The 72,089-nt window shown below is 38.6% G+C and overlaps 3 non-coding genes and 1 pseudogene across 3 annotated transcripts; 2 read left to right on the forward strand and 2 right to left on the reverse strand.

The window, feature by feature from the left end:
• Positions 1 to 16,240: 16,240 nt before the first annotated feature.
• LOC148580874 (small nucleolar RNA R71) lies at positions 16,241 to 16,348 on the reverse strand. The gene has a single exon (XR_015898370.1). It is a non-coding gene; the product is annotated as a small nucleolar RNA R71 (small nucleolar RNA).
• A 6,592-nt stretch (positions 16,349 to 22,940) lies between these two features.
• On the reverse strand, positions 22,941 to 23,615 carry LOC148580875 (uncharacterized; annotated as a pseudogene).
• Positions 23,616 to 34,297: 10,682 nt separating this feature from the next.
• On the forward strand, positions 34,298 to 34,401 carry LOC148580876 (small nucleolar RNA R71). The gene has a single exon (XR_015899709.1). It is a non-coding gene; the product is annotated as a small nucleolar RNA R71 (small nucleolar RNA).
• A 16,770-nt stretch (positions 34,402 to 51,171) lies between these two features.
• LOC148580877 (small nucleolar RNA R71) lies at positions 51,172 to 51,275 on the forward strand. Its single transcript, XR_015899329.1, has one exon. It is a non-coding gene; the product is annotated as a small nucleolar RNA R71 (small nucleolar RNA).
• Positions 51,276 to 72,089: the final 20,814 nt, after the last annotated feature.

Here is a 72,089-nt window from a genome sequence, read left to right on the forward strand (position 1 = left end):
GTAAAGATAAAGGTTAAGGATTGTACCCACTTGAAGCTTGTATTAGGTGGTAATAGCCTTGGGATAGGTGTTTCCAGTGGTTCTGTAAGTTCTACTCCCTTGTAATCTTCTGTGAATTCCTCCACTTTGTTGCAAGAGTCTTCAACTGAAATTGCGTCCTGATCAAAGTCTTCTATGTCTTCCTCGTCACTCAAGTCATAAGCTGGAGGTTGAGAGAAATCTACCTCCGCATCATCTTCGTATTCACTTGGGGAAGATTCTTCAATCTCAGAGAATTCACTTGCGGATGCAAGTTCATTACTAGGAGATCTTGACTTGTGACTATCATCATCAAGAAAACTTGCGTCTTGGGTTATTCCGTCTAGTTCTTCATAAAATACCTACTTTGGGGGTTGTGCACTATCCTCCTTAGCATCATTAGTAACGTCCTTGACGGAATTTTTCACAACTCTGGATTCCCATGGAGGTTCAGCATCTCCTAAATCTTCAATCAGTACTTCTTCTTCTTGGATAATTTGAGCTTCCTCCAATTGTTCCAGAACAAAGTTATGCTCGTTACTGCCCACTGGGGTTTCTAGTGTCTCTTTCATGCTACGTTTGTCATTAGATTCTCCACATAAAGCTATTGGAGTTCCTTGAGTGTCTAAACGTCTGGAAGATAATTGATGTATTGCTTGCTCCAGCTGATGAAGGATTGTATGAAGTTGATCTACTGTTTCCTTGAGGCGAGCCTGTGATTCTCGAGGTGATGGATATGGACATGGTACATAGGGAAGTAGTGGTGTTTGGGAGTAATTGGATTGGAATTGGGGTAAATAAGGGTCATACGGTGGTGAATGGTGAAAAGGAGCTTGTGAGTGTGGTGGTTCGAAGTTATGTTGAGAGGATAGTCTATAAGCACAGGGTGGGGCTTGTTGGTAACTACCAGGAGGTCCACCATATCTATCAGCTTGGTACGCATTGTAGAATGGTCTTTGTCCATGATATCTTGGAAGGTGTTGTTGCCGAAAAGGTTGATCAGATCCTCTTGGCTCCATCCATCTTTGATTTCTTAGACCTTGATGCATATTCCTGTTATAGCTTCTATTCCTTTCAACAAATTCAGAACCAAACTCAAAGCAAGAGGGGTGAGAGTTCATAGTAGAAATAAAAGAGAAGAACAAAAACGAATAAAAAAGTAAAAGAAAAATATTTACAATAACCAATAATAAGGCACACGTTTGCAAGTCCCCGGCAACGGCGCCATTTTGAAGAGAGAGCTTTTGCGTGGTCTAGAATTCATAATAAATTTCCGTTGCAAGTATAGCTTCTAAACCAACAAAAGTCCTTTCTTACAAACGTTTTGGTTGTCACAAGTAACAAACCCCTTAAAAATTGATAACCGAAGTATTCAAACCTCGAGTCGTCTTCTCAAGGAACTGCAGGAAGGTAGGTTCTTATTATTGGTTATGAGTTTTGTAAACTGGGGGTTTTGAGAGTAAGGAACAAGTAATTTAATGACAAGTAAAATAAATAAATAACTATAAAATAAACTCTTGGCAAGGTATGAAAATTCGGAAGTCCTATCCTAGTTATTCTTATGAGAATTGAAGTTAATCCCACTTAGTTAACCTTTACGAAAGCAAAGGAAAGTCAAGTGGACTAATTAGTTAGATTCCCAAGTCCTAGCCAAATCCTAAGGAAAGACTAGAGTTAGTGGAATTCCAGTCAATTAGAGGAATTAATCAACAATCACGATGAATTTAATAACTCAAGAGCTTCCAGTTAATCAATTGAAGCCAAGGATACGAAAAGCTAAATAACAATTATAAATCTGAAATGCCTCAATTGCATTAATAAGAGAAAATCAATCTAAACATAGAGAGTTCATAAGCCAATTTGGCAACAAAAATAATTAAAGGAAAGCTATAAAATATCTGAAAGCAAAAGAGAAATATAAAGTAAAAGGAATGTTGAACCTGATAAAGAGTTGAAATACTAAATTGAAATAATAAGAAATCCTAATCCTAAAATGTAAGAGAGAGGAGAGAACCTCTCCCTCTAAAAACTACATCTAAATCATGAAAAATGAATAATTGGAGAGCTCTCTTTTGAATGGATGCATTCCCCCACTTTATAAACTCTAATATGTGTTTTCTGGACTTGGATCTGGGCCAAAAAGGGCTTCAGAAATCGCTGGTAGCGTTTTCTGCAGTTTCTGCACATGGCGTCTGTCACGCGTCCGCGTGGGTCATGCGGTCGCGTCATGTGGGAGTTTTCCTTATCACGCGTTCGCTTTGGTCACGCATGCGCGTCATCTGCGTTTTGCTCAAGGCATGCGTCCGCGTTAGTCACGCGTTCGCGTCGCTGCCTTTTCGTGCTGGGCATGCGGCCGCGTCGTCCATGCGTTCGCGTCGCTGCCAGTTTCTTCAAAAACTCCATTTTGTGCTTTCCTTCCATTTTTGTACGTTTCCTTTCCATCTTTTGAGTCATTCCTGCCTTAGGAGATCTGAAAATACTCAACACACAAATCACGACATCGAATGGTAATAAAAGGTAATTAAAATAATTATTTTTAAAGCATAGGAAGCATGTTTTTCACACATATCACATAATAAGGAAGGAAAAGTAAAACCATGCAATTTACATGAATAAGTGAGTGAAGGATTGAATAAATCACCTAAATTGAGCACAAAATACATCATAAAATATGGGTTTATCAATCACTTATCCTCTAGTGAGGATGAAGACACTAGGGAAGAGCAAGTTGCTCGTACAAAGCCTTTGGAGGAAAAACCTCCACTACTTACCAAAGAACTCCATGCTTTCGTTCAGCAAGGGCTACCTCAGAAGGTTCCAGACCCTGGACGCTTTCTGATTCCTTGCACCATAGGCACTATGACCTTTGAAAAGGCTCTGTGTGACCTAGGATCAAGCATTAACCTCATGCCACTCTCTATAATGGAAAAATTGGGATCCTTAAGGTACGAACTACACACGCCTCTTTAGAGATGGCAGACAAGACCATAAAGAAGTCATGTGGCTTAGTGGAGGATGTCTTGGTTAAAATTGAAAACAACTACATCTCGACAAACTTCATAGTCTTAGATATAGGAGAAGATGAGGATGACTGTGTAATCCTTGGAAGGCCTTTCATAACCACAGCTAATGCTATCATTGATGTGGCTAAGGGAGAACTAACCTTAAAGTTAGGGAGGATCACATCTTATTCAAGATGCCTCATCCTAGCTCTCCCTCTAAAAGAGAGATAACAATACAACACCTAGTGTGCCAACCCTCTCTTTCTGTGCAGAGCTCTGCAGAGCCCCCAGACATCAATTCTAAGTTTGGTGTTGGGATCCCTCAACAAGCTCTAAGGACAAAGGTATTAAAAGGAAATTACCTAAAGGCTGGAAGGACAAGAAAGTCCCAACTGAAGGCCTCTCACCTGGCATGAGAGTTGTCTTCACTAAAAAGCCAGCCTTACCACATACAGTGAGTCGTGTCCTATCTCTAGAGCATGTAGAGCTCATCCATGAGAGGATAGGTAGAAAATTCACTGTCAAGGGCAAAAATCTGAGCCCATACTCACCTCTGTAAGGAGCTAAGGGTCAAGCTAGTGACTTTAAAAGAGCGCTTGTTTGGAGGCAACCCAATTTTACTCAACCATTTTTATTTCCTTTTTTTTGTTTTTTTTTTTAGTTGTCAGAGTCATGATCATATGTAACATCAAGAGACAAAATTCACAGCAGTGAAAATAGAACACTCCAAGTGGAGTGTTAAAGTTGAACACCAGCGAGGAAGCCCTCCTGGGCGTTCAAACGTCAATGTGGAGAAGCAAGGAATCTAGAATTCCTTAGCCTCTCAGAACCAAGAGGTCCCACAGAAGCTTCACCTACCCCACCTTCTTCCCTATTGATCATATTTGCTCGAGGACGAGCAAAATCTTAAGTTTGGTGTTGTAAAATCTTTGCTTTTTAACTTCTACCACTCCTAAGTATGGAAGAAGAGGATGGAGCAAACCAGGAAGCATGCAAAAGAGCCTGTGCAGCCGCCTCAACAAAGACAAAGAAGTGACATTGAAGAGATCAAGCACTACATTGGATCCTCAAGGAGGAGCACTAGCCACCATCACTCAAGTGGATTCGTTCTCTTTACACCACTTTCCTATTATTTTTCTATTTTTTGTCTATTTATTTATCTATTCTCTAGTTCTAGTTGCAAGATCATTTGCATTGATGTCTTAAAGTTGTAAAATGTTCCATATATCTTTCACCTTGCTTAAATAAAATATTTTATTTCAAAAGAATTGAGAGATGCATGAATTTCAAGTCTAAAATAAGATTAGTTTAATTAGTTTGATGTGGTGTCATTTGCTTTTGTTTTCTGAATGTATGAAATAAACAATGCATATTTGAAGTTGAAATTTATGAATGTTTGCTCTTGACAGAATAAGGAAAAAGGAAAAGTATTATTGATAATCTGAAAAATCTGAAAATTGATTATTGAAGCAAGAAAAAGCAGCAAAAAGCAAAAGAAAAAGCATGTTGCAAAAGAAAAAAATATATATGCATGCAAAAGAAAAAAAATGGAAAAAAAAAGAAAAAAAAATAAAAAAGCAAAAAAATCCATTACTACCCAAAAATGCAGGAAAAGGAGGGCAGATTGAAAAAGCCAGTAACCTTTTAAACGAAAAGGCAAGGGTAAAAGGACCCAAGGCTTTGAGCATTAATAGATAGGAGGGCCCACAGGAATAAAATCCTGGCCTAAGCGGCTCATCTAAGATGTCCCTAACCATGTGCATGTAGCGTGAAGGTGTCAAGTGAAAAGCTTGAGACTGAGCGGTTAAGGTTGTGGTCCAAAGGAAAAAGAGTGTGCTTAAGAACTCTAGACACCTCTATCTGAGGACTCTAGCAAACCTGAGTCACAATCTGAAAAGGTTCACCCAGTTAAAGTGTCTGTGGCATTATTGTATCCGGTGGTAATACTGGAAAACAAGGGGTTTAGGATCACGGCCAAGACTCTGAAAGCTGTGTTCAAGAATCAAAATAACCTTAACTAAGAGAGTCAATAATATCATCTGGATTCTAAGTTCCTAAAGATGCCAACATCTCTGAGTTTCAACGGATAGTGAAATGCTAAAACTCTTCAGAAGCAAAAAGTTACTAAGTCCCACTCATCTAATTTTAACTAAGCTTCATTTGAAACTTAGAAATTTATTGTATCTTAATTTTATTTTTATCCTATTGTGTTTTTAGTTTCTTGGGGACAAGCAACGGTTCAAGTTTGGTATTGCGATGAGCAGATATTTTATACGCTTTTCGACATCATTCCATATAGTTTTTAGTAATTTTTATTTAGTTTTTATTAAGTTTTTATAGATTTTAGTGTTAAATTCACATTTTTGGATTCTACTATGAGTTTTTGTGTTTTTGGGCAATTTTAGGTATTTTTTGGCGAAAATTGAAGAGCTGGAGCAGAAGTCTGATTCAGAGACAGAGAAAGCACTGCAGACGTTGTCTGGATCTACCTGCCTGCATTCGGAAGAGCTTTTTTGGTGCTATAGAAGTCCAAATGGATCAGTCTCAAAATCTATGGAAAGCAGACTTCCAGTGCTTTCCAGCAATATATAATAGTTTATACTTTGCTTCGGATTAGTAGGCCCAAAACGGGCGTCCAACGCCAACTTCATGCCCACTTCCAGCGTCCAGCGCCCAAAGAGCAGAGCCCAGTGTCCAAAGGCCCAGAGAGGATCCCCTAGCTGGCGTTCCATGCCAAAGAGACCTCATAGCATGTGGATCTCATCAAAGCTCAGCCCAAACACTCACCAAGAGGGCCCCAGAAGTAAATTTTAGCACTAAATAGATTGTTTTACCCTTACTAGTGATTAGTTTATTATTTAAAGGATTTAATTCATGTAACACGCATACATATCATATACTTATCATACACCATTCAGCCCTATTTTCATTTTTACTTTGTTTTTACCTTCAGTATGAGTTTCTAAACCTCCTAGGTTGAGGGGAGGAGCCCTGTTGAGTCCTACGGATTAATAAAAGTATTACTGTTTTTCTTCGATCCGTGTTTGATTAATTCTAAGATATATATTCGTTCTTCATCAATATGAATGCATTGAACTGGCATAAGGTTATCACATTCTACATGGGTTTAGAGTGCGTCTTTCATCGGACAATGATGAACCACCAGCTTGAATATACATCTCTCAGATGGCTAATCCATGATTTCGTTGGGGACTTTTCGAGACATCAGTTCAGCCGATTTCAAGGGAGATTAGGGTCTTTGTGGTAGAGGCTAGAATCAAAGATACAACATTCTCTGATCCATATCCGACCTTGTTTGTGGCATTTTGAGTAGGATCATGAAGGTGAATGGACTATACGCACTTCACCCTCAAGTAGAGATGGATCCGCACTAAACCTGGGGTTCAAATTCAGAGGAGTATTGGCAGCTACTCAAACTAGTGTCAATCACATACAGCCTGCCATTGCAGAAGATCACTCACAAGCAAAGAAGACAGTAGTACCAGAGTTGATTCAGAAAGACAAAGCAACTTCAACTCTTAACTCTATTCCTATCACTGAAATACTTGTTTTACAAATACAAATTATGAATAGTTTCCTCTATCTAACAACCTTCTGATTCCGCCTGACTAAGACCTGCAAGACAACCATAGCTTGCTTCAAGCCACAATCCTCGTGGGATCAACCCTGACTCGCTCAGGTATTACTTGGATGACCCAATGCACTTGTTCGTACTACTGCTGTACGAAATAGTGTGGGTTTTGCGTACACGCGCACCAAACAGCGTGCACAACGGTGACAGAACCCTCGACGACAAAACGCAACGACTTTATTTTACCAAAGCGCGATGATGATGGGACTTCATCTCCCTCCTCTGCGTCACTCTCCTTTCTCGGCAACAGCAACGACAACCAAACACGACGGCAGCGGCGTCTTCAGGCTCCGTCAGCAGCTTTCTTCCCCCTTTTCTCATCATGCTCAGCCTCTTTCTCTCTTATTCCTCACTCTGTGTGCGTGTGTTGTGTTACGTTGAAGAGGGTGGGAAGAGGTTAGAGTTAGGCTATGTTTGTTTGAAGAGAAAATGGAAGGAAAAAAAAGTTAGGAAAGAAAATGAGAAGAAAAATGATTATTTTCCATTGATTGGTTGAGGAACGAAACTAGAGAGGAAAGCTTTAACATTGGAAAGAAAATGGAATGAAAACTAAATTTTCTCTCTCTACTTCTAATACTAACCCTTAACTTTTTTCAATATATTTTATAATATAGCAGTAAAATTGTCTTTTTATAACACTTCATTCCTTCTTATTTTTCTTCCATCCAAACACATCTAAGGAAAATAAAAATTCACTCAATTTCTTTCCTTCCTTTCTTTATTTTCTATTTTCTTCCTCTTTATTTCTTTCCTTCGAACCAAACATAGCCTTAATAAAATTAGGGTTTTTGGATTTAGGAATTTAGGGTTAGAAAGTAGGGATTTTTTTTTTACTAAAGATATGGAGACTCAAACCCATGATCTCATAAATGAGTATGGAGAGACTATGCCATTTGAGGTATAACTCATTGGCATAAAGGTAGAATAAATATTTTGATAAAATTGGTGGATAGAATAATAATTTTAAAATCAAATATACTCTATTAAAGATATTTAAGAACACTATTTATTAATATATCGCTGAGTTCAAATAATTATTTCTAATTTAATTTATAAAATGAACATATTAATCACTATCTATAAAGTACAGTTTAAATTCAAAATATCAATTATCCAAATTAAATCGTATAATTTTTTTATCATTTTTCCATCCCCAAAATCTTATTTTCAAATTATATAAAATAATCAATTATAATAAAATTACATAAAAATATTAATTAACTTAACTCCAAATCTTCACAAAACTAATTTTATTACACGTAATATATTAGTTTCTAAAAATAAAGAATTCAAATTAATAAAATAAACCATAATTTATTTGTAACAAAAATTACTTAAATTAAATTATATAATTCTAACATTACTGAATTTTAATTTTTATTATGTAAAATATTCAGTTATAATAAAATTACATAAGAATCTTGATTGACTTAAAATCAACTCATCACTTAATCTCTTTAATTACTTTTAGTAAAATAATTTTCTTAAAATGAAATCTTTAACAAATATAATAAATCATAAATAACTCATTATTTAATTTTACAAAAACTCAAGTTTTACTTTGGGCACCGGGCAGTGGTGGTTGGATGTTGGGCCCCCATTGTGATGTTTTAGGGGCCTAGTTTTAATATTTTGGGTCTAGTTGGGCCTCCTTTGGACTGTATTTGTGTTTTCTTATTAAAAGAACTTTAATTCTTGATTACTTTGAAAACAAAAACTCTTGGAAACACAATAATATTGAAACAACTCCAAAATACTTGGTTAGTTTTGAAATTCAACTAGAAAATATAAGAATTTTGATTAAGATCTAAGAAAACTAATAAAAATAAAACCTAAAAACTACTGAAGATGTCTAAGTATCCATGATCTTCCATTTAAGTCAACGAGAGAAGCTTAAACAGTAAATAAGATGGCAGAACTATTAAACTCAAACAAGGAATATGATATACATAAAATCCTAAGGTTGTTCCCATGCAAATAGTTTATCACATCTTCATGATACTGGTGAGAAAAGTTTGGAAAGAGGACTAGCTAACCTGGCCATTCAGAAGGTATGGAGAGTATTCAAAGAAAATGCAATATCATGTCGCAAAAAAAGGAGAGAGAAACATAGAACCACAACAATCCACAAGTATAAATTTGGGAGAATTATGAAAGGGGATTTAGATCTCAACTTCAATGTATTTCTACAAATCAGTCAATGACCTCAATAAGGGAATGTGATGAGCGGATATTTTATACACATTTTGGTATCATTTTCATATAGCTTTTAGCATGTTTTGTTTAATTTTTATTAAGTTTTCATAGGTTTTAGTGTAAAATTTACATTTTTGGATTCTACTTTAATTTTGTGTGTTTTTATGCAATTTCAGGTATTTTCTAACTGAAATTGAGGAGCTGCAGCAAAAGTATGATTCATAGATAGAGAAAGCACTACAGTTGCTGTTTGGATCTGACCTCCTTGCCCTCGAAAGAGCTTTTTTGGAGCTAACATCCAGGGCTTTCCTATGTAATCCTTAGTCATTAGTTTAGTATTCAAGGATTTCTACACCTCTCATCAAAGGAGGGATGCACACTTTACAAATTTATCATTGTATCCTCTATCAGTATGAATTTCTAAACCTCCTAGGTTGAGGGGAGGAGCCCTGGTGAGTTTTTTACGGATTAATAAAAGCATTATTGTTTCTTTTCAATATGTGTTTGATTCTCTATTCTAAGATGTATCTTCTTTCTTCATCAATATGAATGTGTTGAACTGGCATAAGGTTATCACATTCTACATGTGTTCAGAGTGAGTCTTTCATCGGACAATGATGAACCACTAGCTTGATTATACATCTCTTAGAAGGCTAATCCACGACTTCGTTGGGGACTTCTTAAAACATCAATTCAGCCGAGGTATGGGGGAGATTAGAGTCTTTGTGGTAGAGGCTAGAATCCAAAGGCGCAGCATTCTCTGATTCGGAGGATTCGACCTTGTCTGTGGCGTTTTGAGTAGGATCATTAAGGAGAATGGACTGTAGGAGCTTCACCCTCAGTCAGAATGGATCCACACTAACCCTGGGGTTCAGATCTGGAGGAGCATTGGCGACCTCTTAATTAGCGTTGATCACATACAGCCTGCCATAGAAAAAATCATTCACAGTTGAAGAAGACAGTAAGACTAGAATTAATCCAAAAGAACAAAGAATCTCCAAGCCTTAACCATTGGTGCATGAATCCCCACACTTTTGTATAGTTGTACCAGCAAGTGCACTGGGTCGTCCAAATAATACCTGAGCGAGTCAGGGTCGATCCCACGAGGATTGTGGTTTGAAGCAAGCTATGGTTATTTTGTAGGTCTTAGTCAGGTGAAATCAAGAAGTTGTTGGATTGAGACTTAATTGCATTAAAATAAATATGAGAGAAGGGTATAAGGTATTTTGTCAATGGAAATAGTAATAGAAATATAGTTGAAGATAGGAGTTGCTTAGCCTTTCTGAATTAACTTTGGTAGTACTGTCTTCTTTGCTTGTGAGTGATTTCTTCAATGGCAGGCTATATGTAATTGACGCCATAGGCTGTGGTCATCAATCTCCTCTGCTCCAAATCAAACATAATTGGCCGTGGTCATACAATCTGATGGAGGGTGAAGCTCTAGCAGTTCATTCTCTTGGCGATCCTATTCAAAACGCCACAAACAAGGTCGAATCTTTCAGATCAGAGAATGCAACTTCTTTGGATTCTAGCCTATACCACAGAGACCCTAATCTCCCCGAAAATTGGCTGAACTGGTGTCTCAAGAAGTCCCCAACGAAGTCGTGGATGAGCCGTCTGAGAGATGTATAAACATAGCTGGCGGTTCGTGCTTTCCAGTCATGTATTCATACAAACCCAAGTCGACGCGGGTGTTTGTCTGGCACGTTCATCTTAGTATGATGAACAGAGCTGATTGTCACTGATCATCCTATTCACCATGTTGAAGAGCGAGTATACATCTTGGAATTAATTCAAACACGGTTCGAAGAAGAAACAATAATACTTTTATTAATTCATAGGACTCAACAGGGCTCCTCCCCTCAACCTAGGAGGTTTAGAAACTCATACTGAAAGGGAATACAATGGTAAAATGCGTATAATGGTTGAAGATGGTCGAAGATGTCTGAATAACATAAATCAAATTCCTTAAATACTAAACTAATGACTAGTAAGGGTAAAATAGTCCTTTTAGTGTAAAAATCCACTTCTGGGGCTTACTTGGTGAGTGTTTGGGCTGAGCTTTGATGAGATCCATGTCCTATGAGGTCTCTAGGGCATGAAATTCTGGCTAGGGATCCTCTCTGAGTGTTTGGGCGCTGGGCTCTGCTCTTTGGGCGCTAAACGCCTGGAATGGGGTAGGAACCTGGCGTTGGATGCCAGTTTTGGGCCTCTTAATCTGACGAAAAGTATGGACTATTAAACATGGCTGGAAAGCTCTGGAAGTCAGCTTTCCACAGCTGTTAAGAACGCTCCATTTGGACTTTTGTAACTCCAGAAAATATCTTCCGAGTGCAAGGAGGTCAGTTCCGGACAGCATCTGCAGTGCTTTCTTTGTCTCTGAATCAGACTTTTGCTCCAGCTCCTTAGTTTCAGCCAGAAAATACCTGAAATTGTACAAAACCACAAAAACTCATAGTAGAATCCAAAAATGTGTATTTAACGCTAAAACCTATGAAAATTTAATAAAAACTAAACAAAACATACTAAAAACTATATGAAAATGATGCCAAAAAGCATAAAAAATATCTGCTCATCACAACACAAAACTTAAACTGTTGCTTGTCCCCAAGCAACTAAAAACACAGTAGGATAGAAAAGAAAATTAAGATACAATAAATTTCAAAGTTTCCAATAAAGATTAGTTACAATTAGATGAGCGGGACTTAGCAGCTTTTTGCTTCGGAATAGTTTTGGCATCTCACTATCCATTGAAACTCAGAATGGTTGGCATCTTTAGGAACTTAGAATCCAGATGATATTATCGACTCCTAGTTCTTTTCTTTTTTATTCTTGAACACAGCTTTCAGAGTCTTGGCCGTGACCCTAAGCACTTTGTTTTCTAGTATTACCACCGGAGACGTTCATGCCACAGACACTTTACCTGGGTAAACCTTTTCAAATTATGATTCAGCTTTGCTAGAATCCCTAGATAGAGGTATCCAGAGTTTTTAAGCACACTCTTTTTGCTTTGGGCCACCACTTTAACCGTTCAGTCTCAAGCTTTTCACTTGACATCTTCACGCCACAAACACATGTTTAGGGACAGCTTAGTTGAGCTGCTTAGGCCAGGATTTTGTTCCTTTAGGCCCTCCTATCCATTAATGCTCAAAGCCTTGGATCCTTTTATCCTTGCCTTTTGGTTTAAAGGGATACTGGCCTTTTCAATCTGCCATCCTTTTCCTGCATTTTTTGGCAGTAATGAATTTTTCTTATTTATTATTTTTTTTTGCCCCTTTTTTTTCTTTCTTTTTCGCATGCATAGATATTTTTTTTCTTTTGCAACATGCTTTTTATTTTTTTTTTGTTGCTTTTTCTTGCTTTAAGAATTAATTTTTAGATTTTTTAGATCACCAATAACACTTTTCCTTTTTCCTTATTCTTTCAAGAGCCAACATTCTAAAATTTCAACTTCAAATATGCACTGTTTAATCATACATTCAGAAAACAAAAGCAATGCCACCATATCAAAATAATTGAACTATTCTTATTTTAAACCTGAAATTCATGTATCTCTCAATTCTTTTCAAATAAAATTCTCAAGCAAGATGTGAGATGCTGTTGGATTCTAACCTCCCTATACTCAAACGCGTTTTTCTGGAGCTATAGAAGTCCAATTCGCGCGTTCTTAATTGGGATGGAAAGCTAACATCTTGGGCTTTCCAGAAATGTATAATACTTTATACTTTGCCTGAGATTTGATGGCCCAAACTGCTGTTCAACGCCAGCCAGAGACCTTTTTTGGCGTAAAACGCCAGAATTGGCACCAGAACTGGAGTTAAACGCCCAAAATGGCATCCAAGCTGGCGTTTAACTCTAGAAAAGGCCTATGCACATGTAAAGCTCAATGCTCAGCCCAAGCACACACCAAGTGGGCTCCGGAAGTGGATTTCTTCACTATCTACACTTAGTTACTTATTTTCTGTAATCCTTAGTAACTAGTTTAGTATAAATAGCACTTTTTACTATTGTATCTGGGGATCATGCCATTTTTCACATTTGGAGGCTGGTCACACGGCCATGCCAAGACATTTTTCTCTTATGTATTTTCTACGGTGGAGTTTCTACACCTCATAGATTAAGGTGCGGAGCTCTGCTTTTCTTCATGAATTAATGAAAATACTATTGTTTCTCTTTCAATTCACGCATGTGTCTTCTCCAAGATATACTCTCGTTCTTAATTCAGTTAAGTCAGAATGAAGGGGTGACCCATGACAATCACCCACTATCTTCATTACTCGCTTAGCCAAGATCCGCGTGCCTGACAACTACAAGCGGTCTACATGATGTTCAACATAGTCATTGGACGACAGCTGGAGTATAATCTCTTGGGTCTCTGATCCACGGATTTGACTTGCCTCTCCTGACAACAGAGCATTCGAATCCGTGAGATTAGAACCATCGTGGTAGAGGCTAGAACCAATTGGTAGCATTCTTGAGATCCGAAAAGTCTAAACCTTATCGGTGGTATTCCAAGTAGGATCTGGGACGGGATGACTGTGACGAGCTTCAAACTCACGAATGTTGGGCACAGTGATAGTATGCAAAAGGATAGAGAGATCCTATTCCAACACAAGTGAGAACCGACAGATGATTAGCCGTGTGGTAGCTGTGCCTGGTATTTTTCATCCGAGACGAGAGATCTGACAGATGATTAGCCGTATAGAAGCTGTGCCTGGACCATTTTCACTAAGAGGACGGATGGTAGCCATTGACAACGGTGATCCACCAACATACATCTTGCCATGGAAGGGAGCACGCATGATTGGATGAAGACAATAGGAAAGCAGAGGTTCAGAAGCAACAAAGCATCTCCGAACGCTTATCTAAAATTTCCACCAATGAATTACATAAGTATCTTTATTTTAATTTATTTTTATTTATCTTTCAATTATCAAAAATCATAACCAATTGAATCCGCCTAACTAAGATTTACAGGATGAACATAGCTTGCTTCAAGCTGGCAATCTCCGTGGGATGGATCCTTACTTGCGTAAGGTTTTATTACTTGGACGACCCAGTGCACTTGCTGGTTAGTTGTACCGGAGTTGTGAAAAGTGTGATCACAATTCCGTGCACCAAGTTTTTGGCACTGTTGTTGGGGATTATTCAAGTTTGGACAACTGACGGTTCATCTTGTTGCTTAGATTAGATAACCTTCTTTATTGTTTCAACCTTTATTTTCTTTTCAAAAAGTTTTTAAAAATATTTCAAAAAAAAATATTTTTTTTCTTTTCTTTTTCATTTTTCCAAACTTATTTTCGAAAAAAATATATAAAAAAAAGTTTTCGAAAAAAAAAATGTTCTTCAGAATTTTTAAGAATGAATTCCACCTTAGAGCTCCATGATGATATGTTGAAGCTTGGCTGGCTATTAAGCCATGTCTAATCTTTTGGACTGAAACTTCCACTTATCATTGCAGCTATTGGAGGAGCCTTTGGATTCTCATTTATAATTCTGTGCTAAAGCTTGGCTGGCCATTTGGCCATGTCTAATTCTTTTGGACCGAAGCTTTAGACTGACATTACATGAATCCTGGAATTCTTATTAAAAATTTTGAATTTCTTTATTTTCTTTTTCCAAAATAATTTCGAAAAAAATACAAAACAATTTAATAAAATCATAAAAACCAAAAAAATTTTGTGTTTCTTGTTTGAGTCTTGTGTCAAATTTTAAGTTTGGTGTCAATTGCATTTGTTTTTATTATTTTCTTAAAAATTTTCAAAAATATGTTCTTGATGTTCATCATGATCTTCAAAGTGTTCTTGGTGTTCATCTTGACATTCAAAGTGTTGTTGCATGCATTATTTGTTTTGATCTTAAATTTTTATGTTTTGTTTCATTTTGTTATTTTTCTCTCTCCTCATTAAAAATTCGAAAGTAAAAAAAATATCTTTTCCTTATTCTTCTCATAATTTTCGAAATTTTGAGTTGACTTGGTTACAAATTTTTAAAATTTAGTTGTTTCTTGTTAGTCAAGTCAAAATTTTAATTTAAAAGCTTTATCTTTTCAAATCTTTTTCAAAATCAATACTTTTTCATTTTTTTATGATTTTCGAATTTCATTCTTAAAATTTTTTAAAATCTTTTTCATTTTTCTTTTAATGTTTTAAAAAATTTAAGACTAATTTTTCAAAATATTTTTCTTAATTTTATTTCATATTTTTGAAAATCCTTGCTAACAATTAATGTTTTGATTCAAAAATTTCAAGTTTGTTACTTTCTTGTTAAGAAAGGTTCAATCTTTAAATTCTAGAATCATATCTTCTAGTTTTTTGTAAGTCAAGTCATGAACTTTAATTTTAAAAGTCAAATCTTTTTAATTTCTTTTTCAATTCTTTTTCAAAATAAATTTCAATCATATCTTTTTAAAATTTTAATTTCAAAATCTTTTTCTAACTCCTTATCTTTTCAAAATTTATTTTCAAATCTTTTTCAACTAACTACTTGACTTGTTTGTTTTAATTTTAAAAAGTTTACTATTTTTTATCTTTTTCAAAACCACCTAACTACTTTTCCACTTCTAATTTTCGAAAATCACTAACCACTTTTTCAAAAATCTTTTTAATTAACTAATTGTTTTAGTTTTTAATTTTCTTGTATTTCTTTTTCAAATTTTTGAAACTAACTTAATTAAATAAATAAAAAAATATTTTTCTTTTCGCTCTTCTTAAAACTCTAATACTCTCTCTACCTCATTCTTCTATTCTTCTTTTCCTCTGACACATAAAGGAATCTCTATACTGTGACATAAAGGATTTCCATTCTCTTTTTGTTCTCTTCTTTTTCATATGAGCAGGAACAAGGATAAGGACATTCTTGTTGAAGCTGATCCTGAACCTGAAAGGACTCTGAAGAGGAAGCTAAGAGAAGCTAAAGCACAACACTCCAGAGAGGACCTTACAGAAAATTTCGAAAAAGAAGTAGACATGGCAACCGAACCCAACAACAATGCTAGAGATGCAAGGAAGATGCTTGGTGACTTTACTGCACCAACTTCCAACTTCTATGGAAGAAGCATCCCAATTCCTACAATTGGAGAAAATAACTTTGAGCTTAAGCCTCAATTAGTTTCTCTAATGCAGCAGAATTGCAAGTTTCATGGACTTCTATTGGAAGATCCTCATCAGTTCTTAGCTGAATTCTTGCAAACCTGTGACACTGTTAAGACCAATGGGGTTGATCCCGAGGTCTACAGACTTATGCTTTTCCCTTTGCTATAAGAGACAAAGCTAGGATATGGTTGAACTCACAACCTAGAGAAAGCCTGAACTCTTGGGAAAAGTTGGTCAATGCTTTCTTGGCCAAATTCTTTCCACCTCAAAAGATGAGCAAGCTTAGAGTGGAAGTCCAAACCTTCAGACAAAAGGAAGGTGAATCCCTCTATGAAGCTTGGGAAAGATACAAGCAATTGATCAGAAGGTGTCCTTCTGACATGCTTTTAGAATGGAGCATCTTAAGTATATTCTATGATGGTCTGTCTGAATTGTCCAAGATGTCATTGGACCACTTTGCTGGTGGATCTCTTCATCTGAAGAAAACACCAACATAAGCCCAGGAACTCATTTAAATGGTTGCAAATAACCAGTTCATGTATACTTCTAAAAGAAATCCTGTGAATAATGGGATAACTCAGAAGAAAAGAGTTCTTGAGATTGATACTCTGAATGCCATATTGGCTCAGAATAAAATATTGACTCAGCAAGTCAATATGATTTCTCAGAATCTAATTGGAATGCAAGTTGCATCCGGCAGTACTAAAGAAGCCTCCTCTGAAGGAAAAGCTTATGACCCTGAGAATCCTGCAATGGAAGAGGTGAATTACATGTGAGAATCCCATGGAAACACCTATAATCTTTCATGGAGATATCATCCAAATTTCTCATGGAAGGATCAACAGAAGCCTCAATAAGAATAATGGTGGGAGAAATAGGTTTGGCAATAGCAAACCTTTTCCATCATCGCCTCAGCAACAAACAGAGAATTCTAGGCAAAGCCTCTCTGACTTAGCAACCATAGTCTCTGATCTAACTAAGACCACTCACAATTTCATGACTGAAACAAGGTCCTCCATTAGAAATCTGGAGGCACAAGTGGGTCAGCTGAGTAAAAGAGTTACTGAAACTCCTCCTCGTACTTTCCCAAGCAGTACAGAAGAGAATCCCAAAAGAGAGTGCAAGTCCATAACTATATCCAAAGTGGCCGAACCTGGAGAGAGTAAAAAGGTAGTGATTTCCAGTGAGGAAGACCTTGTTGGACGTCCACTGACCAATAAGGAGTTCCCTATTGAGGAACCAAAGGAATCTAAGGCTCATATAGAGACCATAAAGATTCCATGGAACTTAGTGCTGCAGTTCATGAGCTCTGATGAAGATTCTTCCTCTGATGAGGATGAAGATCTTGTTGAAGAGCAAGTTGCTCGGTATCTTGGAGCAATCAGGAAGCTGAATGCCAAGCTATTTGGTAATGAGACTTGGGAGGATGGACCTCCATTGCTCATTAAGGAACTGAATACCTTGGTTCAGCAGAAATTACCTCAAAAGAAACCGGATCCCGGAAGGTTCTTAATACCTTGTACGATAGGCACCATGACCTTTGAGAAGGCTCTGTGTGACCTGGGGTCAGGTATAAACCTCATTCCACTCTCTGTAATGGAGAAACTAGGGATATTTGAGGTACAAGCTGCAAGAATCTCACTAGAGATGACAGACAAATCAATGAAACAGGCTTATGGACTTGTAGAGGATGTCTTAGTGAAGGTTGAAGGCCTTTACATCCCTACTGACTTCATAATCCTGGACACTGGGAAGGACGAGGATGAATCCATCATCCTTGGAAGACCTTTCCTAGCCACAGCAAGGGCTGTAATTGATGTGGATAGAGGAGAGTTAGTCCTTCAATTGAATGAGGACTACCATGTGTTTAAGGCTCAAGGATCTTCTTCTGTAAACACAGAGAAGAAGCATGAAAAGCTTCATCCAATTCTCTCCATACAGAGTCTAGCAGAGCCCCCACATTCAAACTCTAAGTTTGGTGTTGGAAGGCCACAATCATGCTCTAAGTATCTGTGAAGTTCTGTAAGAGCTTACTATCAATCTATTAACATTAAAGAAGCGCTTATTGGGAGGCAACCTAATCTTATTTATCTATGTTAATTACTTTTTCATTTCATTTTCCATTGTTAGTATATGTTTTCTTTAGGTTGATGATCATGTGTAGTCACAAAAATAGCATAAAAAATAGCACACCCTGGAGGACAGGCTTACTAGCGTTTAAACGCCAGTAAGGATAGCAGAATGGGCATTTAACGTCCAGTCTGGCAGCATTCTGGGCATTAAACGCCATAATTGGCAGACAGAATGGCGTTTAAACGCCGGAAAAGGGTGTCTGGCTGGCGTTAAATGCCAGAAAGGGGCATCAGCCTGCGTTTAACGCCAGGAAAGGTAGCAGGATGGCGTTAAACGCCAGAAAGGGCTGTCCAGGGGAATTTAAATGCTATAAAGGTGCAAGGAGCAGAATTCCTTGACACCTCAGGATCTGTGGACCCCACAGGATCCCCACCTACCCCAACTCTTTTTCTCTCCTTTTCACACATTTCCATAACACTCTTCCCCAAAATAACCTCCACCAATCACCTCCATTTCTCCTCCAAAACTATTATACAACCTACCTTCCCCCACCCATTCAAATTCAAACCATCTCCCTCCCAAACCCAACCCCTATTACAAGAATTCCCTCTCCACTCCACTCCTATATAAGCCCCTCGTCAATCCTTCATTTTCACACATCATAACCACCTAAAACCCCCTTGGCCGAACCATTCACACACCTTCATCTCCTACATCTCTTCTTCCTCTACTCCTTTCTTTCTTCTTTTACTCGAGGACGAGCAAACCTTTTAAGTTTGGTATGGAAAAAAGCTCTGCTTTTTGTTTTTTTATAACCATTAATGGCACCTAAGGCCGGAGAAATCTCTAGGAAGAGGAAAGGGAAGGCAATTGCTTCCAACTATGAGTCATGGGAGATGGAGAGATTCATCTCAAAAGCCCATCACTAGAAAGAGGATGGAGCAAGCAAGAGAGCCCACTCATGGACCTCAACAAGAGCATGAGGAAGTCCCTCATTAAGAAATTCCTGAGATGCCTCAATTGATGTATTTCCCTCCACACAACTATTGGGAGCAACTCAACACCTCTTTAGGAGAATTGAGTTCCAACATGGAGCAACTAAGAGTGGAGCACCAAGAGCACTCCATCATCCTCCATGAAATCAGAGAGAACCAAAAGGCCATGAGAGAGGAGCAACAAAGGCAAGGAAGAGACATAGATGAGCTCAAGAACTCCGTTGGTTCTTCAGGACGAAGAAGAAGCCACCATCACTAAGGTGGACCCGTTCTTTAATCTTCTTGTTTATTGTTTTTTCTGTTTTTGGTTTTTATGCTTTATGTTTTGACTATGTTTGTGTCTTCATTACATGATCATTAGTGTTTAGTGTTTATGTCTTAAAGCTATGAATGTTCCATGAATCTTTCACCTTTCTTAAATGAAAAATATTTTCTGAAAAAGAAAAAGAAGTACATGAATTTCGAATTCTATCTTTAAAATAGTTTAATTATTTTGATGTGGTGGCAATACTTTTTGTTTTCTGAATGAATGCTTGAACAGTGCATATTTTTGATAGTGAAGTTTATGAATGTTAAAATTGTTGGATCTTGAAAGAAAAATGAAAAAAGAGAAATGTTATTGATAATCTGAAAAATCATAAAATTGATTCTTGAAGTAAGAAAAAGCAGTGAAAAACACAAAGCTTGCGAAAAAAATAGCGAAAAATAAAGAAAAAAAGAAAGAAAAAGAAAAAGCAAGCAGAAAAAGCCAATAGCTCTTTAAACCAAAAGGCAAGAGCAAAAAGCCAATAACCCTTTAAACTAAAAGGCAAGGGTAAAAAGGATCCAATACTTTGAGCATTAATGGATAGGAGGGCCCAAAGGAATAAAATCCTGGCCTAAGCGGCTAAATCAAGTTGTCCCTAACCATGTGCTTGTGTCATGAAGGTCCAAGTGAAAAGCTTGAGACTGAGTGGTAAAAGTCGTGATCCAAAGCAAAAAGAGTGTGCTTAAGAACTCTGGGCACCTCTATCTGGGGACTCTAGCAAAGCTGTGTCACAATCTGAAAAGGTTCACCCAGTTATGTGTCCGTGGCATTTATGTATCTGGTGGTAATACTGGAAAACAAAATGCTAAGGGTCATGGCCAAGACACATAAAGTAGCTGTGTTCAAGAATCAACATACTAAACTAGGAGAATCAATAACACTATCTGAATTCTGAGTTCCTATGGATGCCAATCATTCTGAACTTCAAAGGATAAAGTGAGATGCCAAAACTGTTCAGAGGCAAAAAGCTACTAGTCCCACTCATCTAATTGGGACTAAGCTTCATTGATAATTTTGAAATTTATTGTATTTTCTCTTCTTCTTATCCTACTTTATTTTTGGTTGCTTGGGGACAAGCAACAATTTAAGTTTGTTGTTGTGATGAGCGGATAATTTATACGCTTGTTGGCATTGTTTTTAGGTAGTTTTTAGTATGTTTTAGTTACTTTTTATTATATTTTTATTAGTTTTTATGAAAAAATCACATTTATGGACTTTACTATGAGTTTGTGTATTTTTCTGTAATTTCAGGTATTTTCTGGCTGAAATTGAGGGACCTGAGCAAAAATCTGATTCAGAGGCTGAGAAAGGACTGCAAATGCTGTTGGATTCTGACTTCCTTGCACTCAAACCCGTTTTTCTAGAGCTACAGAAGTCCAATTGGCGCGTTCTTAATTGGGATGGAAAGCTAATGTCTTGGGCTTTCCAGAAATGTATAATAGTTCATACTTTGCCCGAGATTTGATGGCCCAAACTGGCGCTCAACGCCAGCCAGAGACCCTTTTTTGGCGTAAAATGCCGGAACAGGCACCAGAACTGGAGTTAATCGCCCAAACTGGCATCCAAGCTGGCGTTTAACTCTAGAAAAGGCCTATACACGTGTAAAGCTTGATGCTCAGCCCAGGCACACACCAAGTGAGCCCCATAAGTGGATTTCTGCACTATCTGCACTTAGTTACTTATTTTCTGTAATCCTTATTAACTTGTTTAGTATAAATAGCACTTTTTACTATTGTATCCGGGGATCATGCCATTTTTCACATTTGGAGGCTGGCTAAATGGCCATGCCAAGACATTTTTCTCTTATGTATTTTCTACGGTGGAGTTTCTACACCTCATAGATTGAGGTGCGGAGCTCTGCTGTTCTTCATGAATTAATGAAAGTACTATTGTTTCTCTTTCAATTCACGCATGTCTCTTCTCCAGGATATACTCTCGTTCTTAATTTAGTTAAGTCAGAATGAAGGGGTGACCCGTGATAATCACCAACTATCTTCATTACTCGCTTAGCCAAGATCCGCGTGCCTGACAACCACAAGTGGTCTACATGAGGTTCAACGTAGTCATTAGACGACAGCTGAAGTATAATCTCTTGGGTCTCTGATCCACGGATTTGACTTGCCTCTCCTAACAATAGAGCATTCGAATCCGTGAGATTAGAACCTTTGTGGTAGAGGCTAGAACCAATTGGTAGCATTCTTGAGATCCGGAAAGTCTAAACCTTGTCTGTGGTATTCCAAGTAGGATCTGGGATGGGATGATTGTGACGAGCTTCAAACTCACAAATGTTGGGCACAATGATAGTGTACAAAAGGATAGAGAGATCTTATTCCGACACAAGTAAGAACCGACAGATGATTAGCCGTGCGGTAGCTGTGCCTGGTGTTTTTCATCCGAGACGAGAGATCTGACAGATGACTAGCCGTACAGAAGCCGTGTCTGGACCATTTTCACTGAGAGGACGGATGGTAGCCATTGACAATGGTGATCCACCAACATACAACTTCCCATGGAAGGGAGCACGCATGATTGGATGAAGACAATAGGAAAGCAGAGGTTCAGAAACAACAAAGCATCTCCAAACGCTTATCTGAAATTCCCACCAATGAATTACATATGTATCTTTATTTTAATTTACGTTTTATTTATCTTTCAATTATCAAAACTCATAACAGAAAAGTGTACCGGAGTTGCACTTGCTGGTTAGTTGTACCGGAGTTGTGAAAAGTGTGATAACAATTCCGTGCACCAATCATGCAACAAAAACAAGAGAACAGATAAAACATAACAGAAAACAGAAAAATAAAAAAGGAAAGGAAGTAAAAGAGAACGAGTCCACCTTTAATGGTGGCGGCTAGTGCTCCTTCTTGAGGATCCAATGTGATGCTTGATCTCTTCTATGTCACTCCTTTGTCTTTGTTGTTCTTCCCTCATAGCCCTTTGGTCTTCCCTTATGGCTCTTTAACACTACAAGAAAAAAGGCCTATGGCCACGCTGTTTTCTTGCCACGCTTTAAAAGCGTGGCCAAAAGTGGTGAATGGCCACGCTTTTTTGAGCGTGGGGATTGATTAGAGATTTGGCTACATTTTTTTTTGCTACACTTAAAAAGCATGGCGAAAAGAGTCTATGGCCATGCTTTTATGAGGGTGACAATTGATTAGAGATTTGGCCACGCTTTTTTTGCCACGCTTAAAAAACGTAGCCATAGAGAGAAACAGGCACGCTTTTAAAGTGTGGCGACAAAGTTTTATTTTGGTGACATTTTAAAATCATGGCCGTTTCCTACAACTCTTTTGGCACACTTCAAAAGCGTGGCCAAAAGGTCCTTCCAAAAATAAAACGCTGCATTCCTTTATAAATCAAAACACTGCGTTCTCTCCTACATTATTCGAAATGAAAGAACCCCCTTTTTCTCTTCAAAGAACCCAGAAGGCCAGACCCAGAAGTTAGCAATTGACCCATTGTTACATAAATAATTCTCTTCAAATAACAATATATGAAATTAAAGAACCCCCTTTCTCCTTCAACGAACCCAGAACCCTAAAAGCTTCGAAGAACCGCAGCCCTCCACGAAGAACCCCAGCCCTCGCAATGCCTCTGCCGTCACTCTCTCTTCCGGAACTCCCACCATGGCAGTGGATCCGTCAACTGAACTGCCTCGATAATCTTCTTCAGCTCCTTCAAGTCTTCATCACACTGTTGTAGCGCTCCGAGAAGCTGCCGTCTCTTCTCCACCACCGATTCCGCCGGCACAGCTTCCGGTGCTTCATCCAGTCCCATCAACCTCGCCACCAAAGCCGGCGAGCGACTCTCTGCGGTCGACGATTGAGGCTTTATCGCATGAGACTGGTGAATCTCTATGGGTAACATCGGGCTTCTCGGCACCTCACACGGTGATATCGATTTCCGGCCGGCGGCAACTTCGGAAGTCTTCTACACTTTTGATATTTCTCCGACGGCGATAGAGTAAATGGCGAAAGAAGAATTATTCTTAGGATTTTTCTTGTTACCTGATTATGAGGTGAATTAAAAAAGAAAAAGAAACGATTAGTTATGTGAACGATCAAAAACTTAGCGAAGACTGAAAAGGATTTTGGTGTTTTACAGGAGAATGTAAAATGGACCAAAGGTGAGGAAGCGGCATTGGCGGCGGCTGTTGGAGCGGAAGATGAGGTGGAGAATGCCAAACATGCAACCGATGGTCTATGGGTGAATTTTTTCCGGCGCGTTTTCTCACCGGGATGACGACGGTGACACCACACTGGTTTGCCTCTTCATCACCGTCACTCTACTCATTTCTCTTCCACTTTTTTGTAATTTTCTGGGCCTCAAAAATTTCAATGCGATATCATATTCTCACATTTGTCTGATAAAGTTGTGTTTTTTTTCATATAAGTGTTGTTGGTTCTGAATGATGAGTGGGTTCTTGAGAAACATGTAAAAAAAGCTTGAACCTTTTACTATCTCTGGAACCCCTTTGAGTTTTTCTTTCTGCTTGATAAAGTTATTGAGTTGATTGTGCTTTATGATGTAAATTTCCATTTGGAGTGATTTTTCCACTGAATGTGTTATTCTTGAAGATTATGCCATGCTTTCTTTTTGTTTTTTGCTTGTTCAAATTTCATTCCGTTTTTGCACATTAATAATGTCTGTTATTTCAATCAGCATAATCATTGATTTACGTTTTAATGGTGTGCAGGAAATTCTGTAATTAAAGGGCTTTTTGGATGATCAGATATTGATTAATTCACTGAGCTGAGTTGAAATTTTAATTTCAGGCTTGTGTTCATAATTTCTTCATGGAGCCACCTGCAAATGGAGTAGTAGAGTCTCCTTCTACATCCGGGACTCCCCGTCCTACGCGGCCTCCCTTAAGACCATCTCGGAATCATGTTCATGGGCCTATACTGGGAAGCTAAACAAAGTTTCACCTATACTGAAATTAGTGAGTGTGGTACTAGTGTTGATAAGTCACTAGCAAACCCGATATTAGCTAATTCTGTATTAGGTTTATGAACTCAATTGTTCAACAGTTGGGGTTTTTGATGTACCTCTAATCACTCCAGTCCCTATTTGTAGCGAAACATGGTTTGCTAGTTTTATAACTAACCAAGTTGATTTGTTTTCTTATGGCCTTATTGTTAGAAAAACTCATTGATATGTTCCTCTTTATTTTACTTATTGCCTTTATGGTTAGTTGATTACTCTATCTCTATGCTTTCTGTTTTCCCAGAATTGTTACATTCTGATTCCATTAGAGTTCAGTTTTAATTGATTGTTACTTTTCGTGAAAGTTTTACAATTTCCAGATCATGTTATTGTGGCAATACATGAATGGATAATAGTACAAACAAATTCTTTTTGTTGACAATTGATAAAAAAATGATGAACTCATATACTAATTAATTGGCCTCTCTGACAGCTTGCTTGATATGTTAATTTCTCATTATGAAACATGTATCCAACTTATGACAAATAGATTAATTTTGCTGGTGTATTGGTTTCTAGTTATATCTTTAATGATCACTCTATTTATAAGTAGATGAATCTTTGAATGCAGGTTTTATGTGGCATAAGTTCTCCTTGCTTTAGAGTATTTACTTTTGCTTGGGATCATCTACAGAGACCTTAAACCCGGGAACGTGTTGCTGAGGGAAGATGGTCATATAATGCTGTCGGATTTCGACCTCTCTCTAAGGTGCACGGTTAGTCCAACTCTTGTAAAGTCATTAAACTCTATCTTGGAGACGAAGACCTCAGGATACTGCATTCAGCCTTCTTGCGCCGAACCGACTTGTTCAATGCAGCCAGACTGCATCTAACCGGCATGCTTCTCTCCTCGATTTCTTTCCAGAAAATCCAAGAAAGGAAAGAAGTACAAGCCAAAGAATGACATGCATTATCAGGTGACCCCTATTCCAGAGCTTATCACTGAGCTTGTTCTCTAAGATTGTGTTGGAGTTCTAGCACTGTTAGTATTTCAAATTAGTTCATGATTACTTCAATTTGCACTATTTTGTTCGCTTTAGTATTAATCTTTGATTTGGCTTTATAATATGACTAGTTGAGCTGTTTATGTAGCCTTATATTAAGTTAAAAGTTGTCTAGTTGGTCTAAACAGAACACAGCAAGGTTCATTCTCTTACCGTGCCTTCATTCTTAATCCACTAAGTTATACATAATATTTTACTGATTAATTGTTTTTTTTTTCCTGGACGAGTCATATTCATTGTTCTATTATTCTAGATGTTCAAAACTTTGGTGCTTATATTTGTTTATCCTGTTTAGTAGAACCAGTGCAGTGATGCAGGAAAACTTGTATCTCAACAAATCTTCCTTCGGCAAGTGTACCGAATTTGTCGTCAAGTAAAAACTCACAATAGAGTGAGGTCGAATCCCACAGGGATTGATTGATCAAGCAACTTTAATTAGAAGAATGTTCTAGTTGAGCGAATCCAAAATTTGGGTTGAGAGTTGTAGGAAATAAAATGGCGGGAATGTAAATAACAGAAAAGTAAATGCTAGAATTAAAGAACTGGAAGTAAATGACTGAAAATAAATTGCAGAATTGTAAATGGGAATGGGGGATTTGCTCATAAAAGTAAATGGCAGAAATTAAAGAGAATGGGTAAGATCAGAGATGGGGAGTTCATTGGGCTTAGGAGATGTTGTAATTCTCCGGATCAAGTTCATTTTCATCTCTTCCTCAATCAATGCACTCATTGATCTCCTTGGCAATCTTAAGTGATTGAATTACAATTTCTTGCAATTCAATCTCTCAAATCTTGATCAATAGCCAATTCCTTGGTCAATTGCTCATGAGAAGAGATGAGGTATGGTCACTGATTATACCACATGCATTTCCCAAATCAAGTATTGAGAGGGTTATAGTCACATACCCATCCAAACCCAATTTGGTCCAGCATGAGAAAGCATTTCTAGCTTGATCTCTTCATTCCTCTTTCAAGGTTCAAAAGAGATCCAAGTTTGAATAGCTTCTCTTCCAAGATAACTACTCAATTGGATGAAGATCGAAAGCTTTCAAGTAAAATCAAGAGGGAAGATAGAAGAAGAATAATGAAACTTAGTATTGATCCATCAAATTACAACAGAGCTCCCTAACCCAATGAAAGGGGTTTAGTTGTTCATAGCTCTTGAAAATGAAAACAAAGATGGAGAATACATCATAAAACTAGAATTGCAAAGAAAGTAAAATACAGAGAGTAGTTCTCTTTTTTCAGCCTCCAGAACTCCTTTTCAATTCAAAGCTATTCCTATATATACTACTCTTCTCAGCTTGTAATGTCATTCATCAAGTCTTAGGCCTTTGGATCTTGAGTTTGAAGCAGTTCCTTTCTTTATTTGGGCTTGGCTTTACTTGCAGAGAGAAAGTGCGAAGTGGGCGGAGACTTTAGTTCAGGAGGTTAGGGGTGTTAATATTTAGTGAGAATATAAGTTCGAGAACGTTAGTGACACTTAACATTGTCACTAACGTTCCAATGCACCCCTTTGCCTTACGTTAAAACCCACGTTAACTAGGTTAACGTGGCTTTTAACGTTGCCTTGTTAACCTTCGAGAACGTTAGTGACACTCAACATTGTCACTAACGTTCCAGTGTGCCCCTTCTTGCTTCACGTTAAAGCCCATGTTAACTAGGTTAACGTGGCTTCTAACGTGGCCCTTGCCATCCTTCGAGAACATTAGTGACATCCAACATTGTCACTAACGTTCCAATGTGCCCCTAGGTCTCACGTTAGAGTCCACGTTAACTAGGTTAACGTGGCTTCTAACGTGGCCATCTTTAGCCATCCCAACGTTAGTGACAATGTTGAGTGTCACTAACGTTGGCTCATCCTTCATTCCTCATCGTTAGCTTCCACATTAACCAAGTTAACGTGGAAGTTAACGTGACTCTTGGGGGTTGTGTGGTTGCTTCAACGTTAGTGACAATGTTGAGTGTCACTAACGTTGTCGACAACTTTTCATCACTTACGTTAGTTCCCACGTTAACCAAGTTAACGTGGGAGTTAACGTGGTACTTTGCACCATAGGCCAACGTTAGTGACAATGTTGAGTGTCACTAACGTTGGCTTCTCTTCCCCCCTTAACCTTAGAGGCCACGTTAATTTCTAACGTGGCCACTTATGAGTAATTTCCAACGTTAGTGACAATATTAAGTGTCACTAACGTTGGCTCGACTTCTCTTCTCCAGGTTAGAGTTCACGTTAACTTAGTTAACGTGACTCTCTAACGTGGGCATTGATGGCTTTTTGAGAGTGTTATTGGCAATCACTTTTCTCATTAATCTTGCAAGTTACCTCCCCTTTTCTTGCTTCCTTTTGGTCCTGAAATCAAGCAATAAAGTGCATCAAAGCTCTAGTCCAAGTCATGAGTAATGCAACATAATATTTGTCACTAAACTTATGCAAAATCCTCATGAAATTATGTAAAATGCACAATGTATGCTTGAGTCAAGGCATAAGTGAATATCTACCCAAAACTAGCTTATTTCCTAAAGAAATGCATGAAACTAACCTAAAAACAGTAAAGAAAAGGTCAGTGAAACTGGCCAAGATGCCCTGGCATCACAACACCAAACTTAAAGCTTGCTTGTCCCTAAGCAAGTACTGGAACAAGAGAATGATGAATGGAATATCCAGAGGAGTGAGTCATTCTTGTGGAAGTCATGTTACTGATTTTATGGTGGTTTCATGCATAGCAACTTAGGTTCATTCCATTACTGGCTTTCAGACCTTTATCATGTCCCTAAACACTTACTTTGTTTATATCCCATGAGACTTTTATTCATTGATCCTTTTATTGTTATTTCAAGGGTTATTTGTGCTATTTAGGCTAAGTGCTCTGTAAGGGGGCAACTCTTTAAGATAAGCTTTCAGCCAACACTCCCGAACTAGTTGGTTCAAGGTGCTAGGTGTTGAGACACCCCTAAGGACTTACTCCCTCAAGCCTATCCCCCATACATACACACTACAGGCATTTAGTTTATTTATTTTCTTTTCTTGAGACCTTGGTGTCTAGCACCTCTTTGGGTTACTAAGTGTTCTGTAGTGAAGGTTACTCTTGATAGTGGACTTTCAGCTGATAATCCCGAGTTAGTTAACCCAAGTTACCAAGTGATAAGGCACCCCTAAGAGCTTATTCATCCAAGTAGATCCCTCACACAGGAGCACCACAGATACTTGCCTCAAGATTTAAAACCATTGATGCCTAGCCTTATTGCGTACTCTTTTTCTTTTGTTTTTCACTTCCATTGTTCTTTCCCTTTTCTCTTCTTAGGATCTTGTTATTAACTTAGTCTCACGAGTGTATCCAAAGCAAAGTATTCAGGCCAGACAAATGTCATCCCAGCCTTGTGGTTGAACCAACTTAGCTAACTTATGACTACCCCAAAGATTCATGACTGCACTTCCACATTATGAACTCTACTTCTAGTCTTTTAAAAACAATCATTCTCTTTTTATTTGATTTAAAGGGACAGCATACAAGTAAGTTAAGTGATGGTGCAGTAACATAAAGACTAGTGTACATAGACCTATTCGGAACTTAAAAGACAGAATTTAAAGAGGGTTCAACTACGAGTGACTACAAATCAAAAGTGTATTCGAACTTCCAACTTTCAACAATTCTGAGTACAATGGAATTAGGTAACAATACAACCTTCGGGTGATGATCTCTGGTCCCCCTTTCTCTTTGTCATCATCCTAGTTTTTGCTGTCTCGCTTCTTTGGGTGAAGGTGCATCATTTCCTTATAAGATTCCTGCAAGGTTACTGGAAGTTGCTTGTTCCCAAAGCACTTGAGACATAGTTAGCTCACATGTATGCTTGTGCCTCTTGAACTCAATTTGGTGTGTGAACACCAAACTTAGTTCTTTGCCTAGTACAAAACTTTGCATATATGCAGAGACCCTCATATCTTGTTATCAACAAAGCAATGATCACCTATAGTCTAACTACATCTAAGTGGTTTCTCTTGATTGGATGGAGCTAGCAATGTTCTTTTTGGAGTGGAGTGTAGTTCTAACCAATGTCCTTTAGTGGAACACCAAACTTAAAACTACACTATCACTCTTGGATTGTTCTGGTGTGGAACACCAAACTTAGCTCCTTACAATACAGGGGAAACAACTTGTGATTTTTATTGAAATGAAGATGAAAGTGAAACTACCTGAGGTTGGGTTGCCTCCCAACAGAGCACTCTTTTATCGTCGCTAGCTCGACGAGTCCTTAATTACTTGAGATGGTACTTTACTCTGGGGTTTTCCCCTATGTTGCCCAGGTAATGCTTGAGTCTTTGTCCATTCACTATAAAAGTCCTCTCTGAACCTTCATCCATGATTTCGATGTGGCCATATGGTGATATTTTTGTAACCATGAAAGGTCCGGACCACCTTGACTTGAGTTTTCCTGGGAACAGCCTTAATTTAGAATTTTAAAGGAGTACTTGCTGCCCTTTTTCGAAACTCCTGGGTGCCAGATGCATGTCAGGTTTTCTCTTTGCCTTTTCTTTATACATCTTAGTGTTTTCATAGGCTTGTGACCTGAATTCCTCAATCTCTTGCAGCTGCAAGATCCTTTTCGTACCAGCAGCAATGCTGTCAAAATTTTGTATCTTGATAGCCCAAAGAGCTTTGTGTTCCAGCTCAAGTGGTAAGTGACAAGGCTTCCCATAGACTAGTTGATATGGAGACATTCCAAGTGGAGTTTTGAATGCTGTTCTGTATGCCCAAAGAGCATCATCCAACTTCTTCGACCAATCCTTTCTAGATGTGCCCACAGTCTTTTCCAGGATCCTCTTCAACTCTCTGTTGGATATCTCAGTTTGCCCACTTGTTTGAGGATGGTAAGGTGTGGCTACTTTGTGTTTTACCCCATATCTTAAGAGGACAACTTCTAGTGGTTTGTTACAAAAGTGGCTCCCTCCATCACTGATGAGAGCTCTTGGGACTCCAAACCGGCTAAAGATATTCTTCCTGAGGAAGTTCATGACTACCTTGTTATCATTAGTTGGGGTTGCAATAGCCTCTACCCATTTGGAAACATAATCCACTGCTACCAGGATGTACTTGTTTGCATATGAGGTTGGGAATGGTCCCATGAAATCAATTCCCCACACATCAAACAGTTCCAGTTCCAAGATGAAATTTTGTGGCATGGCATTTCTTTTGGGCAGGTTTCCAGATCTTTGGCATTCATTGCAGCTTTTTACTAGTTCCTTGGCATCCTTGAAAAGGGTGGGCCAAAAGAATCCACTTTGTAACACCTTTGCTGCAGTTTTGTCCCCTCCAAAGTGCCCGCCATAGCATGAACCGTGGCAGTTCCACAGGACTTCTCTCCCTTCCTCTTCCGAAACACATCTTCTAAGAATTCCATCTGAACATTTCTTGAAGAGATAAGGCTCGTCCCAGACAAAGTATTTTGCATCATTCATGAGCTTCCTCTTTTGATGTTTATTGATCCCTGGGGGTAATGCCCCAGTTGCCTTGAAATTTGCAATATCTGCGAACCATGGTGCTTTGTGAACTGTCATCAATTGCTCATCAGGGAAGAGCTCGTTCACATTTGTATCATTCTCTCCACCTTGATCATGAGGGATTCTGGATAGGTGATCTGCCACCTTGTTCTCCACTCCTTTCTTGTCTCTGATTTCAGTATCGAATTCTTGCAACAGTAAGATCCACCTTATTAGTCTTGGCTTTGATTCTTGCTTGGCAAACAAATATTTAAGTGCTGTGTGATCTGTAAAGACAATCACTTTAGCACCAATGAGGTATGATCTAAATTTGTCAAATGCAAAAACTATTGCTAGCAATTCCTTTTCAGTAGTGGTATAATTTCTTTGAGTTTCATTAAGGACTTTGCTAGCATATTATATCACACGAACTAGGTTATCTTTCCTTTGTCCTAACACTGCCCCAACTGCAAAATCAGAGGCATCGCACATCAATGCAAATGGTAGGTTTCAATCAGGTGGGAAAATGATAGGAGCAGAAGATAACCTCATTTTCAAATGTGCAAATGCTAGCATGCATGTTTCATCAAAGATGAATGGTGTATCAGATACAAGGAGATTCCTTAATGGCTTGGCTATCTTTGAAAAATCTTTGATGAACCTTCTGTAAAAACCAACATGCCCTAAAAAACTTCTAATTGCCTTGACATCACTGGGTGGGGGTAGTTTTTTAATAAGTTCTACTTTAGCTCTATCAACCTCAATGCCTTGGTGAGAGACCTTGTGACCAAGGACTATTCCTCCTGTCACCATGAAGTGGCATTTTTCCCAGTTCAAGACCAAATTGGTCTCTTGGCATCTTTTTAATACCAAGGCGAGGTGATGTAGGCAACTAGGAAAAGAATCTCCGAATACCGAGAAATCATCCATAAAAACTTCAATTAATTTTTCTATCATATCTGAAAAGATAGAAAGCATGCAACGTTGGAAAGTTGCAGGGGCATTACATAATCCAAATGGCATGCGCCTATAGGCAAACACTCCATACAGACAGGTAAATGAGGTTTTCTCTTGGTCTCTTGGATCAACCACTATTTGGTTATATCTTGAATAACCATCGAGAAAACAATAATATGCGTGCCCTGTAAGTCTTTCCAACATCTGATCCATGAATGGAAGGGGAAAATGGTCCTTTCGTGTAGCCTCATTGAGTTTCCTGTAGTCTATGCACATCCGCCATCCTGTGACGGTCCTTGTAGGTATGAGCTCGTTCTTCTCATTGGTAACCACAGTAATCCCTCCCTTCTTTGGCACAACATGTATGGGGCTAACCCAAGGACTGTCCGAAATTGGGTATATGACCCCTCCTTGCCAAAGCTTCATAACCTCTTTCTGTACCACTTCCTTCATGATTGGGTTCAGCCTTCTTTGGGATTGAATTGATGGCTTGGCATCATCTTCCAACAGTATTTTATGCATGCATATGGCTGAACTGATTCCCTTCAAGTCAGCAAGGGCCCATCCAATGGCATTCTTATGCTCTCGCAGCACCTTGAGTAGTTCGTCCTCTTGATCTTGACTGAGGGATGAATTTATGATCACTGGGTAGTTTTCATTTTCTCCTAGATATGCATATTTGAGAGTGGGTGGCAATGCTTTGAGTTCAAGTTTGGGTGCTTCTGATTTTTTGTTCCCTTCCTTTGGTGCATCTGGGATATGTATTTCTGCTGTAGCCACCTCTTCACTTGATTCAGATTCTTCCTCTACCAATCTTTCGTTCTCTTCAGGTTCATCTTCTTCAAAATTCTCCTCCACTTCATCCTCAAGTGCATCTAACCTCATGCATTCCCCCAATTATTCCGGTGGATAACTCATGGCATTGAACACATTGAATGTCATCTTTTCATTGTGTAATCTCAGGGTGAGGTCACCCTTCTGAACATCAATGACAGCTCCAGCAGTGGCCAAGAATGGCCTTCCCAAGATGATGGAGGTGTTGGCATCTTCCTGCATGTCCAGCACCACAAAATCTGCTGGGAATATGAAATCTCCTACTTTTACTAGTAAATCCTCTACTATTCCGTGAGGGAATTTGAACGACCGGTCTGCCAGTTGTAGAGCCATTTTTGTTGGTTTAGCCTCCTCAATTTTCATCTTTCTCATCATAGCTACTGACATCAAATTGATGCTGGCCCCTAAGTCACAAAGAGCCTTTTCTACTGTGATTTCTCCTATAATGCAAGGGATCTAAAAACTCCCAGGATCCTTCAGTTTCTGAGGTAGTTTATGCTGAATGATAGCACTGCACTCTTCAGTTAGTATCACAGTCTCATTGTTCTTCCAGCTTCTCTTCTTAGTCATTAGATCCTTCAAAAACTTGGCATAAAGTGGCATTTGTTCTATGGCTTCAGCAAATGGTATGTTGATTTGTAGCTTCTTGAAGATTTCTAAAAATCTCAAGAACTGGTTGTCATCTTCCTTTTTCTTCAATAGCTGGGGGTATGGAGCTCTTGAGATGTTCAGTTGGGGTATCTTTTTTTCTTTCTGCAGACTTGGCGTGGGGTTGCATTCCATCTTTCTCTTCACCCTTTTCATTTGAGCCTTCTTCTTGTGGTTTTTGGGGATGTTTCTTCAGTTCCTTCCCACTCCTAAGTGTGATAGCTTAACACTCCTCCCTTTTGCTTGAATGGGCATCATAGCAAAAATTGTGGTTAGGAAGCTGCTTAAACAGATAGCTGATTTGTGTTTCCAGTTTTGTGATGGCAGCATTTTGATTCTGCATGTTTGACTGCACTTCCTCTCTGAATGCTTTACTGTCTTGAATGTCTCTGCATATTCCTTCAATGAAGGTTTCGATCTTAGAGAGCTTGTCATCAATTGATGAGTGGTTAGGAGCAGATGTGCTGTTTTGGTTTTGATAAGTGTGTGGAGAAGTGTTGTTGTCGGGGTGTTGAGATGTCCTCTGGGTGAATTGATGGTGAGCTGCATTGTTGTTGGAGTTGTAACGTCTCTGGTCTTGGTTTTGATCTTGCTCACTTCCCCACCCAAAGTTTGGGTGGTTCCTCCATCCAGGGTTGTAAGTCTTGGAGTATGGATCATAGTTTTTCCTTGGTGAATTCCCAATGTAGTTGGCTTGCTCCTGACTCCCCTCTGCTTCTTCATTCACTCCTTCTTGGATTGTTGATGAAGTGGAGATTGCTGCTACTTGGTTCATCTCCATCTTCTTGGTGAGGTCAGGCAGCTGCTGGGTGATGAGCTTGTTTTGGGCCAACAGAGCATCTACATTGTTTAGCTCCATCACTCCTTTTGTGTTCCCTCTTTCGGAAGCATAGAAGTAGTCGTTTTCTGCTACTATTTCAATAACATCTATGGCTTCCTCAATGGTCTTCTTCTTGTTCAAAGATCCTCCAGATGAATGGTCTACGGCCTTCTTTGACTCATAAGAGAGCCCTTCATAGAAAATGTGCAGCTGCACCCATTCGTTGAACATGTCAGGTGGACACCTCCTTGTTAAGTCCTTGAACCTCTCCCATGCTTCATACAGAGTCTCACTATCTTGTTGCCTGAAAGTTTGAACCACAGCTCTCAGCCTATTGATTCGTTGAGGAGGGTAGAATCTTGCTAAGAATTTGTTCACCACATCCTCCCAAGTTGTCAAGCTCTCCCTTGGGAAGGATTCCAGCCACTTGGCTGCCTTGTCCCTGAGTGAGAAAGGAAATAAGAGCAGTCTATAGGCGTCAGGATGAACACCATTAGATTTCACTGTGTCACATATTCTCAGGAAGGTGTTTAAATGTTGATTGGGATCTTCTTGAACACTTCCTCCAAACGAACAGTTGTTCTGAACAAGGGTGATGAGCTGTGGTTTAAGTTCAAAGTTGTTGGCATGGATTGTTGGCTTTTGGATGCTACTTCCACAATTGCCTGTGTTTGAATTGATGTAAGAGCCCAAAACTCTTCTATCCTCCCTAGCATGATTTTCTCCACCTCCTCTGCCATGGTTGTGAGTCTCTTCTTCATGATGATTTTCCATGTTTTGTTCCATGTTTGGTTCAAAGTATTCCTCAAAGTGTTCCTCCTCTTCTTCAGTACCAACTACACGTTTTTCTTTTGCCTCCCTCCTTAGTCTAAGGAAAGTTCTCTCAGGTTCAGAATCAAAGGAAGTTGAAGCCCCGCTTCTTCTCCCTGTCATACAACCAACAAGTACAAGCAAAGAAAATAGGTGCAGACAGTATTTGTGTCAGAATTACTGTTAGTTGTGGGTGATGCAATATATCAAACAGTTAGTGGGTTAGCAAACAGAATTGAAAATATCAAAGAAAAACAAAAGAGTAGAGGGAGAAGGGAAGAAGTTTAACTAAAACAAAAAGTAAATCACTCAAATAGAAAATGAAATTCACAAAATAAAAATGCCCAATCTAGTGATCTTCCAATTTAATCATTGTTGATGCACAATCAATCCCCGCCAACGGCGCCATAAACTTGATGCGGGAAAACTTGTCTCTCAACAAATCTTCCTTCGGCAAGTGTACCGAATTTGTCGTCAAGTAGAAACTCACAATAGAGTGAGGTCGAATCCCACAGGGATTGATTGATCAAGCAACTTTAATTAGAAAAATGTTCTAGTTGAGCAAATCCAGAATTTGGGTTGAGAGTTGCAGGAAATAAAATGGCGGGAATGTAAATAACAGAAAATAAATTACAGAATTGTAAATGGGAATGGGGGATTTGCTCATAAAAGTAAAAGGCAGAAATTAAAGAGAAAGGGTAAGATCAGAGATGGGGAGTTCATTGGGCTTAGGAGATGTTGCAATTCTCCGGATCAAGTTCATTTTCATCTCTTCCTCAATCAATGCACTCATTGATCTCCTTGGCAATCTTAAGTGATTGAATTACAATTTCTTGCAATTCAATCTCTCAAATCTTGATCAATAGCCAATTCCTTGGTCAATTGCTCATGAGAAGAGATGAGGTATGGTCACTGATTATACCACATGCATTTCCCAAATCAAGTATTGAGAGGGTTATAGTCACATACCCATCCAAACCCAATTTGGTCCAGCATGAGAAAGCATTTCTAGCTTGATCTCTTCATTCCTCTTTCAAGGTTCAAAAGAGATCCAAGTTTGAATAGCTTCTCTTCCAAGATAACTACTCAATTGGATGAAGATCGAAAGCTTTCAAGTAAAATCAAGAGGGAAGATAGAAGAAGAATAATGAAACTTAGTATTGATCCATCAAATTACAACAGAGCTCCCTAACCCAATGAAAGGGGTTTAGTTGTTCATAGCTCTTGAAAATGAAAACAAAGATGGAGAATACATCATAAAACTAGAATTGCAAAGAAAGTAAAATACAGAGAGTAGTTCTCTTTTTTCAGCCTCCAGAACTCCTTTTCAATTCAAAGCTACTCCTATATATACTACTCTTCTCAGCTTCTAGTGTCATTCATCAAGTCTTGGGCCTTTGGATCTTGAGTTTGAAGCAGTTCCTTTCTTTATTTGGGCTTGGCTTTACTTGCAGAGAGAAAGTGCGAAGTGGGCGGAGACTTTAGTTCAGGAGGTTAGGGGTGTTAATATTTAGTGAGAATATAAGTTCGAGAAAGTTAGTGACACTTAACATTGTCACTAACGTTCCAATGCACCCCTTTGCCTTACGTTAAAACCCACGTTAACTAGGTTAACGTGGCTTTTAAGGTTGCCTTGTTAACCTTCGAGAACGTTAGTGACACTCAACATTGTCACTAACGTTCCAGTGTGCCCCTTCTTGCTTCACGTTAAAGCCCACGTTAACTAGGTTAACGTGGCTTCTAACGTGGCCCTTGCCATCCTTCGAGAACGTTAGTTACATCCAACATTGTCACTAACGTTCCAATGTGCCCCTAGGTCTCACGTTAGAGTCCACGTTAACTAGGTTAACGTGGCTTCTAACGTGGCCATCTTTAGCCATCCCAACGTTAGTGACAATGTTGAGTGTCACTAACGTTGGCTCATCCTTCATTCCTCATCGTTAGCTTCCACGTTAACCAAGTTAATGTGGAAGTTAACGTGACTCTTGGGGGTTGTGTGGTTGCTTCAACATTAGTGACAATATTGAGTGTCACTAACGTTGTCGACAACTTTTCATCCCTTACGTTAGTTCCCACGTTAACCAAGTTAACGTGGGAGTTAACGTTGTACTTTACACCATAGCCCAACGTTAGTGACAATGTTGACTATCACTAACGTTGGCTTCTCTTCCCCCCTTAACGTTAGAGGCCACGTTAACTAGGTTAACGTGGCTTCTAACGTGGCCACTTATGAGTAATTGCCAATGTTAGTGACAATGTTAAGTGTCACTAACGTTGGCTCAACTTCTCTTCTCCATGTTAGAGTTCACGTTAACTTAGTTAACGTGACTCTCTAACGTGGGCATTGATGGCTTTTTGAGAGTGTTATTGGCAATCACTTTTCTCATTAATCTTGCAAGTTACCTCCCCTTTTCTTGCTTCCTTTTGGTCCTGAAATCAAGTAATAAAGTGCATCAAAGCTCTAGTCCAAGTCATGAGTAATGCAACATAATATTTGTCACTAAACTTATGCAAAATCCTCATGAAATTATGTAAAATGCACAATGTATGCTTGAGTCAAGGCATAAGTGAATATCTACCCAAAACTAGCTTATTTCCTAAAGAAATGCATGAAACTATCCTAAAAACAGTAAAGAAAAGGTCAGTGAAACTGGCCAAGATGCCCTGGCATCATGCAGGCCTAGGGGAAGCGAGGCATCACCTGCTGGTATAGTGTCCAGTACTTCCAAGTTTGAAACGCGACCTCTATGGGATATTCCTGCCGTAAGGAAGAAGCATCATCAGCAGAGACAAGTTGTAAGTTTCAGTCAATCATGAATAACTGAGTAAATATGATAATATAATTTTTTTACAGGACATTAAAATTAAGCTCTTTAATAAATGTGCTCATATACGAGGCCAAGATACTTAGGCAAGTGTCCAGAATTAAAATTGAAATCATTTTGGAGATACCCTGCTCTGTTTGAGTTGGGCAAGATCACCACCATATACTGATATGGGAGCATTTGGATAGATATCTTTTAAAAGTTTGTCCTCTCCTTATAGATGCATTTTTATTCTTTATTGTTTGTGTTTGAAGTTATTGATATAGCTTACATAATCTTTTTAATTGACACTTCAATGGCATGAAACATGTATCATGATATAATAGTCTTAGTTACTTTTCATTTCTTTATAGTATGCTTGACTTGCTTATACTTTATCAGAAGGAGATAAACATGACTAGAAACTTGGAGTTTAAGAGTTCCATCAGCTTGTTGCAACCCAATTAATTCTGCCCTTAAGTTTGACTATAATCTTTGATGAAAGTGCAGCCTTTTGGTTAATATTGTGTTCTGCTATGGATATTTGTGTTAGTTTCTTAATCTACATCTGCTATTGTGCTTTAAGATATTCTCTCTTGTCAAAGATGGGTTGTCCCAGAATTGATGAAAAATGAGTAATTGCTTACAATTAGCCTTTCTAGATTGTCTTACAATTCCTGTGGTTTTGGTTGCAGGCATATGTGGAAAAGGTTCACAAGGCCTACTGAATGTAGTTTAGAAAATTTAGCCACCTAATTTGTGGATTCTATTTTAGGAATTGTTATTTATTGTCTTAGATGTGTATTATGTTTCCTTACACCCAGATTTTTGCTTTAGGTTGAGGACATTTTCCTTTGGGATGAGGACCTTGGAGTTTAAAAGTTCCACCCAGACAAGAATGTTGAAAACCATCTCTGATTTCTAAAAATTAGAAAAAATATAGTTTGATGCTCTTAGATTGTTTAATTAAAAACAAAATTGGTGGAGATTACTCTTGTTTTATTTATTTTTTAAATGGGCACTCCTATAATGTTACAAAATCTTAATGATTCTCAAATGATTTTTCAATTATATATCTATCATTAAAAGTGAAGGGCAGGAGATTTCACAACCAGCACTTGATCCTCAACTTTCTGAAAGGTCTTGCTGTGGAGATTTAACAACCAACTCTGGAGATTTTTCAGTTACTTACTGTGCTTAAAACTGGGTTTCAACTTCCTTGGTATCCAAATTGAAAGGTCTTGCTGAGAGAAAAAAGCTAGAGGACTTGACAATTGGTCCAGTTCTCACTGTAAGTACATGTCTTTCATTTTCTTAAATTTAAAATTAAAATAAGTGTTGGCAGCTTCATACATTTGTGTATTATTCTCCCTAAGATATGATTTGTGGAGAGAGAACTACTCTTGAGTGCAGTAAGTGAGAAGATATGAACGAATTCTAGAGTTAATTGAAATAAGTTATACATAACTATTCTAGTGTAAATAGAGAAAATTAAATAGAAGAAAAGAATAGCTTAACGAAAAGCTTTTGAAGATGCATATACTCACAATCATGTTCTTACATACTTTTGGTTGATGTACTTGCAGAAGGACATACAAAATTGGAGGTTGTGATTTAAGTAGCACTGCTCCTCCTTGTACCAGGTAAAGTTTCGATAATAAGTAATTCAATTGGCTTTCTCTTTCCTTTCTTAGACCTGAAGGAAGATTATCTATTTTCTTCAGGTGGATTGAAATGATGGCTCCTATTTTCTCAAGAGCTGCATGGCATTTCATTTCGTATATGATCCAGGTGGATTAAAATGATGGCTCCTGGATTAGTAATATGTAATTCAAGGATGGTAGCTTGCTTAGAATCTGCGTTAGCTTGGGTACTAGTAGTGTTTTTTTGTTTCAGTAGAAACTAGTGGTCTCTTTTGTAACTTCCTACTGATTCTAAAATTTTTTCTCTTATGTAATAATATGTAAAGGAAGTAGATAATGTAATAGTTGTTGTAATGATTTTGATTTTTGGTATTTTGTTAGAGCATGTCATGTGATCAATCACACTATATTTGGTGACAAGTTTATAAAGATTGGATTAGTTGATTTAAAATTAATGGTCATTGTATAAATTTTACAATTATCTATGAATTTTATAAGATTTTATTACAAAGATTAGAAAAAGAACAATAGAACCTGAACAAAGTTATAGCTACGCTTTAAAAGCGTATCCATATTGTACAAAAGTCATCAACAGCTACGCTTTAAAAGCGTAGCCATATCTCTTGTTATTGGCACGCATTAAAAGCGTAGCCATATCTTTTGCTACTGGCACACTTTAAAAGCGTAGCGATATCTCACGGTGTTGCCACGCTTTAAAAGCGTAGCCGTATCTCCAGCTATTGGCATGCTTTAAAAGCGTACCGATATCTTTCATATACGGCTATGCTTAAAAGCGTGGCAATAGATAAAAGCGTGGCGATAGAAAAAGCGTGGCCATAGGTCACCAAAAGCGTGGCGATAGAGCAACCAGCACGCTAGCAGTTGTGACCCTTTCAAAAGCGTGCCGGTAGCTCAAAAAACATGGCAAAAAGCTATCGCTACGCTTTTTTCAACTTTTCGCCACGCTTTAAAAGCGTCGCAAAATCCTGGTTTTCTTGTAGTGTGATCTTCTCTTATTTCATTGAGGGTGGTGGAATGCTCTTGATGCTCCGATACACATCCTCAATTGCTCCATGTTAGTGCTTAGTTCTCCAGGAGAAGTCTGCCATTGATCCCAATAGCTTTGAGGAGGAAAGTGCGTCTCTTGACGCATCTCAGGGATCTCATACTGAGGCGGCTGCACATGCTCTTGTGCAAGCTCTCTAGTTTGCTCCATCCACTTCTTAGTGATGGGCTTGTCCTCCCCAACGGAGATGTCTCCATTTATGACAATTCCAGCTGAATTGCATAGATGACAGATGAGGTGTGGGAATGACAACCTTACATTGGTGGAAGGCTTTTCAGCTATCTTTTACAATTCTTGAGGAATCACCTCATGTACTTCCACCTCGCTTCTAGTCATGATTGATGACCGAAATTCACTATATCAATATAATGAATACGTCTTTGGCAAGTATACCAATTGTGGTCAAGTAATAATTCACTATGAGTGAAGTCGAATCCCACAGAGATTGATTAATTGAACAATTTTAGTTACTGGTGATTTAGTCAAGCTAATCAAGAATAATTGTGAGAGAAGAATTCTAAACAGCAAAATAGCAAATGACTTAAAATAAAAGAAAGTAATAATGTGCAGAAATGTAAATGACAAGAATGTAAGTGCTGAAAATATAAATGACTGAATTGTAAATGGGGAATGGGTTAATAGCAGAAATTAAAGAAAGCGATAAAGAATGGGAAAGATAAGAATAGGGAAGATTCATTGGAGTTGGGAGATATTGCTCTCTTTGGATTAAATTCAGATCATCTCGTCTTCAATCGTGCAACTCATTGACCTCTTGGAAAACATGATTGATTGAACCCTAATTCCTTGGTGATTCAATCTCTCAAATCTTGATAATCAGCCAATTCTTTGGTCTAATTGCTCATGAAGAGAGATAAGCTTGGTCCTTGATTTTACCACACATCATCATAGATCTAAATATTTGGGTAGATTTCATGTCACCGTATTCAATCCCAAAACCCAGATCTACTCAATGTGAGAAGGGATTTCAAGCATGGTTTCATGTTTCTTTTTCCAAGGCTCCCATGAAACCCAATTTGTATTCAACCTCTTTTCCAAGATGAATGAACACTAAGCATGAAGAACAAAATTCCTTCTAGAAAATCAAAGAGAAGATGAAGAGAAGAAGAAATTCACCATCAATTAATCCATCAAGTACAATAGAGCTCCCTCCCACATTGAGAGGGAAGTTAGCTACTCATAGCCTCAGGTACAAAAATAGAAATTCAAACTGGAAAATGAAACTAAGTATAAAAGGGAAAGAAAAGTAAAAGTTCCTAAAAGTCTCTAGAGGCTAAAAGTTCCAAAAGTCTTTTTTCTAATTCAAGGTACCACCTATTTATACAAATTTTCTTGAGTCCTCAGGTGTACTTGCAAGATCTCAAAGTGGGCCTTTCAAACTTTTAGTTAGTACGATCCATTTGGCTGAACATTCTACTTTAGGAGAGCGTAGGACTTTTCAGGAGAGCGGAGCGCTCTTGCACCCACGCGTATGCGTCACCCACGCATACGCGTCATCTTCAGCGCTTTTGAGAAGAGCGTAGCGCTCGCACCAAGAGCGCTCACGCACGCGTACGCGTCAACCACGCGTACGCGTGGCCTTTCAAAAATACCACCTCTACGCTGCTGCTTTATCCATGCATTCGCATGACCCTTCACAAATGCCACTTCCATGCGTATGGGTCACCCATGCGTACGCGTCACTAGCCAAATTTTCCCCATCTTTGAAAACTATCGCAGGCGCTCTTGGGTGAAGAACGTAGCTTCTCCCGTGCATGTATGGTGCTGCAGGAGAACGTAGCACTCTTCAAACGAGTGTAGCGCTATCCTAGGCTGGTGAAGGAGCGCGCCTTGCAAGAAACGCAGCGCCAAAGGTGCTCCCCTGTTTCATCCTCTATTGTGCTCCCCTGTTTCATCCTTTGTTGTTCTTTTCACTTGAAATTCAAGCAAAACTCATTTCAAAGCAATGTCCCATAAATTCATCATATAGTTCATATAATTTCATCACTTGAATGAGATTTTACCAATTCTATGGTCCTTGTAGATAAGAGAAAGAGGTAGATGATGTAAGTCATCACAACACCAAGCTTAAATTTTGCTTGTCCCCAAGCAAATCAATGTGAATTATTCTAACTGATTAAAACTTGACCCTTAAGAGGCTGTATTCTGATGCGCATAAACGTGTTATGCTACGATTTAGGAAATTGCACGATCGGCAAAATTCCTTCCGGCAAGTGCACCGGTTATCGTCAAGTAAAAACTCACAATAGAGTGAGGTCGAATCCCACAAGGATTGGTTGAGTGAGCAATTCGGATTAGAAGTGTGTTCTAGTTGAGCGGAATCAAGATTGAGATGAGAATTGCGGAATGTAAAATTGGCGGGAAAAGTAAATGACAAGAAATTAAAATGGCGGAATCTTAAATTGCAATGAATTAAAGAGCAGAAACTAAATTGCTGAAATTAAAAGGGAATGGGGGTGTTGCATGAATTGAGTTGCAGAATGTAAAGAGAAAGTGGAAATCAGAAATGGGGAATTCATTGGGTTATAGGAGATATTGAGATCTCCGAATCAAAACATGTTTATCTCTTCCTCAACCAATGCGTTCATTGAATTTTGCTTGGCAATCTTATATGATTGGATCCCAATCCCTTGGCTCACCAATTCTCTCTAAAAACAAACAAATTCCCAATCCCTTGGTTTAAATGTTCATAAGAAGAGATGATGCTTGATCACTGATTATACCACACAATTTCATGAACCACAATTTGGTAGGATTACATGTCACAATATCCATCCAAACCCCAATCCAATCCACTGTGAGAAAGCTTCTCTAGCATGAATCCTCCATTCCTTTCCCAAGGCTCCGAAGGATTCCAAGTATGAGTAGTTTCTTTCCCAAGACAACTACTCAATGGAATTAGATCGAGAAGCTTTCTAACAAAATTCAAGAGAAAAGATTGAAGAAGAAGATAAACTATTATTGATTCATTGAATTACAATAGAGCTCCCTAACCCAATGAAAGGGGGTTTAGTGAATCATAGCTCTGAATTCAATTACAAAGAAAAGGAAAACTAGCTAAAAGTGAAAGTAAAAGTCCTCTCTAACTTAACTTCTATCCTATTTATACACTTTCTATATTGAGCTTCAGTTGTGCTTCTTGGGCTTTGAGGCCTCTCCTTGCTTTCCTTTTGCCTTGGGTTTATGATCCATAACCTTGATGAGGTTGTTGATCCAAATCCTGTAACATTTATTGAGCCAATTTAGTGATAATCAAATAATGACACATGACTCAATAAATTGAGATTTCAAACTCATCAATCCTTCAGGCCCAATCCCATAAACCATGATATTCAATTGGGTTTCATACCAAAGTAAGTTTAAGTTAATATTTGTGCTCAAAGACTAACTTAAATCACAATATTTTTGGCCCAGAAACCTTTTCCAAGAGTGGCGTTTAAGTTGTAGTTTAAGCTTAAACTGCAGCTTAAACGCCAGACACTTCCAGTGAGGCCTTTTGTAGAAGCACGTTTAAGCTTCAGTTAAGGTTAAACTGAAGCTTAAACGTGGAAATGGAAGAAGGTAGCCCTGGAGAGTCATGTAGTCGAACACGTTTAAGCTTCAGTTTAAGGTTAAACTGAAGCTTAAACGTGGAGATAGGAAAGGCAGCCCTGGAGGTCGAACACGTTTAACCTCCAGTTTGAGGTCAAACTGGAGGTTAAACGTGGAAAAGGGTGGAGGCATACTGGAGGTCGAACACGTTTAACCTCCAGTTTGAGGTCAAACTGGAGGTTAAACGTGGAAGCTTGGAATGGTGGCCCTGGAGGTGTCGAACACGTTTAACCTCCAGTTTGAGGTCAAACTGGAGGTTAAACGTGGAGATGGAGAGAGCAACCCTGGAGTAGAAAAGCTATCGAACACGTTTAAGCTCCAGTTTGAGTCAAACTGGAGCTTAAACGTGGAATGGCTCCCTGGTACTCTTCCTGGTTCTGGCGTTTAACCTCCAGTTTGAGGTCAAACTGGAGGTTAAACTTCAATCCCAGCATTTCTTATCCTTCATGATTTTGGCGTTTAAGCTCCAGTTTAGGCTTAAACTGGAACTTAAACTCCACATGTGATATTCAAGCTTCCTTTATTGATTTTGTTGCTTCCTTGCTTAGCCTCTTCTTCCCTGAAATCATCCAAACAATTGCATCAAAGTCTTGCAAAATTTCATGAGAAATCTTTCATTCATAGCATTTAAGTAATATAACTAAAACTCATGGAATTTGCATCAAAATCATATTGTTTGGATGGTTCATTACTTTGTTCTTCATTTAACCATTTTTGGTTACTTTAAGCTCAAGAAAATGCATAAAACAACTAAAACTAACAGAAAAATGCTAGTGAAACTAGCCTATGATGCCTTGGCATCACAACACCAAACTTAATACTTGCTTGTCCCTAAGCAAGTCCTGAGTTATTTGAGAAGAAAGTATGAAACAGAAAGCAATTACATTGGCTATATTAGCAAGCATTTGAAGTTCATCAGAAGGGTTTTATGCAGAAAGTTGCAGCATCACTTTTTCATACTTATCAGGTATGATTATCACTTTTTCATTGCATCCATCAAAAATTGCTATGGCCTCTTGTTATTCTTATGTCTTTGGCACTTTTCTCTTCTTTGTTTTTCTTTTCTTTTTCTTAGAGCTTCTTTTGCTCCTTGTTTGCTTAGTGTCATGTGTTGCACAAGCCTTTGGCATTCTCTTTTTCTTATCAGTGCACTACACATATCCACCTTAGGCATTTTAGTTCACATTTCTTCTTGAGACATTGGTGCCCAGCACCTCTTTGTGTGACTAAATGTTTTGTATTTAGGTTGCTCTTGATAATGGACTTTTGGTTGATAATCCCGGGTTAGTTAACCCAAGTTACCAAGTGTTGAAACACTCCTCAGAACCTATTCATCCAAGCATATCCTTAATACATAAACACCACAGGCATTTGTCTCAGAAGTTCAAACCATTGGTACCTAGCTTATTTTCTCAATTTTTTTTGCTTTTTGGTTGCCTTTTTCCGTGGCTTTTTCTTTTTCTTTTTCTTTCTTTTTCATGGCCAAAGACATTTATTCATCAAGATCCATAGTCAATGTTCACTTTCTACATAAAAAAAATGATAATTCTACACTCTAATTTTAGTGATCTGACTAAACAATCAAGCATGCATACCACCACTTAATTCTACTTGATTTGTCACTAATTTAGCCAAGTTACTTTTGTTCAAACTTTTCTTTTATTTTTGGAAACAGAACAAGCATGGCACGCACTTGTTTAAGAAGGTGAAGTTATATCCAAACATCTAGGCATTCACTTTATTCAAAGCAATTAACAAACAGACATACTAAAAAAAAAACTACACATTCCAGAAAGATTCAACATTTACAGTTTAAACCAGAACACGCATGCTTTTGTTTGCCCTTTTTAAAGAATTAGCAAGGAACAATACCACCTTGTGAAATTCCTTGTTTTCTCTTTGTTGTCAGGAAACAATTTGATTTCTCTTTCTTCTTCCTAAATGTTGCTTCAAGCTTTAAGGTTCTTGTTTCCTTTCCTGCAAAGAGTAATGAAGTTGCTTGCTTCTCAAGCACTTGAGTGGTTAGCTCAACTATGTGTGGGTAAGTATCGGATTCTTAGATTGGTGTGTGAACACCAAACTTAGTCTCCCACTTACTTCTCTCTGTTCTTTGAATCCTTGAGTTCTCTTGGAATGATGTTGCTACTAAGGGTTTTAAGCATTTCTGTGACTGCTTAGAATAGTTGTTCCTTTCATATAATTCAAAGGTTGTTGTGTTCAGTTGATCTTTATGGTGGAACACCAAACTTAGAGTCACACATTCCCCTTTGACTTATTGATCCATGAATTCATTGTTTGGTGTGAAACACCAAACTTAATTCTTTGCAATGCACAGAAACTACTTTACCCTTTTTATTGAAACAAATAAAAGAAACAGCAACAAGGTATTACCTCAGGTTGGGTTGCCTCCCAACAAGCGCTTCTTTAACGTCATTAGCTTGACGGTCAGCTTCCTCAGTTGAGGTGATATTTAACTTTATCCTTCTCCTCCACATCTCCCAAGTAATGTTTGAGTCTTTGACCGTTAACAATGAAGGTTCGTTGTGACTTTTCTTCCATGATTTCTACTTGTCCATAATTGGAGACCTTGGTGACAAGGAATGGTCCAGACCACCTTGATTTTAGCTTCCCTGGAAATAGCTTCAGCCTAGAATTGTAGAGCAATACTTTTTGCCCTTCTTCAAATTTCCTTGGGGCTATGTTGCTGTCATGCTTCTTCTTTGCTCTTTCTTTGTAAATTTTGGCATTCTCATAAGCTTCCGCTCTGAATTCTTCCAACTCTTGAATTTGCAACATCCTTCTTTCTCCAGCGGCTTTGTTGTCCAAGTTCAGAAGTTTCAAGGCCCAGTATGCCTTGTGCTCCAACTCCAGTGGCAGATGGCACGCTTTTCCATATACTAGTTGGTAAGGAGACATTCCAATTGGTGTTTTGAAAGCTGTCCTATATGCCCAAAGAGCATCATCTAGCTTAATCGACCAGTCCTTTCTTGAAGTTCCCACAGTTTTTTCCAGGATTCTTTTGAGTTCTCTGTTAGATATTTCGGCTTGCCCACTTGTCTGTGGATGGTATGGTGTGGCTACCATGTGTTTGACTCCATATTTTAGGAGCAATGCCTCTAATGGTTTGTTGCAAAAGTGGCTTCCTCCATCACTGATGATTGCTCTTGGAACCCCAAAACGGCAAAAAATGTGTTTTCTGAGGAAGTTCATGACTACCTTATTATCATTGGTTGGAGTTGCTATTGCTTCAACCCATTTAGAGACATAGTCTACTGCCACAAGAATGTAATTATTTGAGTATGAGGAGGGAAAGGGTCCCATGAAATCTATCCCCCATACATCAAACAATTCAAGTTCCAGAATGAATTGTTGTGGCATTTCATTTCTTCTTGGCAGGTTCCCAGCTTTCTGGCATTTTTGGCAGTGCTTCACTAATTCTTTTGCATCTTTGAAGATAGTAGGCCAATAAAAACCACACTACAACACCTTAGCTGCTGTTCTTTCTCCTGCAAAGTGCCCTCCATAAGTGGAGCCATGGCAGTCCCATAAAACTTCCCTTCCTTCTTCCTCGGATATGCATCTTCTGAGTATGCCATCGGAACATTTTTTGAACAAGTATGGTTCGTCCCAGATGAAGTATTTGGCATCATTTACCAATTTCTTCCTTTGATGTTTGTTAATTTCCAAAGGTACACTCCCAGTGGCCTTGAAGTTTGCTATGTCTGCAAACCAGGGTGCTTTGTGAATTATCATGAGTTGTTCATCAGGAAAGCACTCATTTACATGTGTGCTTTGTGTGCTTCCTTCTTCACATGGTATCCTTGATAAATGATCTGCCACCTTGTTCTCTACACCCTTCTTGTCTTTGATTTCAATGTCAAATTCCTGCAACAAAAGAACCCATCTAATAAGTCTCGGTTTAGATTCTTGTTTAGCAAGTAAATATTTTAAAGCTGAATGATCAGTGAAGACAATGACTTTAGATCCAATGAGATAAGATCTAAATTTTTCAAATGCAAAGACTATTGCCAAGAGTTCTTTTTCAGTGGTTGTGTAATTCCTTTGGTTAGCATTCAAGACTTTACTGGCATAATAAATCACATGTACCAAATTGTCTTTCCTTTGTCCTAACACTGCCCCAATAGCAAGGTCTGATGCATCACACATCAGTTCAAAAGGTAAATTCCAATCAGGTGGTGCAATGATAGGTGCAGAGGAAAGTTTTTGCTTCAAAAGTTCATAGGCTAGCATGCAATTTTTATCAAATACAAAGGGTGTATCAGAGACAAGCAAGTTACTCAAAGGTTTGGCTATTTTAGAAAAGTCTCTAATAAACCTTCTGTAAAAACCAGCGTGTCCCAAAAAGCTCCTAACTGCCTTGACATTACTTGGTGGAGGTAGTTTTTCAATGATTTCCACCTTAGCTCTGTCCACCTCCATGCCTCTATTAGAGATTTTGTGGCCAAGGACTATTCCTTCTGTGACCATGAAATGACACTTTTCCCAGTTTAATACTAGGTTAGTCTCTTGGCACCTCTTAAGCACCAAGGCAAGGTGGTGTAGGCAGCTGGGAAAAGAATCCCCAAACACAGAAAAATCGTCCATGAAGACCTCAATAAATTTTTCAATCATGTCCGAAAAGATGGACAGCATGCATCTTTGGAAAGTGGCAGGTGCATTGCACAATCCAAAGGGCATGCGTCTATAAGCAAAAACTCCATATGGACAAACAAATGATGTTTTCTCTTGATCACTAGGATCAACTACTATTTGGTTGTAGCCTGAATATCCATCCAAGAAGCAATAGTAAGCATGTCCGGCAAGCCTTTCAAGCATCTGATCCATGAATGGGAGTGGGAAATGATCTTTTCTGGTGGCTTCATTGAGCTTCCTGTAGTCTATGCACATCCTCCACCCAGTAACGGTTCTTGTGGGTATGAGTTCGTTCTTCTCATTTGGCACCACAGTTATGCCACCTTTCTTGGGAACTACATGGATGGGACTAACCCATGGGCTATCAGAAATGGGGTAGATTACCCCTCCCTGCCATAACTTCCTGACTTCCTTTTGTACCACTTCTTTCATGACGGGATTCAATCTTCTCTGAGCTTGAATGGAGGGTCTAGCATCCTCTTCTAATAAGATTTTATGCATGCATATGGATGAACTTATCCCCTTCAAATCAGCTAGGGTCCATCCAATGGCATCTTGATGAGTTTGCAGCACCTTGATCAATTCTTCTTCCTGTTCTTGGCTCAAGTCCGAGCTAATGATAACAGGGTGACTCTCATCACTACCCAAGTATGCATACTTGAGATTAGGGGGCAATGCTTTGAGCTCAGGTTTTGGTGCTTCCTTTTCTTCTTTCACTTTCTCTGGCATGCTTAGCATGGTTGTGTCAGCACCCTTGATATCACTAACTTCAATATCTTTGGTGAACTCCTCCTCTGCCACTTCCTTTATTGTTTCCTCAAAAGTTTCTTGTACTGCAATGTCCACTACATCAACCCTCATGCATTCCCTTAGTGATTCTGATGGATAGCTCATTGCCTTGAATACATTAAACACCAATTTCTCATCATGTAGTCTAAGAGTGAGTTCACCCTTTTGTACATCTATGATGGCTCCAGCAGTAGCTAGGAAGGGTCTTCCCAGAATTATTGAAGCTTTGGCTTCTTCCTCCATATCTAACACTACAAAATCAGCAGGAAATATAAATTCTCCCACTTTCACCAACAAATCCTCAACTATCCCATGAGGGAATTTAAAAGTTCGATCTGCCAATTGGAGGGCCATTCTTGTTGGTTTGGCTTCCTCAATCTTCATTCTTCTCATCATTGTTAGCGACATCAAATTGATGCTGGCCCCTAAGTCACACAAGGCCTTCTCCACCATGACTTCTCCTATAATGCAGGGGATTTGGAAACTGCCTGGGTCCTTCAATTTCTGAGGCAATTTGTGCTGAATGATGGCACTGCATTCTTCAGTTAACAACACAGTTTCCTCATTTCTCCAGCTTCTCTTCTTGGTCATTAATTCTTTTAAGAATTTTGCATAGAGTGGCATTTGCTCTATTGCCTCAGCAAAGGGAATGTTGATTTGAAGCTTCTTGAAAATCTCCAAGAACCTGGAGAATTGGCCATCCTTTTCACTTTTCATCAAACGTTGAGGATAAGGTGCTTTAGGTGTGTAAGGCTTCAAGACCTCTTTTTCTTTTTCTTTTGTTGCAAACGGTGTAACAGATTGTCCTTGTTCTTTGTCTTTCACATTTTCCTTTGCTTCATCCTCTGTGGTTTCCCTTGAAATCTCCTTTAGATTCTTTCCACTTCTGAGGGTTATGGCCTTACATTCCTCCCTTGCAATAGCCTTGGCAGCATGAGAACCGCTTGTCCCAGGGGCTTGCTTAGTCAAATACAAAATTTGATTTTCTAGCTTCTGGATGGCAGCTCCTTGGTTTTGCAAGTTAGAATTTACTTCTTCCTTAAAAGCTTTCAATTCAATTATGTCTTGGCTCATGGTTGCAAGCATTCCTTCTATCCGGTTTAATTGTTCTTGAAATTGTTGGTTCGGATTAGGTTGGGTATGTTGATTATTTTGGCCATGATATGATGGTTGGTGGTAAGTGTTTTGTGTGGCTTGGTATGATCTTTGGTTGGAGTTTTGGTATGTGGAATTGTTATGTTGGTTGTGGTTGTAAGGTTTGTGGTTTTGTGGTGAGGTTTGTTGGTTTCCCCACCCAAAGTTTGGGTGGTTTCTCCAGCCTGGGTTGTAAGTGTTGGAATGTGGATCATATGATTGCCTTTGTTGGTTTCCCACATAGTTAGCCTCATCCCAATCACCTCCTTCAATGCCTACTTCCTCTTGATCTTGTGTGTGTATTGCAGCCACTTGCTTTGTTTCTAATTGCCTGGTAAGCTCTGCTAGTTGCTTGGCAAACACCTTGTTTTGGGCTAGAATTGTATCAACATGGTTCAGCTCCATGACTCCCTTAGTGTTGTGCCTTTCTGATGCATAGTAGTACTCATTCTCAGCCACTGTCTCGATCACTTCAATGGCTTCTTCCACAGTCTTTTTCCTGTTCAATGAACCTCCTGATGAATGGTCTACAGCCTTCCTTGATTCATAAGAGAGCCCATCATAGAAGATGTGCAGTTGCACCCAATCATGGAACATGTTTGGTGGGCATTTCCTTGTCAAGTCCTTGAATCTCTCCCATGCCTCGTAGAGAGTTTCACCATCTTGTTGTCTAAAAGTCTGAACCTCAGATCGAAGCCTATTGACCTTTTGTGGAGGGTAGAAACGTGTCAGAAACTTGCTTTCCACCTCATCCCATGTTGTTAGACTCCCCCTTGGGAATGATTCCAGCCACTTAGCTGCTTTGTCCCTAAGTGAAAATGGGAACAAAAGCAGTTTATAGGCATCTTCCTGGACTCCATTGGACTTCACAGTGTCACAAATTCTCAGGAATTTTGTGAGATGTTGGTTTGGGTCTTCATTAGCACTTCCTCCAAAGGAACAATGATTTTCCACAAGTGATATTAGCTGTGGCTTGAGCTCAAAATTGTTGGCCTGAATGGGTGGTTTCTGGATGCTACTACCACAATTCCCAGAGGTTGGGTTTATGTATGAACTAAGAACCCTCCTCTCAGGGATGGCATCGTTTCCATCAGCTCTCTCATGGTTGTGAACTTCTCTATCCATGTTGAGATCTAAAGCTTCCTCAAAATTGTCCTCAGATTCTCCTTCAGATTCCTCTTCTCCCACTACTCTCTTCCCTCTTGCTTCCCTTCTAAGTCTATGAAGGGTCCTCTCTGGTTCGGTATATGGAGGAGTTGATGTCTCTCCTCTCCTACCTGTCATACAAGAACACAGCTCAAACACAAACAAGTGAAATACTCTTGGTTAATGGAAGAGTATGGTTAGCTCAATTGAGGAATTAATTCAAACAGTTAGTGAGTCAGTGAGTTAGTTGCATGAGTTTGAAGGCATAAAGAAGGAAAGCATGTAACCAAGTGCAGAAATTAAAATTCAACAAGTATCTTGAACAGAATTAACAAAGCAAGAGAAAATTGCTCAATCTAGTTAGCTTCCAATTTGAGAATTGTCAATCGAAAACCAATCCCCGGCAACGGCGCCATAAACTTGATGCGCATAAACGTGTTATGCTACGATTTAGGAAATTGCACGATCGGCAAAATTCCTTCCGGCAAGTGCACCGGTTATCGTCAAGTAAAAACTCACAATAGAGTGAGGTCGAATCCCACAAGGATTGGTTGAGTGAGCAATTCGGATTAGAAGTGTGTTCTAGTTGAGCGGAATCAAGATTGAGATGAGAATTGCGGAATGTAAAATTCGCGGGAAAAGTAAATGACAAGAAATTAAAATGGCGGAATCTTAAATTGCAATGAATTAAAGAGCAGAAACTAAATTGCTGAAATTAAAAGGGAATGGGGGTGTTGCATGAATTGAGTTGCAGAATGTAAAGAGAAAGTGGAAATCAGAAATGGGGAATTCATTGGGTTATAGGAGATATTGAGATCTCCAAATCAAAACATGTTTATCTCTTCCTCAACCAATGCGTTCATTGAATTTTGCTTGGCAATCTTATATGATTGGATCCCAATCCCTTGGCTCACCAATTCTCTCTAAAAATAAACAAATTCCCAATCCCTTGGTTTAAATGTTCATAAGAAGAGATGATGCTTGATCACTGATTATACCACACAATTTCATGAACCACAATTTGGTAGGATTACATGTCACAATATCCATCCAAACCCCAATCCAATCCACTGTGAGAAAGCTTCTCTAGCATGAATCCTCCATTCCTTTCCCAAGGCTCCGAAGGATTCCAAGTATGAGTAGTTTCTTTCCCAAGACAACTACTCAATGGAATTAGATCGAGAAGCTTTCTAACAAAATTCAAGAGAAAAGATTGAAGAAGAAGATAAACTATTATTGATTCATTGAATTACAATAGAGCTCCCTAACCCAATGAAAGGGGGTTTAGTGAATCATAGCTCTGAATTCAATTACAAAGAAAAGGAAAACTAGCTAAAAGTGAAAGTAAAAGTCCTCTCTAACTTAACTTCTATCCTATTTATACACTTTCTATATTGAGCTTCAGTTGTGCTTCTTGGGCTTTGAGGCCTCTCCTTGCTTTCCTTTTGCCTTGGGTTTATGATCCATAACCTTGATGAGGTTGTTGATCCAAATCCTGTAACATTTATTGAGCCAATTTAGTGATAATCAAATAATGACACATGACTCAATAAATTGAGATTTCAAACTCATCAATCCTTCAGGCCCAATCCCATAAACCATGATATTCAATTGGGTTTCATACCAAAGTAAGTTTAAGTTAATATTTGTGCTCAAAGACTAACTTAAATCACAATATTTTTGGCCCAGAAACCTTTTCCAAGAGTGGCGTTTAAGTTGTAGTTTAAGCTTAAACTGCAGCTTAAACGCCAGACACTTCCAGTGAGGCCTTTTGTAGAAGCACGTTTAAGCTTCAGTTAAGGTTAAACTGAAGCTTAAACGTGGAAATGGAAGAAGGTAGCCCTGGAGAGTCATGTAGTCGAACACGTTTAAGCTTCAGTTTAAGGTTAAACTGAAGCTTAAACGTGGAGATAGGAAAGGCAGCCCTGGAGGTCGAACACGTTTAACCTCCAGTTTGAGGTCAAACTGGAGGTTAAACGTGGAAAAGGGTGGAGGCATACTGGAGGTCGAACACGTTTAACCTCCAGTTTGAGGTCAAACTGGAGGTTAAACGTGGAAGCTTGGAATGGTGGCCCTGGAGGTGTCGAACACGTTTAACCTCCAGTTTGAGGTCAAACTGGAGGTTAAACGTGGAGATGGAGAGAGCAACCCTGGAGTAGAAAAGCTATCGAACACGTTTAAGCTCCAGTTTGAGTCAAACTGGAGCTTAAACGTGGAATGGCTCCCTGGTACTCTTCCTGGTTCTGGCGTTTAACCTCCAGTTTGAGGTCAAACTGGAGGTTAAACTTCAATCCCAGCATTTCTTATCCTTCATGATTTTGGCGTTTAAGCTCCAGTTTAGGCTTAAACTGGAACTTAAACTCCACATGTGATATTCAAGCTTCCTTTATTGATTTTGTTGCTTCCTTGCTTAGCCTCTTCTTCCCTGAAATCATCCAAACAATTGCATCAAAGTCTTGCAAAATTTCATGAGAAATCTTTCATTCATAGCATTTAAGTAATATAACTAAAACTCATGGAATTTGCATCAAAATCATATTGTTTGGATGGTTCATTACTTTGTTCTTCATTTAACCATTTTTGGTTACTTTAAGCTCAAGAAAATGCATAAAACAACTAAAACTAACAGAAAAATGCTAGTGAAACTAGCCTATGATGCCTTGGCATCATATTCATAATTAAAGATATAGGCTAAGTATCAAATCATGCATGAACTTTGTTATTGTTTGCATCTCACAATAAACTTTCAACATTTGAGGACCCTTTTAAGTGCTTGCTTTTAGAGCCCTTTCTATTGATTGTCACCTTGAAGTAGTAAGATTTGTTATTTTCTTTTGATTGCTCTTTTCTTTTCATTCTTCTTTTGTTTCTTTGATTGACCATGACTCTAAGTGTTTTGTCTCAAGACGACCCTTTAGATTAAGCTTTCAATCAGCACTCCCAAACCAGTTGGTTTTAGGGTACTAGGTGTTGAAACACCCCTAAGAATCTACTTGCTCAGGTCTCTCTTCTTGACACATCTTCACCACAAGCATCTACTACGATCTTGGCTCTTTGAGCTATTTGCTTCTTTTCTTTTATCCTTGTAGTTGATGCTCTGAGCCTTGGGTCTTGCTTACTACTTCTAGGTTCTATTGATATTCAAGGGTCATCCTTAGCATCTAATTGTTTCATTATGAATTACTCACTTCCAAACTTCAATTCATGGTTTTATACTTATTTCTCATCTTCTTATTTTGAATCCAGCTCACTTGGGTCTTAGTCTCTTATTCTTATTTTGCAACAACTCATCATTGACTCTTTATGGAAACAAACTAATTTAATTAATACAGTGAAAACTTAACAAGAGACATTTTCTTTCTCAAAATGAAAACAAGAATCAAATGACTCATAGAAGGACTGTAAAACTAACAGCAGACATATCAAAGCAGTAAGCAGTAAATTCAGAGAGTAGATTTTCAACATGGAACTTAACAACCTTTGCTCATTATAGTGCAGCTTCAATGCATAGGTCCCTGCTCCTTTATCCTTCTTCTTGGATGACACATCACCATCCTTCTTCCTAGAGGCTCCTTCTTGTGCTAGGGTGTACTTTAGCTTCCAAAAGCTTAGCCTCCTAAATGGCATTCATTTTATGTGTCTCTTGGACACCAAACTTAGGTTCTTTGCATCTAGTAACTGGCTCATGATGGTGGCCATACCCAACTTAAATTTTTTGCTTACTCTTAAAATTTAATCAAATTGTTGTAAGTCCAAAAATTAAGAGGGTTGCTAGCTACACCAAACTTAGTTCCTCAGCCAGCTTCTCAGCCCAATTAACATCATCACATAATGTAACATGCAAGGTTGCACTACCAGCAACTAGAAAAAATTTTGGAGTTCAAATCAAAGAAACTATCAACTAAATAACTAATAACTGAAACTGAAAAATAATCAACCAAAGTGACTAAACATAAGATTCTCTAGAAAGCTTGAAATGGAAAGGATATGAGTGTTGGGGTGCCTTCCAACTAGCACTTCTTTAACGTCACTAGCTTGACGGTTCTGCCTCTTCAATTGAGGTTATAGTTCACTCTTTGCTCCTCTAGTGAGTTTTCTAAGTAGTGATTAAGTCTGTGGCCATTGATAGTGAAAGTCCTCTTAGTTTTATCATCCATAAGCTTGATAAACCCCAATTTTGTGGTTTATCTTGTGCTTAATTTAGGGGATTTTATCACCTTTTCTCACATTTATTCAATGAAATAGCATGGTTTTGTAATTCTCCCTTAAATTGTGCTTAAGAGTGAAAACGTACTTTTTGAGCCTTAAAATAGCTAAATTTAATTCACTTTAATTCCATTCGATGCCTTGATATGTTTGTTAAGTGATTTCAGATTCATAAGGCAAGTATTGGATGGAAGAAGTGAAAAGCTAGAAAAGTATGCAAAGTGGAGAATTCATAAAGAAATGAGCATTTGGAGAATCAAGGGCCACATGAACGCATCATCCAAGCATACACGTGAGTTGAGATTTGCAAGCCACGCGCACACGTCACCCACGCGTACGCGTGAGTAGGAGTTTTGGTCATCGACACGCACGCGTTGTCCACACGCACACGTGACGTCAGGCACGTGACTCACCTAAAGTGAATTCACTAGGGGCGATTTCTGAGCTGCCCAGGCCCAAATCCAACTTGTTTCTGAGGGTATTTCATGCAAAATTCAAGCTTGGGCAAAGGGGGAGCACTTAGTTGTAGGATAGCACTATGTAGGTTAGTTTCTAGAGAGAGAAGCTCTCTGTTCTCTCTAGAATTAGGGTTCTTAGGGTATTTGCATCTTAGATCTAGGGTTCAATTCTTGTCTTCCTTTAGTTTTCCTTGTAATTTCTTGTTCCTACATCTTAATTCTCTTAGTTTGTAGTGTTAATTCTCCTGTTACGCCTCTTTTATGTTTATGAATGCTCATGTTGGATTTGATTTCCTTTAATGAAATTTAATGTTTGATATTCTTTTATTGTTGAATTGAGTTGTTATTATTAATTCATTCCAATTGCTAGTTGGTAGATTTTATTCTTCCTTGCAATTTATTATGCTTTCCTTTTGTGCCTTCCAAGTGTTTGACAAAATGCTTGGCTAGTTGTTAGAGTAGCTTTTTGAGCATTCTTGGCTTGGAAAGAGGAATTAGGCAATCTTGAGTCATTAAGACCCAAACCTATGTTGGTGATCTAGAGTTGTTAGCTAGTATTATTTCCATTGACTCTAATCTCTTGCTAATTCAATTAGTGAGTTGATTAGGACTTTTGGATTGAGATTAGCTAGTCTTATTTGACTTTCTTTCAATGTGAAGATAACATTATACCTTTTTCCATTGTTGGAGATAACAAAATAAGATAAATTCTTGTTAATTATTATTGTTAGTGAGTAGGATAGAAAGCCTATGATCTCAATCCTTGCCATGAATGTCTCTCTTTATTATTTGCTTTATTTAGTTGTTACTTTTATTTTCTTGCCATTTACTTTCTTGCCCCTTTTATAAATCAAACCCCCTTATTCATTCATAGCCAATAATTGAGCATTTCATTGTAATTCCTTGTGAGACAACCAGAGGTTTAAATACTTCGGTTAATTTTCATTGGGGTTTGTACTTGTGACAAACAAATTTTTTATTGAGGATTGTTTGGCACTGTTCTTGTTGGTATTAACTCATTTCTTTCATTTGGCACCACTGTGCTTCCTCTTTTCTTGGGGACTACTTGAACAGGGCTCACCCAAGAGCTGTCTGAGGAGGGTGATGTGCATAAACTTGATATGCTACGATTTAGGAAATTGCACGATCGGCAAAATTCCTTCCGGCAAGTGCACCGGTTATCGTCAAGTAAAAACTCACAATAGAGTGAGGTCGAATCCCACAAGGATTGGTTGAGTGAGCAATTCGGATTAGAAGTATGTTCTAGTTGAGCGGAATCAAGATTTAGATGAGAATTGCGGAATGTAAAATTGCATGAATTAAAGAGCGAGAAGCTAAATTGCTGAAATTAAAAGGGATGGGGGTGATTGCATGAATTTAATTGCAGAATGTAAAGAGAAAGTGGTAAATCAGAAATGGGGAGTTCATTGGGTGTTAGGAGATATTGAGATCTCCGAATCAAAACAACTTTTATCCCTTCCTCAACCAATGCATTCATTGAATTTTGCTTGGCAATCTTATATGATTGGATCCCAATCCCTTGGCTCACCAATTCTCTCTAAAAACAAACAAATTCCCAATCCCTTGGTTTAAATGTTCATAAGAAGAGATGATGCTCGATCACTGATTATACCACACAGTTTCATGAACCACAATTTGGTAGGATTACATGTCACAATATCCATCCAAACCCCAATCCAATTCACTGTGGGAAAGCTTCTCTAGCATGAATCCTCCATTCCTTTCCCAAGGTTCCGAAGGATTCCAATTATGGGTAGTTTCTTTCCCAAGACAACTACCCAATGGAATTAGATCGAGAAGCTTTCTAACAAAATTCAAGAGAAAAGATTGAAGAAGAAGATAAAACTATTATTGATTCATTGAATTACAATAGAGCTCCCTAACCCAATGAAAGGGGTTTAGTGAGTCATAGCTCTGAATTCAATTACAAAACTAAAAGAAAATGATCCAAAGTTCCCCCGTGTCCAAAAAGTCCTCTAACTAACTTAAATTCTATCCTATTTATACACTTTCTAAATTGAGCTTCTGTTGTGTTTCTTGGGCTTTGAGGCCTTTCCCTGATTTCCTTTTGCTTTGGGTTTATGGTCCATAATCCTGATGAGACTGTGATCCAATTCTGTAACATTCATTGAGCAAACTTAGTGATAAACAAGTAATGACACAAGACTCAACAAATTGAAGCTCCAGACTCATCAATTCTTCAGGCCCAATCCCATAAACCATGATATTCAATTGGGTTTCATACCATAATACGTTTAAGTTAATGTTTGTGCTCAAATGCTAACTTAAACTTCAATATATTTGGCCCAGAAATCCTTTCAAAAAGTGGCGTTTAAGTTGAAGTTTAAGTTTCAGTTTAAGGTTAAACTGAAACTTAAACGTGGAAATGGAAGAAAGCAACCCAGGAGTGTGAAATGTCGAACACGTTTAAGCTTCAGTTTAAGGTTAAACTGAAGCTTAAACGTGGAAATGAAGAAAGCAACCCTGGAGGAGCAATTGGGTCGAACACGTTTAAGCTTCAGTTTAAGGTTAAACTGAAGCTTAAACGTGGAAATGAGAAAGCAACCCTGGAGGAGAGAAATAGTCGAACACGTTTAAGCTCCAGTTTAACCTTAAACTGGAGCTTAAACGTGGAAATGCTCCTGGTGCCTTTCTTACTTCTGGCGTTTAACCTCCAGTTTAAGGTTAAACTGGAGGTTAAACGTGGAAATGCTTCCTGGTGAGAAATTGTGTCGAACGCGTTTAAGCTCCAGTTTAAGGTTAAACTGGAGCTTAAACGTGGAAATGCTCCCTTGGTGAAATTCTCATTCTGGCGTTTAACTTCCAGTTTAAGGTTAAACTGGAGGTTAAACGCCAGTTCCAGCATTTCTTAGCCTTCATGATTCTGGCGTTTAAGCTCCAGTTTAGGCTTAAACTGGAACTTAAACGCCATTTCCAGCATTATATGGTTTAGTAGTTTAAGTTCCAGTTTAAGCTTAAACTGGAACTTAAACTCCACATGTGATATTCAAGCTTTCTTTATTGATTTTATTGCTTCCTTGCCTAGCCTCTTCTTCCCTGAAATTATCCAAACAATTGCATCAAAGTCTTGCAAAATTTCATGAGAAATCTTCCATTCATAGCATTCAAGTAATATAACTAAAAACTCATGGAATTTGCATCAAAATCATACTGTTTGGATGGTTCATTGCTTTGTTATTCATTTAACCATTCTTGGTTACTTTGAGCTCAAGAAAATGCATAAAACAACTAAAACTAACAGAAAAATGCTAGTGAAACTAGCCTATGATGCCTTGGCATCAGAGGGTAAATCACCCCTGCTTGCCACAGCTTCAGCACTTCTTTTTGCACTACTTCCTTCATTGTTGGATTCAATCTTCTTTGTGGCTGTATTGAGGGATTGGAATCCTCCTCAAGAAGGATTTTATGCATGCACATTGAAGGGCTAATCCCCTTTAAATCTGAAAGTGTCCAGCCAATGGCATCCTTGTGTTGCCTTAACACTTTGATAAGCTCCTCTTCTTGCTCCTTACTCAAGCTTGAGTTAATGATTACTGGATATGTGTTATTTCTCCACAAGTAAACATACTTCAAGCTTGGGGGCAGGGTTTTTAACTCCAACTTTGGTGCTTCCACTTTCTTTTTGCTTCCCTTGTCTGGCATGATTGAGCCTTCCATGATTTCTTGTGGTAGCTCACCACATGATGTCTGTTGCTCTTGTTCCATTGCATCTTCATGTTTGTCTTCCTCTAGGACTCCTTGAACCAACTTTTCCATTGTGTCTACCATCATACATTCTCCAATAGACTCCTTTGGATAACTCATTGCAGTGAAAACATTGAACACCATCATTTCTTCATGCAGCCTTAGGACTAACTTTCCCTTTTGCACATCAATTATAGCCCCAGCTGTTGCCAAGAATGGTCTCCCTAGTATGATTGATGCATTGGCTTCTTCTTCTATATCAAGCACCACAAAATCGGCTGGGAAGATGAACTCTCCTGCTTTGACCAACAAATGCTCCACCACTCCATGGGGAAATTTGAATGTCCTATCAGCTAGTTGAAGTGCCATTCTTGTTAGTTTGGCCTCTTCAATTCTCATTCTCCTCATCATGGTCAAGGACAAAAGGTTGATGCTAGCTCCCAGATCATACAATGCTTTCTCAATGCTAGTATCCCCGATGATGCAGGAAATTTGAAAGCTCCCAGGGTCCTTCATCTTTTGAGGAAGTTTTTTTTGTATGATGGCACTACATTCCTCCATGAGCACCATAATTTCCTTTTCTCCCCAGTTTCTTTTCTTAGTCATGAACTCTTTTAGGAACTTGGCATAGAGTGGCATTTGCTCTAGTACCTCAGCAAAAGGTATGTTAATTTGAAGCTTCTTAAAGATCTCCAAGAACCTAGAAAAATGGTTGTCCTTCCCATCTTTTCTCAGCCTTTGTGGGTAGCTACTTTTGGTACATAAAGCTTTAGCACTTGTTTTGGTAGGGCTGGAGTAAGTGTCTCCTCTTTCTTTCCGGGTTATGAGTCATTTGTAGCTTCTTTTTCTTGCAAGTTGTGGCTTGAGGAAGTCTCCTCCACCACCTCCCCACTTCTTATTTTGATGGCCTTGCATTCCTCTCTAGGATTGGTCATGGTATCACTTGGGAATGTGTTTGTAGGCATTGGTATCTGCTTGGATAGGTACCCCAATTGTGTTTCCAGTTTTGAGATTGCTACCCTTTGGTTCCTTATATTAGACATGGCCTCCTCTTGGTATGCATCTATCTTTTTTTAGCCTGCAATTGTCTCTCTGCTACAGTGGCAATACTCCTTACCGATTGTGACATTGCAGCCTCCAATCTTGCAAAGTTGTTGCTGTTATCACATGGTTGTGGGGCTGAGAATGATACATCTTAAGAGTGGTTGTTGTGTGGTTGTTGATTGGATTGGTAGGTGGCATTGTATAAATTATGGTAGGGTCTATGGTTGTTTGATTGATAAGAAATTGTTCACATAATTGGCTTGCTCCCATTCACATTCATCTTTTGGGCTATCTCCTTCTTGCATAGGTGCTTGAGCATGGATGGCTGAGACTTGATTCTTCTCCATTTGCTTGGTTAGAGCTGCTAGTTAAGCTGTGATCACCTTGTTTTGAGCCACCAGAGCATCCATAGGGTTGAGCACAGAAATACTCATTATTGGCCACAGTTTCTTTGATGTCTATGGCCTCTTCAATTGTCTTCTTCTTATTGAGTGAGCCTTCTGAAGAGTGTTCTAGTGCCTTCTTTGATTCTTGTGATAAACCTTCATAGAATATGTGTAGCTGAACTCATTCATTGAACATCTCCAGAAGGCATTTTCTTGTCAACTCTTTGTACCTCTCCCAAGCTTTATAGAGAGTCTCTCCATCTTGTTGTCTAAAGGTTTACACTTCAGCTCTCAACCTATTAACTATTTGGGGAGTGTAAAATCTTGCCAACGACTTATCCACCACCTCCTTCCAAGTTGTCAAACTCTCTCTTGGAAAGTACTCTAGCCACTTTGATAATTTATCCCTTAGTGAAAAGGGAAACAAAAGCAGTTTATAGGTGTCAGGGTGAAACCATTAGCCTTTACTGTGTCACAAATTCTCAAGAATGTGGTTAGATGTTGGTTTGGATCTTCTTGAGAATTTCCTCCAAACGAACAGTTATTCTAAACAAGAGTGATTAGCTATGGTTTGAGCTCAAAATTGTTGGCATGTATGGTGGGTTTCAAGATGCTGCTCTCACAATTCTCAGGATTGGGATTGATGTAAGAGCCTAGCACTCTCCTCTCTTGTGGAAGAGCATGGTTGCCCATTACTTCATCCGGATGATTGTGTGCTTCACCTTCCATATTTTGAGCTGGATTCTCTTCTTCTTCTTCTTCTTCACCAACCACCCTTTTACCTCTTGCTACTACCTCTCTTTTCAATCTCAAAAATTTTCTCTCAGGTTCAGAATCGTAGGAGGTTACAACTCCTTTCCTTCCTGTCATACACAACACAGAACATAATCTAAAACAAGGATGAACACCCTCTTAGAAGAAGGGTGGGTGAGTCAAGTTAGTTGATGCAGAGCATCAAACAGTTAATGTGCTTCTTGCTAAAATGGATATATAAATAATGAACGATTGGGAATTCAGTTGCAAAGAAATTAAGGAAAATAAGGACTAGAATTAAAGTAATTAACAAGTAAAAATGATAAAATGCTAAATTTAAGTACCCATCAACTTAATCATTGTCAATTCAAAATCAATCCTTGGCAACGGCACCATAAACTTGAAAACCGAAATTCACTATATCAATATAATGAATACGTCTTTGGCAAGTATACCAATAGTCGTCAAGTAATAGCTCACTATAAGTGAGGTCGAATCCCACAGAGATTCATTGATTGAAAAAATTTAGTTATTGGGTGATTTAGTCAAGCTAATCAAGAATAATTTTGAGAGCAAAATTCTAAACAGCAAAATAGTAAATTACTTAAAATAAAAGAAAGCAATAATGTGCAGAAATGTAAATGACAAGAATGTAAAGTGCTGAAAATATAAATGACTAAATTGTAAATGGGGAATGGGTTAATAGTAGAAATTAAAGAAAGCGATAAAGAATGGGGAATTTAAGAATAGGGAAGATTCATTAGAGTTGGGAGATATTGCTCTCTTTGGATTAAATTCAGATCATGTCACCGTATCCAATCCCAAAACCCAGATCTACTCAATGTGAAAAAAGATTTCAAGCATGGTTTTAGGTTTTCCTTTCCAAGGCTCCCATGAAACCCAATTTGTATTCTACCTCTTTTCCAAGATGATTGAACACTAAGCATGAAGAACGAAATTCCTTCTAGAAAATCAAAGAGAAGATGAAGAGAAGAAGAAATTCACTATCAATTAATCCATCAAGTACAATAGAGTTCCCTCCCCCAATGAGAGGGAAGTTAGCTACTCAAAGCTTCAGGTACAAAAATGGAAATTCAAACTGGAAAATAAAACTAAATACAAAAGTGAAAGAAAAGTAAAAGTTCCCAAAAGTCTCCACAAGCTAAAAGTTCCAAAAGTCTTTTTTCTAATTCAAGGTACCACCTATTTATACAAATTTTCTGTGAGTTCTCAGGTGTACTTGCAAGATCTCAAAGTGGGCCTTTCACATTTTCAGTTAGTACAATCCATTTCACTAAATATTCTGCTCCCGGGAGAGTGTAGCTCTTTTTAGGAGAGTAGAGCGCTCTTATACTCACGCGTACGCATCACCCACGTGTGCGCGTCATTCAGCATTTTGGCACTTGTGATGCGTACGCGTCACCCACGCGTACTCGTCATCTTCAGCGCTTTTGAGAAGAGTGTAGTGCTCTCCCACGCGTACGCGTCATCCACACGTACGCATGGCCTTTCAAAAATACCACTTCCACGCTACCCCTTTATCCACGTGTTTGCATGACCCTTCACAAATTTCACTTCCACGCGTACGCGTCATGTTCAATGGTTACCTGAAACTGAAGGTCGATCTCAGAGGAGATCTTACTGTTGTGGTCGAAGCTGTTACGTCTGACTTGCTGATCCTTGAGATGTTGCTGATCCTTGATCATCGGAGGGGGTGGTACTTGCAAGAGACTCCGATGCTTAAGTTAGCTTTGGCTTTGAGCAGGTATTTTGTGTATAATCAGAGTATAAGTTATACTTGGGTGCTCCAGTGTATTTATAGTAGTGTGGAGTGACCTCCCTTTGAGATAAGTTAGTTATCTTATCATATCTTTGTGGGTGGGTTAATAAACCGCTATTTCATGGTTTATCTTGTGCTCAATTGAGTGGTTTTTAACAACTCTTTACCCACTTATTCATACTATTTGCATGGTTTTACATTTACCTTCCTAAATATGTGCTTTGATTGAAAACATGCTTCTTTGGCCTTAAGTTCCCTATGTTTAATCCTCTCTTATTACCATTAGATGCCTTGATATGTGTGTTAAGTGATTTCAGAGATTACAGGGCAGGAATGGCTCAGAGGATGGAAAGAAAGCATGCAAAAGTGGAAGGAATACAAGAAGTTGAAGGAACTGCAAAGCTGTCCAGCCTGACCTCTTCACACTCAAACGGCTATAACTTTAGCTACAGAGGTCCAAATGATGCGGTTACAGTTGCGTTGGAAAGCTAACGTCCAGGGCTTCGATTTGATATATAATATGCCATAGTTGCTTTGACGCTAGGCGACGCAAATGCATGCTTCATGCGGACGCGTCGCAGTGACAAAAAACCAGCGTGGCAGATTTCGCAACCAGCGATTTCTGGGCTGTTTTTGACCCTGTTTTCAGCCCAGAACACACAGATTAGAGGCTATAAAGTGGGGGAATGCATCTATTCATAATCAGAAGCTTTCATATTCAAATTTTAGGATTAGATGTAGTTTTAGGGAGAGAGGTTCTCTCCTCTCTCTTAGGATTAGGATTAGGATTAGGATTTCATCTTCTGCAATCACAGGTTCAATCTTTTTTTTATTTATTTTTCTAATTTAATTTATGAATTCCCATGTTAAGATTTGAATATTTTATTTAATATAATTGAGGTATTTCAGATTTATCACTTCTTCTATTGTTTGATGTTCTAAGTTGGATCCTAACTTGATTTTGGAGTTGATTGATATTTGGAGACCCTTGAGTTGAATTACTCAAGAGTTAAATTATAATTGGGTTTATTGTTGGCTGGCTCTCTAATCACTAACGCTAATCCAAACACAAGGGTGAGGATAGGAACTTGTGAATAGCAGTAGACTTCTAACTTACTTGACTTTCCTTTACTCAGTACAGGATAACTAGGTAGAAACAACCTTCAATTATCAGTTGATCTTGAGAAATCCAACATGGATAGAACTTCCGATTAATCTTCTCCAGGTCAAGGCTTTTAATTTAATTACATAAAATCTCTTATTTATTTTTATTGCTTTAATTTATAAATATATCTGTGCCCATTGCCCAAACTCCAAAACCCCCAATTTACAAAACTCATAGCCAATAATAAGAACACCTACCTGCAATTCCTTGAGAAGACGACCCGAGGTTTAAATACTCGGTTATCAATCTTAAAGGGGTTTGTTACTTGTGACAACCAAAAACTTTTGTAAGAAAGGTTGATTGCTTGGTTTAGTAACTATACTTGCAACGAGAGTTTACTATAACTTCTAAACCATCAATCTTCGGTTCTTTCAAAATGGTGCCGTTGCCGGGAAATAACCACACTCAAAACCAGCAACCATGGCAAAGAAATTCAAACCAAAACCACAACTGGCAAAACACTAACCCCAATCCATATAGAAAACCCCAAAACAACCACCCAAATTCCAGTTACTATCCACACAATAACCAAACCACTAACCAAAACACCTACCATCAACCTTCAATATCTCACAACCAGCCACAAGCGTCACAAGACACTCAAAGAATCTCCAATTTGGAGATATTGATGGAAAAGATGATAAAACACCAAGAGATAATGATGGAAAGACTCATGAAAAATCAAGTGATGGCCAGACAAGATCAAGAAACAGCAAGAAAAGTTCAAGAAGCAGCAAGAAAAGATCAAGCCATAACAAGCAAAAACCAAGAAGCTTCAATCAGAAATCTTGAGATGCAAATAGAACAAGTAGCTAAATAAATTACAGAGATGGGTGAGAAGCAACCAAATGCATCCCCTAGTGCCACTCAAAACCACCCAAGGGACAAAGGAAAAGCTACAAAGTGGGAGGAGTGCAAAGCAATCATAGTGGGAAGTGAGAAGATTGGGGAGAAGGAAGCCATCAATCAGGAAGAACACAACAAACAAGTTCCACAAGAAGAGAAAGAAGAGAGAAGTGAAGAGGATAGAAAGACCGAGAATGCAAAAAGCTCAAAGAGAGATAAGGACATCCCTGAAACACAACTACAAGAGAAGAAGGAAGGGATGAAGCCATATATCCCCAAACTTCCATATCCTCAAAGATTCAAAAAAGAAAATGAGGATAAGCAATACTCAAAGTTCCTGAACATACTCAAGACACTCAGCATCAATATTCCTTTCTTAGAAGCACTTGAACAGATGCCATTATATGCCAAATTTATGAAAGAAGTGCTAACAAAGAAAAGACCCTTGAAGGAAGGATAGATTGTTGAAATGACAATGGAGTGTAGTGCCATTCTCCAAAGAGGTCTACTAGAGAAGAAGGATGATCCTGGAAGGTTTTATATACCTTGTACAATAGGAAACATAACTATTGAGAAATCATTCTGTGACCTTGGTGCAAGTATAAACTTGATGCCTCTATCTCTTATGAGAAAGCTTAAAATTTTTGAGCTGAAACCCACTCGAATAACTCTTCAAATGGCTGACAAGTCCATTCAACAAGCACTTGGAGTTGTAGAGAATGTACTGATAAAAGTGGGAAAATTCCTTCTCCCAGTTGATTTTGTCATCCTTGATATGGAGGAAGATCCTAACACTCCCATCATCCTGGGGAGGCCTTTCCTGGCTACGGGCAGAGCATTGATAGATGTTGAAAAAGGGGAATTATTGTTGAGAGTACATGATGAGCACCTAGCATTCCATGTTTTTAAAACCCTGCATGAGCCCACTCAAGAAGAAGATTGTATGAAGGATAAGGCCAGGGATCAAAGCTTGAAGGAGGCATTCAATGAGTTAACTCCAAGACTTCTAAATCCATGCTTGAAAGAAGTAGAGATGGTGCAACAGACTAAAGAAATCAAGGAGGAACTAGATCCAAAACCCCCAAATGAGAACCTCAACACTCCAGATAAAGAACCACCAAGGCATGAATCATCTCCTAAGAAAGAAGAGAAGAAGAAGAGGCCAAAAGGGTGGAAAAAGAAGAAAATCTCCACTGAAGGCTTCTCACCAGGGGATAAAGTGATGATGAACACCCAACCAATGAAGGTGTGTCCACAATTATCTGAGTATTATACTGTGAACCGGATCCTTTCACTTGAACACCTAGAAATCATCAAAGAGGAGACCGGAAGGAAGTTCACAGTAAGAGGAGAAAAGCTGAGGCACTATGCTTATCAGCCTCCATGATCAAAGAACAAGATGTCAAGCTAGTGACAATAAAGAAGGCTTGTTGGGAGGCAACCCAACCTGAGGTAATTTTCTCTTCATAGCTAATTTAATAAAAGAGTTGAGTAGATTTCTCAGTATTGCAAAGAGCTAAGTTTGGTGTTGCACACCAAAATTATTAAGGGGTGAATGTTGGATGCTAAGTTTGGTGTTCCACCAAAAATTTCATTAAGAATACATTGCACCCTCATCATGATCAGTATCGGCTACAAACCATCAGAGAAACTGCTTAACAATTGTCATGTTTCTAGTTTTTAGTTGTTTTCTAGTTCATAGTTTGTTTTCTAGTCCATAGTTTATTTCCTTAATAAAAGTACTTGATGTTTCATGCATGTATTTATTCTGCTACATATAGAAGTAGGCAAGGAACTAAGTTTGGTGTTCCCACACCAACTTAGGTTCATAGAATCACAAGCATACATGCATGCTAACTGCCTCTCAAGTGCTTGGGAAACAAGCAACTTTCAATATCTTTTGTAGGAAGTCATTCAATCTCTTGGGGGAAAAGGTACATCATCATGGACAGAGGAAGGACATGGAACCCAACAATGATGATGACACAGATGAAACAAATAGACTCCAAGAGGTTGTATTGTTCTCTGACTGATTCTAGTTCAAATATGTTAATTGAAAGTGCAAATGTCCCCTGTTGATTAGTATCTTTCTAGATTCATTTACTGTCTGCTAGCTTGTTTGTTTTCATGCTGTTATGGCTTACTAGTCTAAGTGCTTGATTCACTTTCATCTTACTTGAATTTATATGCTTTGTTCCTCATGCTTGAATAAAAGAAAAATAACTGTGAAATAGAGAAAGAGTAAAAGTCTGGTATGATATGAGACAAAATAAGATTATGTGGTGGTATGTGCTGGTTCATTAGGTGATTTATAAATAAGGCTAAATGCTGGCATGACTTTGTGATATAAACTTGAGTTACATTTCATGAGACTTGACAAATGAAAAAGGTCTAAAATAAAAGAAAAAAAATACAAAAGAAAGAAGCAAAAAGAAATACACAAGGCTGGGCACCAATGGCTGCAAATTTGGATAAATGCCTGTGATGTTCTTGTACAAAGATAAGCTTGGATAACTAGGTTCTAAGGGGTGCTTCATCACCCGGTAACTTGGGTTAACTAATCCGGGATTGCCAACCGAAAGTCCACCATCAAGAGCTACTTTGAGACAAAGCATTTAAGGTGTTGGGCATCAATTTCCAAAGAACAAATAGAGATGAACAAAACAAGCTAAATGCCTGTGATGTGTGTGTGCTAAGGAGAGGCTTGAGTAAGTAAGCCCATAGGGGTGTTTCAACACCTAGCATCTTGAACCAACTGGTGCGGGAATGTTGGCTGAAAGCTTACTCTAAAAAGCTGCCTTACAACATAGCATTAAGCCTCAGCCAAGAAAGAGAGCAACAAAAAAAAACCCCCAGGGACCAAGCAATAACAAGTCTCATTTTTTGTGTAATTCAAGTAAGGATCCAAAGGAATGTTGATGTCTCAACCCCAGAATAAAAATCCCTAAGATACCATGCATAAAAACCCCGTTTACCAGTATTCAATGTCTTCTAACAAAAGGCTTATACACTTCTCTGCTTCTAGTAATTTTCCTTATGTTTTACTGCTTGCTTGGGGACAAGCAAGGTTTTATGCACTTTCTTAAGCCATAAGTAAGCCAATTGGGTTGAATTTCATGTTTCCTTTGATTCAATCAACCAGGGATAAATTGATGCATTTTCATGAGTTTTTATGCCATAATTGCTCATATGACAAGAAGAAGAATAACTCTCATGATTATGGCATAGCTTTGATACAATTGTTGATTGATGATAGGTGGAATAAAGCTTGGAAGAAGGTTGCAAGAATGGGCTTGAAAAGAGGGATCAACGTTTGAGCTAACGTTTGCCTCAAACGTTAACTCAAACGTGAGAAGCAGCTGAAGAACACCCCTGGATGTCGCCAATGTTTGCGCCTTGGCTGAAGAAGAAACAGGGGAAGGAGCCAACGTTTGCGCCAACATTTGCCTCAAACGTGAGGTCAAACGTTGGCGCCAAAAAGAAGAGAAATAGCTCTCTTGGGCACAGCAACGTTTGAGCCAACGTTTGCCTCAAACGTGAGGTCAAACGTTGGCTACATTTTGGCAAGAAAGAGCATGGAAGAGCACCATTGATTGATGGGTTAGATGAGCTACGTTTGCGCCAAGGTTTGCCTCAAACGTTGGGCCAAACGTTGGCCAAAAAGGGAGCCTGGGAAGAACCACGTTTGAGCTCACGTTTGACCTCAAACGTTGGCTCAAACATGGATGACAGCAAATGGGCTATCTGCATAATGCCTCACACAAGGGACGTTTGAGTCAATGTTTGCCTCAAACGTTGACTCAAACGTGAATGGTTCATGGCCCGGTTCACAAGTGGATTTCTTCCCAACACCAAGAGCAATCAATAGAGGCTATTATCAACCCAATTCCATCAAGACTAAAGGCCCAATTCAAGGCTTAATGATCATTTGAAGAAAGTGTATAAATAGCTTAGGATTTGAAGTTTGAAGAGAGCTTTTCTTTTTAGAGTTTTCTTTAAGAATTTTCATAGTATTCACAGTAGAGAGCTTTTGGGTTTTGAGCTGTTTGGAGATTCTGAGTCTTGGGGAAGGAGAATTGGATTCTCTTCCTCTTAGTTTTCCTGTTTTTCAATTTCATCTGCACTTGTCTTGAGTCTTGGGTGTTGAAGAATTGAGGAAATTATGTCTCAATCTCACCTTGAGATCTCTCTGTTTTTCTTACTGCAGCTTCTGGAAAATTGAACTTGGATTTACATTTCTACATTGCTCTCTTCTTTAATTTGGCATTTGCTCTCTAAATTTAGATCTAAGAAGGCATTGAGATCTAGACTTAGTTATCTAGTCTCTTGGGTCCTGAGATCTATTGGTTTCCATTTTAATTTCCTTGTTTAATTACTACATCAAGTTTATTTTCCTTCTGGTTTTGAGATCCGGTTCAACTAATTACATCAACTACTCTTCATTCTGTTAAGTTTTGCTTTTTCCTGTTTAATTCCTGCAGATCCAATTCCCATTCCCCTTTTATTTTTCAAGTCATTTATATTTCTTGCACTTTAAGTTTCTGCAATTTACATTACTTGTACTTTAAGATTCAGCTCTTTTTCTTTTTGTTCCCTTTAATTTCCTGCAAATCACCCATTCTCCTTTACATTCTATGCAATTTAATTCCTGTCAACACAATTTCACACAATCAACACTTGTTTGCTTGACTAATTCAACCATTAAACTAAAGTTGCTCAATCCTTCAATCCTTGTGGGATCGACCTCACTCCCGTGAGTTTTATTACTTGATGCGACCCGATACACTTGCCGATGAGTTTTGTGTCGGATCGTTTTCCGCACATCACCTCTCTCTTAGGATTAGGATTAGGATTAGGATTTCATCTTCTGCAATCACAGGTTCAATGTTTCTTTTATTTATTTTTCTAATTTAATTTATGAATTCCCATGTTAAGATTTGAATATTTTATTTAATATAATTGAGGTATTTCAGATTTATCACTTCTTCTATTGTTTGATGTTTTAAGTTGGATCCTAACTTGATTTTGGAGTTGATTGATATTTGGAGACCCTTGAGTTTAATTACTCAAGAGTTAAATTGTAATTGGGTTTATTGTTGGTTGGCTCTCTAATCACTAACGCTAATCCAAATACAAGGGTGAGGATAGGAACTTGTGAATAGCAGTAGACTTCCAACTTACTTGACTTTCCTTTACTCAGTACAGGATAACTAGGTAGAAACAACCTTCAATTATCAGTTGATCTTGAGAAATCCAACAAGGATAGAACTTCCGATTAATCTTCTCCAGGTCAAGGCTTTTAATTTAATTACATAAAATCTCTTATTTATTTTTATTGCTTTAATTTATAAATATATCTGTGCCCATTGCCCAAACTCTAAAACCCCCAATTTACAAAACTCATAGCCAATAATAAGAACACCTCCCTGCAATTCCTTGAGAAGATGACCCGAGGTTTAAATACTCGGTTATCAATCTTAAAGGGTTTGTTACTTGTGACAACCAAAAACTTTTGTAAGAAAGGTTGATTGCTTGGTTTAGTAACTATACTTGCAACGAGAGTTTACTATAACTTCTAAACCATCACTCTTCGGTTCTTTCATGGGTCCCCTTATCTTTGGCCAGCCGCCTTTAAGTGGGCTGTGATCTTCTGCTTTGGGCCTACTTGGGCCCTTATAGCAATTTGGCTGAGCTCTTTGGGAAGAGGTCGGTGTCGACCAATCTTTGTAAGAGGTCGGTAGTTTTGTCTTCATCAAACCTGGCTCGCCTAGCTCGGCCCAGGGTATGAATAGTGCCCCTGCTCGAGATCGATCTTTCCCTTGAGGTCGTGTCTTTAGACTTCGATCCCTTAGAGGAAGTCGTGCTCGAGCATTTCGCTTTTGGTTGATCTCCTCTATAACTCCTGGCAGGATTACTTCTGCTGAATGCGAAGCGTTTCTCTCTTTCTTTTTAAATTGTAGCGCGCGTTGCGGTTTCTAGGGAATGTGCGAAGGCTTCAAAGGC

The sequence above is a fragment of the Arachis ipaensis genome, chromosome B10 (assembly GCF_059453495.1).
Source record: "Arachis ipaensis isolate K30076 ecotype BB chromosome B10, ASM5945349v1, whole genome shotgun sequence".
In the NCBI taxonomy this organism is placed as follows: Eukaryota; Viridiplantae; Streptophyta; class Magnoliopsida; order Fabales; family Fabaceae; genus Arachis; species Arachis ipaensis.